General features: G+C 42.9%; 2 protein-coding genes across 3 annotated transcripts in view; both read right to left on the minus strand.

Moving 5' to 3' along the window:
- Nucleotides 1–29,067: 29,067 nt before the first annotated feature.
- On the minus strand, nt 29,068–37,752 carry gjc4b (gap junction protein gamma 4b). 2 transcript variants are annotated; one of them, XM_055870845.1, is made up of 3 exons: nt 37,663–37,752; nt 31,570–32,749; nt 29,068–31,380 (listed from the first exon to the last, which is right to left on the minus strand). In XM_055870845.1, exons 2-3 carry the CDS (start codon nt 32,711–32,713, stop codon nt 31,367–31,369), a joined length of 1,158 nt encoding a protein of 385 aa, XP_055726820.1. In that variant the 5' UTR covers nt 32,714–32,749; nt 37,663–37,752; the 3' UTR covers nt 29,068–31,366. The 2 variants fall into 2 exon arrangements, with proteins under 2 accessions (XP_055726820.1, XP_055726819.1); XM_055870844.1 differs by lacking the exon at nt 37,663–37,752 and adding an exon at nt 36,975–37,380.
- Nucleotides 37,753–71,650: 33,898 nt separating this feature from the next.
- LOC129816401 (ATP-dependent RNA helicase DDX18-like) overlaps nt 71,651–72,089 on the minus strand; it is an 11,552-nt gene continuing 11,113 nt past the window's right edge. The window contains exon 14 of the mRNA XM_055870846.1: nt 71,651–72,089. This exon is cut by the window's right edge and continues 104 nt beyond it. Within this exon, the coding sequence (XP_055726821.1) occupies nt 72,048–72,089 (42 nt within the window). The 3' untranslated portion in view covers nt 71,651–72,047.

Consider the following 72,089-nt stretch of genomic DNA (forward strand, 5'->3'; position numbering starts at 1 on the left):
TAGTGTGGAAACCTACCAAAAAACAATGAGGCAACAACAAATTCAATCCCTTTTAGACAACTTCCTGGACAAAACGTTTCACTGTAATAGTGAAGTTGTAAACTTGGTAGTAGAAAACCTAAACTTCTCAGCTTTCCTTTAAAAAAAAAAGTCAAGCAGAAAACATAAGAAAATTAACAACAATGACAAATGGTTTGATGAAGAATGCAAAAAACTTAACCTGTTTGGGGTGCAGCCCGACACCGGTACACTTATGACAACATCCAGCTCAAGTGCAGGGCGCGAAATTCAAAAGATATTTTTTTTAAATATTTAACTTTCACACATTAACAAGTCCAAGACACCAGATGAAAGGTGCACATCTTGTGAATCAAGCCAACATGTCCGATTTTTTAAAATGTTTTACAGGGAAGACACAATATGTAAATCTATTAGCTAACCACGTTAGCAAAAGACACCACTATTCTTACTCCATCAGTTTTTGACTCCATCAGTAGCTATCACAAATTCGGCCAAATAAAGATATAAATAGCCACTAACCAAGAAACAACCTCACCAGATGACAGTCTGATAACATATTTATTGTATAGCATATGTTTTTTTCGAAAAACTTGCATATTTCAGGTATAAATCATAGTTTACATTTCATCTACAATCAGAAATTGCACCGAAAGCAGCCATAATATTTACAGACACCAACGTCAAATACCTAATTACTCATCATAAAACATTTCTGAAAAATACATAGTGTACAGCAATTGAAAGACAGGCATCTTGTGATTCTAGACAATATTTCCGATTTATTAAATGTTTTACAGCGCAAACAAAATGTAGCGTGATATTAGCGTAGCCACAATAGCCAGAAACACTTGGGCGACCACGACCAGTTCACATGCACGACAGATATTAGAAATAGCATCATAAAATGTTTCTTACTTTTGGTGATCTTCCGTCAGAATGTTGGACAAGGTGTCCTTTGTCCAGAACAGTCGTTGTTTTGATCTGGAACGGCAAATATCCCTCTTCATTTAGCATGGGCACTTGCCAAGTGGCACGGATCACTCCAACGTCAACAAAGTTAGAGAACGGAACACGGCAAAACTCCCGAAGAAATGTCAATAATCTGATTCAACTATATTGAAAAAACATACGTTACGATGATATGGTCACATGTATCAAATAAAATCTAAGACGGAGATGTTTGTCGTTCATAACGACAGCTAAACAGAAGCCATATCCATGTCCTCTTTCGCGCGCTCCAGAAACAGGATATGGACGGTCACGTCAAACAAAGACCTTTTATTCCACCTCAGACAAAGATAGACACAAAATTTCTTCTCTCTTGACAACCAGGGGAAGGTGTATGAAGTGTATGTAGACTCTTATGTATCACGCCCATGTATAGGCATGCAGTTGAACAGAGCATCGATTTCTGACATTCCACTTCCTGGTCAGGAAAAGTGCTGCAGAAGGAGTTCTGTTTCACTCAGAGAAATAATTCAAACGGTTTTAGAAACTAGAGAGTGTTTTCTATCCAATAGTAATAATAATATGCATATTGTACGAGCAAGAATTGAGTACGAGGCCGTTTGAAATGGACACATTTTATCAGGCTACTCAATACTGCCCCTTGCAGCCATAATTAAGAAAGAAATGGAGAAACCTATCCAACCAAAAACATAGAGACCCAGAAAACCTGAGCCGACGCCTTCACTATGGTGAATCACTATAACAATACAGAAATACACTACGGAAAAAGAAGGAACAGCACATCAGAAATCAGCTCAATATAATTGAAGAATCCATAGACTCTAACCACTTCTGGGAAAATTGTAAAACACTAAACAAACAACAACACGAAGAGTTATCTATCCAAAACGGAGATGTATGGGTAAACCAGTTCTCCAAACTGTTTGGCCCTATTTATTTATTTATTTATTTTATTTCACCTTTATTTAACCAGGGAGGCCAGTTGAGAACAAGTTCTCATTTACAACTGCGACCTGGCCAAGATAAAGCAAAGCAGTGCAACAAAAAAAACAACACAGAGTTACACATTGGATAAACAAAAGTACAGTCAATAACACAATAGAAAAATATATGTACAGTGTGTGCAAATGTAGTAAGGTTAAGAAGGTAAGGCAATAAATAGGCCATAGAGGTGAAATAATTACAATTTAGCATTAACACTGGAGTGATATATGTGAAGATGATGATGTGCAAGTAGAGATACTGGGGTGCAAAAGAGCAAAAAATAAATAACAATATGGGGATGAGGTAGTTGGGTGTGCTATTTACAGATTGTCTTTGTACAGGTACAGTGATCTGTAAGCTGCTCTGACAGCTGATGCTTAAAGTTAGTGAGGGAGATATGTCTCCAGCTTCAGTGATTTTTGCAATTCGTTCCAGTCATTGGCAGCAGAGAACTGGAAGGAAAGGCAGCCAAAGGAGGTGTTGGCTTTGGGGATGACCCGTGAAATATACCTGCTGGAGCGCGTGCTACGGGTGGGTGTTGCTATTGTGACCAGTGAGCTGAGATAAGGCAGGGCTTTACCTAGCAAAGACTTATAGATGACCTGGAGCCAGTGGGTTTGGCGACGAATATGTAGCGAGGGCCAGCCAATGAGAGCATACAGGGTGCAGTGGTAGGTAGTATATGGGGCTTTGGTGACAAAATGGATGGCACTGTGATAGACTACATCCAATTTGCTGAGTAGAGTGTTGGAGGCTATTTTGTAGATGACATCGCCGAAGTCAAAGATCGGTAGGATAGTCAGTATTACAAGGGTATGTTTGGCAGCATGAGTGAAGGAGTCTTAGTTGCGAAATAGGAAGCCGATTCTAGATTTAATTTTGGATTGGAGATCCTTAATGTGAGTCTGGAAGGAGAGCTTACAGTCTAACCAGACACCTAGGTATTTGTAGTTGTCCACATATTCTAAGTCAGAACCGTCCAGAGTAGTGATGCTAGGCGGGCAGGCAGGTGCGGTTAGCAATCGGTTGAAGAGCATGCATTTAGTTTTACTAGCATTTAAGTGCAGTTGGAGGCCACGGAAGGAGTGTTGTATGGCATTGAAGCTCGTTTGGAGGTTTGTTAACACAGTGTTCAAGGAAGGGCCAGATGTATACAGAATGGTGTTGTCTTTGTTGAGGTGGATCAGAGAATCACCAGCATCAAGAGCGACATCATTGATATATACAGAGAAAAGAGCCTGTAACAAAGAACAAAGAACAAACAGCAAAAACATATACATGATCAAACACAAATCAAGAGAATCAACTATTGAAGACTGCCAGAACCCACTGGATTCTCCAATTACATTGAATGAACAACAGGACAAAATACCAACCCTACAACCCAAAAAGGCCTGTGGTGTTGATGGTGTCCTAAATTAATTGGCTAAACTTAAACACTTTAACATCATCCTTAGCTCTGGCATTTTCCCCAATATTTGGAACCAAGGACTGATCACCCCAATCCACAAAAGTGGAGGCAAATTTGACCCCGATAACTACCATGGGATATGCGTCAACAGCAACTTTGGGAAAAGACTCTGCATTATCATTAACAGCAGACTTGTACATTTCCTCAGTAAAAACAGTGTACTGAGCAAATGTCAATTTGACTTTTTTACCAAGTTACCATACGACAGACCATATAGTCACTATGCACACCTTAATCGACAAAGAAACAAACCAAAACAAAGGCAAAGTCTTGTCTTGATCTGTTGATTTCAAAAAATATTTTTACTCAATTTGGCATGAGAACCTGCTATACAAATGGATGGAAAGAGGTGTTGGGGGATGAACATACGACCTTATGAAATCCATGTATACAAACAACAAGTGAGCGTTTAAAATTGGAAATAAACACACACACTTCTTTCCACAGGGCTGTGGAGTGAGACAGGGATGCAGCATAAGACCCAACCTTTTCAACATATATATCAACGAATTGGTGAGGGCACTAGAACAGTCTGCAGCACCCAGGCTCACCCTACTAGAATCTGAAGTCCAATGCCTACTGTTTGCTGATGACCTGGTGCTTCTGTCCCCAACAAAGGAGGGCCTACAGCAGCACCTAGATCTTCTGCACATATTCTGTCAGACCTGGGCCCTGACAGTAAATCTCAGTAAGACAAAAATAATGGTGTTCCAAAAAAGGTCCAGTTGCCAAGGCCACAAATACAAATTCCATCTAGACACAGTTGCCCTAGAGCACACAAAAAACTATACATACCTCGACCTAAACATCAGCGCCACAGGTAACTTGCACAAAGCTGTGAACGATCTGCCATCAAAAGGAACATAAAATTCGACATACCATCTGGCTAAAAATACTTGAATCAGTTATAGAACCCATTGCCCTTTATGGTTATGAGGTCTGGGGTCTGCTCACCAACCAAGAATTTAAAAAAAGGGACAAACATCAAGTTGAGACTGCATGCAGAATTCAGCAAAAAATATCCTCTGTGCACAACGTAAAACACCAAATAATGCACGCAGAGCAGAATTAGGCCAATACCCGATAATTATCAAAATCCAGAAAAGAGCTGTTAAATTCCACAACCACCTAAAAGCAAGCTGGTCCTGGGGCTCTGTTCACAAACACAAACAGACCCCACAGAGCCCCAGGACAGCAACACAATTATTACATTTTTGAATTTAACTAGGAAAGTCAGTTAAGAACAAATTCTTATTTACAATGACGGCCTAGGTTAAGTAGGTTAACTGCCTTGATCAGAGGCAGAACGACAGATTTTTACCTTGTCAGCTCGGGGATTCTAGAAACCTTTTGGTTACTGGCCCAATGCTCTAACCACTGGGATACCGAATCATGCGAAAACAAAAAGATAATTCATTGACACAGTGTAAAGAATCAACAAAAAACAGCGCAAACTAGAATGCTATTTAGCCCTAAACAGAGAGTACTGTACACAGTGGCAGCATACCTAACCACTGTGACTGACCCAAACTTAAGGAAAGCTTTGACTATGTACAGACTCAGTGAGCTAGCCTTTGCTATTGAGAAAGGCCGCCGTAGGCAGACCTGGCTCTCAAGAGAAGACAGGCTACGTGCACACTGACCACAAAATGAGGTGGAAACTGAGCGGCACTTCCTAACCTCCTGCCAAATGTATGACCATTAGAGACAAGTATGTATATCCCTCAGATTGCACAGACTCACAAAGAATTTGAAAACAAACCCAATTTTGATAAACACCCGTATCTATTGGGTAAAATACCAGTGTGCCATCACAGCAGCAATATTTGGGACCTGTTGCCACAAGAAAAGTGCAACCAGTGAAGAACAAACACCATTGTTAAATATAACACATATTTATGTTTATTTATTTTCCCTTTTGTACTTTAACTATTTGCACATAATATGACATTTGAAATGTCTTTGTTCTCTTGGAACTTTTGTGAGTGTAATGTTAACTGTACATTTTTTTATTGTTTATTTTACTTTTGTTTATTATCTATTTCACTTGCTTTGCCAATGTAAACTTATGTTTCCCATGCCAATAAAGCCCTTAAATTGAAATTGAACTGAGAGATAGGAGGGGAAAGCGATAGGGGTAGAACGAGAGAGAGTGTGGAGGGGGTAAAAGAAAGGAGAGGGAGAGAAAAGAGGAGGGGGTATAAAAAGGAGAGAGAATAAGGGAGGGAGGGAGAAAGACAACATTTTCTTTTACCTTTGACTACCATGTATTGACATAAGCTTCAACCCTTTTGACACTCATCTTTTTCCATTGAACGCAATGTATTGACATAAGCATCAATTGGTTGACACTCATCTTTTCCCATTGAATGTAATGTATTAACTCATCTTTTTCCATTGACTGCAATGTATTGACATGAGCATCAACCCTGTGACACTAATCTGTTCCCATTGAGTGCAATATATTACCATAAGCGTCAATAGGTTGAAACTCATCTTTTCCCTTTGAATACAATGTATTGAAATAGGCGTCAACTGTGTGAGACTTATCTTTTCCCATTGAATGCAATGTATTGGCATAAGCGTCAACCCAGTAACACTCATATTTTCTATTGACTGCAACATATTGACATCAGCATCAATTGGTTGACGCTCATCTTTTTCCATTGGCACCACAAAGCTTGCTGGGAGCATGGCCAGTTGACATAAGCATCAATAGGTTGATGCCTAACTTTTAGCAAAAACATGACAGGGTGTTTTGCGGCTGATAACGGGCTGGAGAAACAGTGGCATGTCCAAGAGAAACAGTGTGCTTTGTGTGCTTGTGAAGCAGTTAGCTGTTAGGCAAAGAGGAGTGCCAACTAGGGAGCAATGCAGGCATGTGGCAGTTTGCAATCCCCATCACTCTCTCTGTGGCAGAGAGCGGGCACTTACACCCACTGAGCATTTTATTAAAACCACAAAACAAGAGCTTTCTTAACAAGAGCTATTCTCATCTTCCTAGTTGATGCAGGTGTTACACTTGAGGTAGAATGCTGGCAGGGTTTTTTGTGTACAGTTTCCCTGTGTGGCTGCCCTAGTGATTTAACATTGTGTCACTGACGAGCATTGAGGTATATTCCCCAAAATACTGACCAGTAGAAAAGCAAACAAAGATGGTCAGTGGCAGGAATCTATTATCTTAGCCAGGGGAGTTTGAAAAAAATCCCTAGAGTTATGGAAACAATTGGGTAAATCTTAAATGTCACAAAATATGACAGGAAGAATAGCACGCGAGATTCTTCCCTATACTAAACACTTCCTTACCGTGGACTTCCATGTCACATCAGGTAAGAGCACACCCTACGTTTTCCAAACCAACCTGATAAGAGGTGAACTGCATCTCCCTGGAGCTATGGCGTGTGTGCAGTATCTGAGCCTTTCCAATCCACAGCACAGAATAACTGATGTAACACTGCCACATACTGGACGATTGATGACAATGGATGAAAAATGCTACAAAGCTTAGCCTTTACATCAGAGGAGGCTGGTGGGAGGAGCTATAGGAGGACGGGCTCATTGTAATGGCTGGAATGGAATCAATGGAACGGAGTCAATCGCGTTGTTTCCATGTGTGTGGTACCATTCCGTTGATACCATTCTAGCCATTACAATGAGCCCATCCTCCTATAGCTCCTCCCACCAGCCTCCTCTGCTTTACATCCCATGAATGATACAAAGTGATGGTGCCGCACTACAAATAGGTGGAGTAGTTAGCCACCATGCCCAAAATAGGGGAGGGTTGCGTGGTTTTTTATTGGGCACGGGAGGTTGGTGCATTTTATCCCTGTTTCATTCGTTCTTTTGCAGGTTTTCCTGTATAATTTCTTCCATCCTAGCCACATTTCCTCATCTGCTTGCATGCACCATCCCTATATCAAGGTGTATCCTACCTCGACTACCCTACAACACCACAATGCAATGAATAATTGAATTCTTGTTTTCAAGTGAGTACAAAATTCTACTTTAGGCTGCAGTGAAAATGTCATTTGTATAACGGCGCAAAAGCCGTGTGATTTAAATGTCTCATTCCATTTGGATCAGCTGTGGGTCTCCTCTCCACAGTTCATAAGGTCTAGGAAGGCACCGTAGCAGGCCAGTCTGGCTGTATTTCTACTTCTGATACTGAGATACGCTGTCTGTTGCAGATCATAATTCTCCCAAGTCGTCCTATAATAATGTGGCAACATATGCTCCCAGCAGGCCCAGTTGTTCAGGAAAGCTTAAGGAGCGCTCTGCCTCCTCTCCAATCCGAGCAGCTATTCCTTGCTCACCTACAGTTGCAGTCGGAAGTTTACATACACTTAGGTTGGAGTCATTAAAACTAGTTTTTCAACCACTCTGCAAATTTCTTGTTAACAAACTATAGTTTTAGCAAGTCGGTTAGGACATCTACTTTGTGCATGACACAAGTCATTTTTCCAACAATTGTTTCCTACCTTCAAACTCAGTGCCTCTTTGCTTGACGTCATGGGAAAATCAAAAGAAATCAGCCAAGACCTCAGAAAAAAATTGTAGACCTCCACAAGTCTGGTTCCTCCTTGGGAGCAATTTCCAAATGCCTGAAAGTACCATGCTCATCTGTACAAACAATAGTACACAAGTATAAACACCATGGGACCACGCAGCCATCATACCGCTCAGGAAGGAGACGCGTTCTGTCTCCTAGAGATGAACGTACTTTGGTGCGAAAAGTGCAAATCAATCCCAGAACAACAGCAAAGGACCTTGTGAAGATGCTGCAGGAAACGGGTACAAAAGTATTTATATCCACAGTAAAACGAGTCCTATATCGACATAACCTGAAAGGCCGCTCAGCAAGGAAGAAGCCACTGCTCCAAAACCGCCATAAAAAAGCCAGACTACGGTTTGCAACTGCGCATGGAGAAATGTCCTCTGGTCTGATGAAACAAAAATAGAACTGTTTGGCCATAATGACCGTCGTTATGTTTGGAGGAAAAAGGGTGAGGCTTGCAAGCCGAAGAACACCATCCCAATGTGAAGCACAGGGGTGGCAGCATCATGTTGTGGGGATGCTTTGCTGCAGGAGGGACTGATGCACTTCACAAAATAGATGGCATCATGAGGATGGACAATTATGTGGATATATTGAAGCAACATCTCTAAACATCAGTCAGGAAGTTAAGCTTGGTTGCAAATGGGTCTTCCAAGTGGACAATGACCCCAAGCATACATCCAAAGTGGGAAGCTTGTGGAAGTCTACCCAAAACATTTGATGCAAGTTAAACAATTAAAGGCAATGCTACCAAATACTAATTGAGTGTATGTAAACTTCTGACCCACTGGGAATGTGATGAAAGAAATAAAAGCTGAAATAAATAATTCTCTCTACTATTATTCTGACATTTCACATTCTTAAAATAAAATGGTGATCCTAACTAACCTAAGACAGGAAATTTTTACTAGGATTAAATGTCAGGAATTGTGAAAAACTGAGTTTAAATGTATTTGGCGCAGGTGTATGTAAACTTCCAACTCAACTGTAAATATTTATAATTGAACTTTTAAAATGTATTACCTTTTATATGTGGCATAAACAGAACCAGTCACAATGTGCTGTTATCAAGGGAAAAAATGTCAAGACATCATGGGAAAGCATGCAGTTAATTAGGCTACAGATTCAATAAATAATCAACTTCACATGGTTCTGAAAGTGCACAGTGATGAGCTTGATGCTCCTTTCAATAATAATTGGAGGTCTTACACTGGTGACATGATGATCAATGATTGGCTACCTTTTGACAAATAAAAGTAATCTCTCACTTTTGTTTATAATAATCTCATTGTGTATAGGCTACACTGTATCCACACTGTATCTACAGGCTGTTGGCTAGAACACACCAGAGTGGGCACATTCACTACACCTACAGTATGCAGCATTTTTTTGTGACAAAACCATCACTAGGCCTAGAGTTGAAAATATGATGGAAACCCATTAAGCTTGTATTTTTTATTCAGTACAAGGGAATTTTACTGCAGAAGTAAATTGTATGTGCGCTACGTATTTACGCACAGATTTTTATCCTAACAAGTCAATTTGATGAAACACAAATCTGTTGTGTTTTTATGCCAATTTTTGAATAATTCGCATGGAAATCTGTTGCCAATTGGATGGGAACCTAACTATAGACACCTTAAAGACTGGCAAGTGCTCTCTAAACTTGCAACTGGTGAATCTTCTTCTGTGAATAAAAAATACATACAGTTACAACTTGTAACTTGTGCCAAAATGGTTGTAGTTGTAAATCTGGGGTTACCTGTGTTTGTGTCTATGCAAGAGAAGACATGAAGGCTCTGGTGCGGGCAGGGCTTTTTCTTCCGACTAATCACGTGAGCGCATTGCCTTTTCTTCTGACCAATCAGGTGAGGGGTTGTCATTCTGCACCCGCTTTTCAACCAATTATGTATATAAACTCTGGATTGCTGATGCTATGTATTGCCCATTGAGAGGCTTTGAAGCTACCGGTTGGCTATACTGGCACTCCCCAGGGGGAGCAGTCCTCCATAGGAATGAATGAAATTCTACAGTATTTAAATTAATGGACAAAATTACAAGTATTTTCTTTTCTGTTGTAGTGGGGACAGTAACATTAGTACTCTAAACGAATATATTTTCCTTAAAAGCATGTTTTTTTTCATGTTTAGCTTACATAATATAATGTAAAAGTATGCATTAAGGTGTCTGTAATAGAATAAACATGCCAAAAAGTAATGTAGACATTAGCTTCCAAAACCATTTTTACAATGGAGGAGTACCAAGATGGCTGCTTGGTGACTTCAATACAGCGCCCCCCTGTCAGTCAACTTGGAGACAGATGGGGAAAAAGCATAGATGATCGAGATCCATCTCTCCTGCCTATGCGGAGTTTCTGACATAATAACAAGCCATTGGAATCTGAATATGCATGTGTGAAGCAACACAAGCAGATTGTGATTGTGCTTCTACACCTGCATTGCTTGCTGTTTGGGGTTTTAGGCTGGGTTTCTGTACATCACTTTGAGATATCAGCTGATGTAAGAAGGGCTATATAAATACATTTGATTTGATTTGATTTGAATGTGGCTATACTCGGCCTTGTCTCAGGATGGTAAGTTTGTGGTTGAAGATATCGCTCTAGTGGTGTGGGGGCTGTGCTTTGGCAAAGTGGGTGGGGTTATATCCTGCCTGTTTGGCCCTGTATCGTCAAATCATGTCGTTACTACCATGCATGAATATTTGTATTTGTATTTATTGTGGATCCCCATTAGCTGCTGCTACTCTTCCTGGGGTCCAGCAAAATGAAAGCAGTTTATACAATTTTAAAAACATTACAATACATTCACAGATTTCACAACACCACTACCACATATCTACAGTACTAAATCCATGTGTATGTGTGTGTATAGTGCGTATGTTATCGTGTGTGTATGCATGTGTCTGTGCCTAAGTTTGTGTTGCTTCACTGTCCACTCTGTTCCATAAGGTTTTTTTAATCTGGGGTTTTTTCAAATCTAATTTTACTGCTTGCATCAGTTACTTGATGTGGAATAGAGTTCCTCCCATAGTCCTCCTATGTTCTGGACTTGGGGACTGTGACGAGACCTCTTGTGGCATGTGTTGTGGGCTATGCATGGGTGTCCGAGCTGTGTGCCAGTAGTTCAGACAGACAGCTCGGTGCATTCAACATGTCAATACCTTTCATAAATACAAGTAGTGATGAAGTCAATCTCTCCTCCACTTTGAGCCAGGAGAGATTGACATATTATTAATATTAGCTCTCTGTGTACATCCAAGGGCCAGCCGTGCTGACCTGTTCTGAGCCAATTGCAATTGTCCTAATTCCTTTTTTGTGGCACCTGACCACACGACCGCACGACTACAGAACAGTAGTCAAGGTGTGACAAAACTAGGGCCTGTAGGACCTGCCCTGTTGATAGTGTTGTTAAAAAGGCAGAGCAGCGCTTTATTATGGACATACTTCTCCCCGTCTTATCTACTGTTGTATCAATATGTTTGACCATGACAGTTTACTCTCTAGGGTTACTCCAATCAGTTTAGTCATCTTAACTTGCTCAATTTCCAAAGATTTATTACAAGATTTAGTTAGTGAATGATTTGTCCCAAATACAATGCTTTTAGTTATATAAATATTTAGGACTAACTTATTCCTTGCCACCCACTGAAACTAACTGCAACTCTTTGTTAAGTGTTGCAGTCATTTCAGTCTCTGTTGTAGCTGACGTGTATAGTGTTGAGTCATCCGCATACATAGACACTCTGGCTTTACTCAAAGTCAGTGGCATGTCAGTAGTAAAGATTGATAAAAGCAAGGGGCCTAAACAGGTACTGTACCTTGGGGAATTCCTGATTCTAATGGATTATATTTGAGAGGCTTCCATTAAAGAACACCCTCTGTGTTCTGTTAGACAAGTAACTCTTTATCCACATTATAGCAGGGGGTGGAAAGCCGTAACACGTGTGTTTTTCCAGCAGCAGACTATGATTGATAATTTCAAAAGCTGCAGTGAAGTATAACAAGACTGTCACGCCCTGGCCTTAGTATTCTTTGTTTTCTTTATGTTTTTTAGTTAGGTCAGGGTGTGACATGGGGAATGTATGTGTTTTGTAGTGTCTAGGGGTGTTGTATGTGTATGGGGCAGAGAAGAGTGTAGTTGTCTAGTTATGTCTATGGCTGCCTAGATTGGTTCTCAATCAGAGACAGCTGTCATTCATTGTCTCTGATTGGGAGCCATATTTAAGGCAGCCATAGGCAGTAGGCTTTTGTGGGTAGTTGTCTATCTGTAGTGTTTGTGTCAGCACTATTTGTCATTATAGCGTCACGGTCGTTAGTTTGTGTATAGTGTTCGTTTCGTGTTTTTCTCTCTTCTAAATAAAAGAAGATGTATTTTGCACACGCTGCGCCTTGGTCCTCTCTCTCACCCATAGACGATCGTGACAAAGACAGCCCCCACAATCATTTTATCATCAATTTCTCTCAGCCAGTCATCAGTAATTTGTGTAAGTGCTGTGCTTGTTGAGTGTCCTTCCCTAATAAGCGTGCTGAAAGTCTGTTGTCAATTTGTTTACTGTGAAATAGCATCACGCTTCAAACAAACAATTAGATAGGAGTAATTGCACAGGATCTTTGAGGTAAGCTGCCAGATAGGGCTTATCACAATTTATCACTCTTTAGCTAGTTACGCTTGAGAGCTTGCTAAGCTAGCTGCTTGGTAAATATCTTTAGAACAGAGGCCCAGTGCAGTCAAAATTATGTTTTGTTTCATATTGTACAACAGCTGGTGGAAAAAAGTAGCCAATTGTCAGACCTGGGGAAAAGTAAAGATACCTTGATAGAAAATGAAGTAAAAGTGAAAGTAACCTAGGAACATACTACTTGAGTAAAAATATAAAAGTATTTGGTTTTAAATATACTTACTGATAGTTTTTGGTTGAAAATACAATATACACAGGACCTTCTAATCAGCAGGTTTGCATGCTGGGAGTTTTGGCTTTGCATGGTGTCACCACCATGCTGCAAATTGGTCAAAGGTGCAGTATGCAGAAATCTCTCCGCCATTTCCTGGTTGCTAATTTCTAATAGTTAGCCAAATTCAGTTCATGTGACAAAACAAGCAATGTATAGCATCTTCCCCGGTTTCCCCAGTGTATTTATACCTGTGTTTTCTGTTTGTCTGTTGCTAGTTTGTCTTCTCTTGTCAAGCCTACTAGCGTTTTTCCCGTTTTCCTGCTTTTTCTCTAGTCCCTGTTTTCTAGTTTTCCTGGTTTTTGACCATTCTGTCCGCCCTGACCCTGAGCCTGTCTGCCATTCTGTACCTTTCGGACTCTGCTCTGGATTACTGACCTCTGCCTGCCCTTGACCTGTTGTTTGCTTACCCCTGTTTTTGTAATAAACTGTTACTACGTTGAACTGTCTGCATCTGGGTCTTCTCCTGAGCCGTGATAGTAACAGAGGCTAAATCAATTAGATTAACTTGCGGTTACGATTTTCCGGTGAATTTCAGCACATTATCTCACAGCCCTCTTTCAGAGACAAATTTTCAGACTCACATTAAGCATCTCCAATCAAAAAATAAATCTAGAATCGGCTTCCTATTTCGCAACAAAGCCTCCTCACTCATGCTGCCAAACATACCCTCGTAAAACTGACTATCCTACCAATCATTGTCTTCGGCGATATCATTTACAAAATAGCCTCCAACACTCTACTCAGCAAACTGGATGTAGTCTATCACAGTGCCATCCGTTTTGTCACCAAAGCCCCATATACTACCCACCACTGTGACCTGTATGCTCTCGTTGGCTGGCCCTCACTACATATTTGTCGTCAAACCCACTGGCTCCAGGTCATCTATAAGTCTTTGCTAGGTAAATCCCTCCCTTATCTCATCTCACTGGTCACCATAGCGACACCCACCCATAGCACGCGCTCCAGCAGGTATATTTCACTGGTCATCCCCAAAGCCAACACTTCCTTTGGCCGCCTTTCCTTCCAGTTCTCTGCTGCCAATGACTGGAAAAAATGCAAAAATAATCACTGAAGCTGGAGACTTATATCTCTCTCTAACTTTAAGCATCAGCTGTCAGAGCAGCTTACCTGATCACTGTACCTGTACACAGCCAATCTGTAAATAGCACACCCAACTACCTCATCCCCATATTGTTACTTATCCTCTTACTCTTTTGCACCCCAGTATCTCTACTTGCACATCATCATCTGCACATCTATCACTCCAGTGTTAATGCTAAATTGTCATTATTTCACCTCTATGGCCTATGTATTGCCTTACCTCCCTACTCTTCTACATTTGCTCACACTGTACATAGATTTTTCCATTGTGTTATTGATAAGGGAATTATATGCAAGATAATGATTAATTTTTTCCACCCTGAAACCATATAATTGTATGAAATTTATTAGAATCATAAATGTATAATCTGATGATGTGTGTAGTTTTAGTCAGAATTAGAACAAGGACCTTTTGCTTCTTTTTAGTATGTAAACAGGGTGCAAGTGGGAAACAAATGATAAGAGGAGCTATCGACAGACAAGCTGTACCACTGTGTTCCTTACAGGACATTCTGTCTCCACCCGTGGAGTGGAGAAACTGTTAGGCTTGCAGAAGATTATGAAACATGTTGTAGATTAAAGAAACAATGTATCTGTGTAGTGGAAAAACACCGACTGTCTGAGCAAGGCGTAGCTTAAGATTTGAACTTGTTTGTGTGTGTGTTATAAAGACTGTGTTTGTGTTATGGACTTCCGAGCGCTCTCGTGAATAAACTGTATGAGCCTTTTGCATAAGCTGTGTCACGAGAATTTTGTTCTCAGTGTTCATAATACCCAATTGAATTACTTACTCAGCCTGAAACCCATCATTTGTAAGAAACTGGTTGAAATGAATCAGATGGAGGCCCAGCCACAATAGTCAGAACATTTATTTACGAGAGCGCTCTGCCAATCATTACATGTACATTGGTTTATATACCTCACATTTCGTCATAAATGCTCCTCCTCCTCTAATACAATGACAATATAGTTCACAAGTCTTCTCCTTCTCATACATAGCCTGCCACCTGTTATACAATCTACTACAAGCCCAAGGTTTCTCCCCTCCCTGGGTGGGGAGACTTCCTTCCCTGTTATCAGTTCCACAGTGGTCACAAGTTGTCTGCCACAGTTCCTTGCCTGCTAACTGTCCCTCTTTCTTATGGACAAACATTCTTCATCAGACAGGATATAATTCTGTTAGTTATAGTTCCACGTTAAATGTATACATCATTTAGTCATTATTCATAAAAATCCCATAACAGCTGAGTCTTTGCCTAATTATTATTAAACCCATGGTCTTACAAACCTCGGGGATTGGTCAAAGCTATTGATTGTTAGATATTATCATTGGGATTGAAAATTCTCGTGACAGTTATTGACTGTATGTTTGTTAATGTGTAACTCTGTGTTGTTGTTTTTGTCGCACTGCTTTGCTTTATCTTGGTCAGGTTGCAGTTGTAAATGAGAACTTGTTCTCAACTGGTGTACCTGCTTAAATAAAGGTGAAAAAAATAAAAAATGAAATACTCAATAACTTTCTAACTACTGAAGTAGGCTCCCCTCCCCCACTGGAGCCAAGCAGGCCAGGAGGGTCGTAAACTTGCCTTTCACACCTAGGGCCCTGGCCACCGATTGGTTGTTACGGGCCTTATCACACTATGGTGTCAGCCAATCACAGGCGGGTAACTTGAGTCCCAGGTCCCCAACTCCTGCCTCCCCTCTCAGTCTCCCTCAAGCAGTGACAGAGAACAACATATCTGTATCTGCCCATCAAATCAAATGTTATTTGTCACACGAGCAGAATACAGCAGCAGGTATACCTTATCATGAACTTCTTACTTTCGAGCCCTTATCCAAACATGCAGGTCAAGAAATAGATTCAAGAAAATATTACTTCATAAACTAAAGTTTAAAAAAAGAACAATAACGAGGCTATATACAGGGGGTACCGGTACGGAGTCAATGTGCAGGGGTACAGGTCAGTCAAGGTAATTTGTACATGTAGGTAGGGGTAAAGTGACTATGCAAAACTGGACTCAATTATATCTCTGGGATGTTGTGTGTGTATAAAGTGTTTTATTTTACAGCTTATACAACATACAGTGGCCTTACAAGATCATTCTTTTGACTGCTTCACATGTGTACCCAGCAGGTCAGTGTCTTATGGCAGTAAACAGAGATAATAAACAGGCAGATAAGAATATAGCTTCTTTTTGGAACCCTGTTAAAATGACAACACACCTACTGTAATTCAAAGTACCACATGTTTATGCCTGATTGTGGACAGGGGTTACCTTTCAGGACACTGGCGAGTGGCTGGAATTAGTTGAAGATATATAAAATCATGGGAATATTCTTATCTGCCTGTTTTGTGTGTGTGAGCGTATGTAGTGTGTGTGTGTATGTGTGTGTTGGAATGTCAGTGTCACGTTCCTGACCTGTTTTCTGTTAGTTTTTGTATGTGTTATTTGGTCAGGACGTGAGTTTGGGTGGGCAGTCTATGTTTTCTGTTTCTATGTTGGTTTTGGGTGACCTGATATGGCTCTCAATTAGAGGCAGGTGTTTTTCATTTCCTCTGATTGAGAGTCATAATAAGGTAGGTGTGTTCACACTGTTTGTTTGTGGGTGATTGTCTTCCGTGTCTGTGTCTGAGCACCACACGGGACTGTTTTCGGTTTGTTTTGTACATCGTTCTTTTGTGTAGTCTATTTTCCCTGTTCGTGCGTTCTTCGTGTTATTTGTAAGTTCGTATTGTTCAGGTCTGTCTACACATTCGTTTTTGTTATTTTGTAGTTTATTCAAGTATAGTTCGTGTCATTGTTTCGTCGTGTCTAATAAATCATTATGTATTCAACACCCGCTGCATTTTGGTTCAATCCATGCTCCTCCTCATCCGAGGAGGAGGAATCTGACAACGATCGTTACAGTCAGATTAAGTATGTGTGTGTGTGGGTAGAGTCCAGTGAGTGTGCATAGAGTCAGTGCAAAAAGTCCAGGTAGCCGGACAAAATTAATGGATAAATATAATGTTCAATATAAAGACAAAACAGGAAAAAGCATTAGTTATAGGCTACTGATTAGGCTACTGTGCACCTCTGCTGGCAAAATTGATGCCATAACCAATTGCGTACCGCTAAGACCTACTTTTGGTGAGTCTTAACCATCACTAGTAGCACTGCTTGAAATTGGCACATTGGTGCATGTTTTTTAGGACACACCTCAAATATTTCTACCCCTCCCACGACACACTTAAAATAGCGAGCTGATATAAGACAGGTAAATTAGCAGCCCTGGCGCCAGTGTTGGAAAATAGCAGAGTGCTGGCTTTTACAAGTCAAAATTGCAAAAGAGTGTGCATTGAAAATAGGTGAAAATAACTGAAAATAGGGCCCTGTGTTTATAATTCATTAAATGTTATGAAATGTATGACCTATTTTTTTGTTCAAGAGAAATGCTCACAGGAATATCCATGTACTTAAGATTGCACCTTGCAAATAAACAGCATTGCACTATACATTTTCATATTATATCCTGTTAACATCCTAAGTATGAAACATGTATCAGTCATCTCTTTGAATTCTAAAATGTGATCAAAGAAAATATGTGATACATTTACTGCATTGATAAAAAATACCACTCTATATCTCTTTTATATTTTTTGGGGGCCATGTGTCCTTCATACTATTTCAATAATCAGCTCTTACTGTACCTTTGCCAGGAAACAAGCGATGGAAGAGATTTTACACATTGGCGTGGGCATGGAGGGCATGTTTTTGCTGGAGCTGCCCCGTATCCCTCAGCTCTTCAAGATGACTCAGCGTCACCCAAGTGTATGCCAGTTCTCCATATGCCAAAACAACTAATTCCGCATATTGCTCAAAGACCTCTGGCAGCTCTGGGCTTTTCTAGCCCCATATCTGGATCTAAGGACCTCTGTTAAAGAAACAGAGTGATGCAAGACCACAAGGGGTTTGAGGCCAATTCCATTCGCTGGTCCAGGAGGGTCTGATAGCAGGACAATGCAGGCTGACTGTACTGGCTGAGTTCACCTGTAGGCAAAAGGTGAGCCCAGGACAGGGGCACTTTAAAATGAGTTACTACTCGACTCTGAAGGTACTGGAAGTAGTCCCTGGAGCCCATGGGAAGGGATCGTATGCAGTCAAAGGCATCAATCCCTGATGGAATGGCTAAGAGCTTGCTGCTTAGGTCCCTTACTAAGTGATTGCATCAAGTCTTGTGGGTGCAAGAAGCATGAAGTCTTGTGGGTCATCCTCCTCTTGACATTAGCAGCCATAGAGACACAGCACAAACAGAGAGAGAATCCTCCCCATGGATCCCATCTTGGTTATAGTGGAAGTCCACACAGTATAAGCCTTTTATAATGGTGTTATTTACTAACTTGAACTCTCTCACACACACACAGACCCTGTGCGTTTCAAAATCATGACATTGATGCGATGGTTTATGATGCTTGTAATGATGGTCTCCACCTTGAGTGCCTCTGATAAAGTTAGAGGGTTCACACAGAAGACAGAAGGGCCCCACAAGGACATATCTGAGCAGAGGTAAAAATAATAGACTTTCAGCACTACTACATTGTAAACACACATTATTTAATTAATTAGAACTTCTAGAATTTATAAACGTGTCCGAAAGCATTAAAACATTTATAAGCATTTATACTGGCTTATTCGTTAAAGTTATTATTAAGTGTTACATATTAAATGCTTTTTTAAATGAGGACTAATTTCAAGACAATGCCCTCTGTTTTACAATCATCATTTTAAATTGATATCATGTATAACTTGTATACCATTGTCAAGTAACGAAATGTTTAATATCACTATGCAGGACTGTTTTGCAGACAGAAATGTCACCCGTTAAATATAACTTTGAATAATGGTCTAACTGATACGTTTCTCGCTCAGAGATTAATTGTCTGATAATAACAGCATTTCATAGAATTTTTTTATTTACCCTTTATTTAACTAGGCAAATCAGTTAAGAACAAATTCTTATTTACAATGATGGCCTACCCCGGCCAAACCCTAACCCGGATGACACTGGGCCAATTGTGCGCCGCCCTATGGGACTCCCAATGACGACCATTTGTGATACAGCCTGGAATTGAAGGGTCTGTAGTGTGATACAGACTACAGGGTCTGTAGTGACGCCTCTAGCACTGAGATCCAGTGCCTTAGACCGCTGCGCCACATCAAGGACTACAGTATTTTCATGATGCATATCTCACTTCACCTTTAAGAGGTGGTGGGAGGGGGGCCCTGGGACTGCATGATGTCACTAACTATAATGCATTCTGATTGCATTGAGGACAATTAGTATACACTGTGACCTAAACGGAGTAAACACTGCATTGTAAACCTTTGTTCTAACCCAAAGACCAGAGGATCTGATGCAACAGCTTCCTCTATTGGACAACTGATGACAATAATCACAGACTGGAAATGCTACAAAAGTTAGTGTTGCCTGTATTTCTCAAAATAACAAGTGATGGCACTGTTTGGGGAGGATGATTTATTTTCCAATTTAAAAACACAATTCAACCACACACGGATAATACATTTAAACATAAAAGAGGATAATCCAACAAAGTTAAAAAAAAAAAAAAATTCTATTATGTCCCTTTTTATGCAGATGGAGATTGAAAAGTCTCTCTGTGGTCTGTGAAGCAGACACCAGTGACAAGTCAGGTATATAATCAACAACGCATTGTCATATTCCACAAATAAACAGCCACTTTTCAAGTACAGTATTTGCAGATTGTTTAGAAACTATGGGGCCATACTTGCGAACATCAGAAAAAGTTGACGTTTTAGTTTAAGTTTAAGCACCAGACAATTAAAATGTACATTGACGTAGTTACACGTGATCTGTTCCCGTCACAAAACCTGGTACATTTAGCGCTATGCTAATCTCACCAGGTGGCCGTGATTATATAAGGTCAAATTTGAGCAAATGTGTGAAAAATGAAATGCAGAAATATCTCATTTACGTAAGTATTCACACCCCAGAGTCAATACGTTGTAGAAGCACCTTCTGTAACAATTACAGCTGTGAGTCATTCTGGTTAAGTCTCTAAGAGCTTTGCACACCTGGATTGTGAATCATATTTGAACATTTAAAAATTCTTCAAGTTCTGTCAAAGTGGTTGTTGATCATTGCTAGACATGCATTTCCAAGTCTTGCCATAGATTTTCAAGACAATTTAAGTATGAAAACTGTAACTAGGCCACTCAGAAACATTCAATGTCGTCTTGGTAAGCAACTCAAGTTTATTTTGGCCTATGCCCCCAACATAATGCTTTGGATTCAGGACATGAAGTTAGTTTCTTTGCAGTTTTACTTTAGTGCCTTATTGCAAATAGGATGTATGTTTTGGAATATTTTTATTCTGTACAGGCTTCCTTCTTTTCACTCTGTCAATTAGGTTAATATTGTGGAGTAAATACAATGTTGTTGATCCATCCTCAGTTTTCTCCTATGTTAAAGTCAACATTGGCCTCATGGTGAAATCCCTGAGCGGTTTCCTCTCCGGCAACTGAGTTAGGAAGGTCACCTGAACCTTTGTAGTGACTGGGTGTATTGATTACACCATCCAAAGTGTAATTAATAACTTCATCATGTTTAAAGGGATATTAAATGTCTGCTTTTAACATTCTTACCCATCACCAATAGGTGCCCTTCTTCCGAGGCATTGGAAAACCTCCCTGGTCTTTGTGGTTGAATCTCTGTTTGAAATTCACCGCTTGAATGAGGGATATTACAGATAATTGTATGTGTGGGGTACAGTTATGAGGTAGTCATTCAAAAATCATTTTATTGATGTTTAACACTATCATTGCACACAGAGTGAGTCCTTGCAACTTATGAGATTTGTTAGCAAATTTTTACTCCTGAACTTATTTAGGCTTGCCATAACAAAGGGGTTGAATACTTATTGACTCAAGACATTCCAGCTTTTCTGTCACGTCCCTGACGAGCGCACGGTGTCTCCTGTACGAAGAGCGCACGGTGTCTCCTGTACGTGTGCATAGCCCGGTGCGGTACATCCCAGCTCCACGTATCAGCCGGGATAGAGTGGGCATCGAGCCAGGTGCCATGAAGCCGGCTCAACGCATCTGGTCTCCAGTGCGTCTCCTCGGGCCGGTGTACATGGCACCAGCCTTACGCATGGTGTCCCCGGTTCGCCAGCACAGCCCAGTGCGGGTTATTCCACCTCCCCGCACTGGCCTGGCTACGGGGAGTATTCAACCAGGTAAGGTTGGGCAGGCTCGGTGCTCAAGAGCTCCAGTACGCCTTCACAGTCCGGTCTATCCCGTGCCACCTCCTCGCCCCAGCCCAGTACCACCAGTGTCAACACCACGCACCAGGCTTCCTGTGCGTCTCCAGAGGCCTGTTCCTCCTCCACGCACTCGCCCTGTGGTGCGGGTCTCCAGCCCGGTACCACCAGTTCCGGCACCACGCACCAGGCCTACTGTGCGCCTCAGCAGGCCAGAGTCTGCCGTCTGCCCAGCGACGCCTGCGCTGCCCAGCACCGCCTGCGCTGTCCGTCTGCCCAGCGCCGCCTGCGCTGCCCGTCTGCCCAGCGCCATCTGAGCTGTCCGTCTTCCCAGCGCCGCCTGCGCTGCCCGTCTGCCCAGCGCCGTCTGAGCCGCCCGTCAGTCAGGAGCCGCCAGAGCCGTCCGCCAGTCAGGAGCCGCCAGAGCCGTCCGCCAGTCAGGAGCCGCCAGAGCCGTTCGCCAGTCAGGAGCCGCCAGAGCCGTCCGCCAGTCAGGAGCCGCCCGCCAGTCAGGAGCCGCCAATCAGGAGCCGCCCGCCAGTCAGGAGCTGCCTGAGCCGTTCGCCAGTCAGGAGCCGCCAGAGCCGTCCGCCAGTCAGGAGCCGCCCGCCAGTCATGAGCTACCCCTCAGTTATGAGCTGCCCTTCAATCATGAGCTACCCCTCAGTCATGAGCTACCCCTCAGTCATGAGCTACCCCTCAGTTATGAGCTGCCCTTCAATCATGAGCTACCCCTCAGTAATGAGCTGCCCCTCAGTCCGGAGCTGCCCCTCAGTCCGGAGCTGCCCCTCAGTCCGGAGCTGCCCCTCAGTCCGGAGCTGCCCCTCAGTCCAGAGGCGCCAATCAGTACAGTGGGGTTATTTTGGAGGGTCGCCATTCCGAGGAAGCCACGGAAGCGGGGATTAACTATGGTGGGGTGGGGGCCACGTCCAGTGCCAGAGCCGCCACCGTGGACAGATACCCACCCAGACCTTCCCCTATAGGTTCAGGTTTTGAGGCCGGAGCCACACCTTGGGGGGAGGGGGGGTGGTACTGTCACGTTCCTGACCTTATAACCTTTGTTTAGTCTTTGTTTAGTTGGTCAAGACGTGAGCTGGGTGGGAATTCTATGTTTTGGGTTGCTATGTTGGGTTTGTTGTTTGGCCTAATATGGTTCTCAATCAGAGGCAGGTGTTTGTCATTGTCTCTGATTGGGAACCATTTTAAGGTAGCCTGTTTTCACTGTTTGTTTGTGGGTGATTGTTCCTGTTCGTGCGTTCATGTGGTTTATGTTCTCTAGTTCAGGACTGTAGCTTCGTTGGTTTTCGTCTGTTTATTGTTTTGTTCGGATTGAAAAGTATTCAAATAAATATGGATACATACCACGCTGCGCTTTGGTCCTCCGATCCTTCCACCGACGAAAGCCGTTACATTTTCATTTTAAATTTCTAAAAACATAGAAACATAATAACACTTTGACATTATGGGGTATTGTGTGTACAAATGGATATACAATACCGTAAAAAAAATTGGGGTCACGGCCTCCCGGGGGGCACAGTGGTCTAAGGCACTGCATCGCAGTGCTAGCTGTGCCACCAGAGATTCTGGGTTCGGGCCCAGGCTCTCTCGCAGCTGGCCGCGATCGGGAGGTCCATGGGGCGACGCACAATTGGCCCAGCGTCGTCCGGGTTAGGGAGGGTTTGGCCAGCAGGGATATCCTTGTCTCATCGTGCACTAGTGAGTCCTGTGGCGGGCCGGGCGCAGTGCACGCTGACCAGGTCGCCAGGTGTACGGTGTTTCCTCCGACACATTGGTGCGGCTGGCTTCCGGGTTGGATGTACGTTGTGTCAAGAAGCAGTGTGGCTAGGTTGGGTTGTGTTTCGGAGGACGCATGGTTCTCGACCTTCGCCTCTCCCGAGTCCGTACGGGAGTTGCAGCGATGAGACAAGACTGTAACTACCAATTGGATACCACGAAATTGGGGAGAGAAAAGGGGTAATAAAAAGAAGTTTGGGGTCACTTAGAAATGTCATTGTTTTTGAAAGAAAAGCACATTTTTTGTCCATTAAAATAACATCAAATTGATCAGACATTGTTAATTTTGTAAATGACTATTGTAGCTGGAAACGGCAGATTTTCTATGGAATATCTACATAGGCCTGTTATCAGCAACCATCACACGTGTGTTCCAATGGCACGTTGTGTTAGTTAATGCACGTTTATCATTTTAAAAGGGTAATTGATCGTTAGAAAATCCTTTTGCAATTATGTTAGCACAGCTGAAAACTATTGTGCTGATTAAAGAAGCAATAAAACTGGCCTTCTTTAGACTAGTTGAGTATCTGGAGCATCAGCATTTGTGGGTTCGATTACAGGCTCAAAATGCCAGAAACAGACTTAACCCATGGGGAGGGGGTCACACTCGGACATTCAGAGAGGGGGAATATTATAGTGGCCCTGGTGGCACACAATCAAAGGTCTGACTGCATGGAGATGCTTGGGAATATGGTCAATACGGGGGACCATGTTGTGGGTGTTTCAGGGGAAGGGGGTATATCTGACCTCCATCATCTAGGAAGTGACAATGGTTAATAAAATCTCCCCATTTCTGCCCATTTTTTGCACAGTTTCGCAGGCCTTCTCATACAGCTGCAACTGTATATGCATTCGTAAATCAAGACCTTTCTTGAGTTGGGCTCTGGGATGGTGCAGCTGTTGAGAATGTGAGTCATGGTTGTTGTGGGGGAATGGGGTTGAGTGTGTATGAGTGTGTGGGTGTGTGTGTCTATCCCACAACTGTTGCAAGGGAGTAAAAGATGTTAGGGACAATATAGGATGATTCACAATAATTGTTTGCTAATATAACAATTGCTTGCCATAATGTAATTTTGTAAATAGCGAGACTGCTGAGGTAAAAATCCTTTGCATAAATTGCCTACATTACTTCAGATAATAATAGCTAAATAAACAGGATAAAAAATTTAAAAATTAGATATATATTTTTTAATGGCTATATAGTTGAAGTCGGAATTTTACAAACACTTAGGTTGGAGTCATTAAAACTTGTTTTTAAACCACTCCACAAATTCTTAACAAACTATAGTTTTGGCAAGTCGGTTAAGACATCTACTTTGTGCATGACACAAGTCATTTTTCCAACAATTGTTTACAGATTATTTAACTTATAATTCAAAGTACCACAATTCCAGTGGGTCAGAGGTTTACATACACTAAGTTGACTGTGCCTTTAAAAAGCTTGGAAAATTCCAGAAAATTATGTCATGGCTTTAGAAGCTTCTGATAGGCTAATTGACATAATTTGAGTCAATTGGGGGTGTAACTGTGGATGTATTTCAAGACCTACCTTCAAACTCAGTGCATCTTTGCTTGACATCATGGGAAAATCAAAAGAAATCAACCAAGAACTCAGAAAAAAAAATGTAGACCTCCACAAGTCTGGTTCCTCCTTGGGAGCAATTTCCAAACACCTGAAGGTACCACGTTCATCTGTACAAACAATGGTACACACATTCTGTCTCCTAGAGATGAACGTAATTTGGTGCAAAAAGTGCAAATCAAGCCCAGAACAACAGCAAAGGAATCTTGTGAAGATGCTGGAGGAAGCAGGTACAAAAGTATCTATATCCACAGTAAAACAAGTACTATATCGACAAACTGAAAGGCCGCTCAGCAAGGAAGAAGCCACTGCTCCAAAGCCGCCATAAAAAAAAGGTTTGCAACTGCACATGGGGACAAATATTGTACTTTTTGGAGAAATGTCCTCTGGTCTGATGAAACAAAAATAGAAATTCTTGGCCATAATGACCATTGTTATGATTGGAGGAAAAAGGGGGAGGCTTGCAAGTTGAAGAACACCATCCCAAACGTGAAGCACGGGGGTGGCAGCATCATGTTGTGAGGGTGAGTTGCTGCAGGAGGGACTGGTGCACTTCACAAAATAGATAGCATCATGAGGACGGTCAATTATGCATATTGAAGCAACATCTCAAGACATCAGTCAGGAAGTTAAAGCTTGGTCGCAAATGGGTCTTCCAAATGGACAATGACCCCAAGCATACTTCCAAAGTTGTGGCAAAATGGCTTAAGGACAACAAAGTCAAGGTATTGGAGTGGCCATCACAAAGCCCTGACCTCAATCCCATAGAAAATTTGTGGGCAGAACTAAAAAAGCGTGCGCGAGCAAGTAGGCCTACAAACCTGACTCAGTTACACCAGCTCTGTCAGGAGGAATGGGCCAAAACTTATTGTGGGAAGCTTGTGGAAGGCTACCCGTAACGTTTAACCCAAGTTAAATAATTTAAAGGCAATGCTACCAAATACTAATTGAGTGTATGTAAACTTCTGACCCACTGGGAAAGTGATGAAAGACAAAAAAGCTGAAATAAATAATTCTCTCTTTTATTATTCTGACATTTCACATTCTTAAAATAAAGTGGTGATCCTAACTGACCTAAGACAGGGAATTTGTACTAGGATTAAATGTCAGGAATTGTGAAAAAATTTATTTGGCTAAGGTGTATGTAAACTTCTGACTTCAACAGTCCCTGCTGGAGCGTGTGCTACGGGTGGGTGTTGCTATTGTAACTAGTGAGCTGAGATAAGGCAGGGCTTTACCTAGCAAAGACTTATAGATGACCTGGCGCCAGTGGGTTTGGAGACGAATATGAAGCGAGGGCCAGCCAACGAGAGCATACAGGTCGCAGTGGTGGGTAGTCTATGGGGCTTTGGTAACAAAACGTATGGCACTCTGATAGACTACATCCAATTTGCTGAGTAGAGTGTTGGAGGCTATTTTTAAGTGACATCGCTGAAGTCAAGGATCGGTAGGATAGTCAGTTTTACGAGGGTATGTTTAGCAGCATGAGTGAAGGAGGCTCTATTGTGAAATAGGAATTATAGATTTAATTTTTGATTGGAGATGTTTAATGTGAGTCTGGAAAGAGAGTTTACAGTCTAACCAGACTATTTGTAGTTGTCCACATATTCCAAGTCAGAACTGGGTGCGGGCAGCGATCGGTTGAAAAGCATGCATTTCATTTTTACTAGCATTTAAGAGCATTGGAGGCCACGGAAGGAGTGTTGTATGGCATTGAAGCTCGTCTGGAGGTTTGTTAACACAGTGTCCAAAGAATGGCCAGATGTATACAGAATGGTGTCGTCTGCGTAGAGGTGTATCAGAGAATCACCAGCAGCAAGAGCGACATCATTGATATACACAGAGAAAAGATTTGGCCCGAGAATTGAACCCTGTGGCACCTCCATAGAGACTGCCAGAGGTCTGGACAACAGGCCCTCCGATTTGACACACTGAACTCTATCTGAGAAGTAGTTGGTGAACCAGGCGAGGCAGTCATTTGAGAAACCAAGGCTATTGAGTCTGCCAATAAGAATGCAGTGATTGACAGTGTCGAAAGCCTTGGCCAGGTCGATGAAGACGGCTGCACAGTACTGCCTTTTATTGATGGCGGTTGTGATATCATTTAGGACCTTGAGCGTGGCTGAGGTGCACCCATGACCAGCTCGGAAACCAGATTGCATTGCGAAGAAGGTACGGTGGGAATCAAAATGGTTGTGATCTATTTATAAACTTAGCTTTCGAAGACTTTAGAAAGGCAGGGATGGATGGATGGTCTATAACAGTTTGGATCTAGAGTGTCTCCCCCTTTGAAGATTGGTGTCACGTTCAGTGAGCCGGACACCAGTTCGAGTTCTGGAGGTAAAATGAAAGGGGTAGGTGTTGTGAGGAGACTGAGCCTTGCATTGATGGACATGGTTATGATAAAGATACATTTGGTCCAGTGGAAGTGAGATTTTTGAGGAGGGTGGAACCAGGCCTTTTAGCTGATCCATGGGTGGTTTCAGGTTGAGCGGACAAGATAGTGGGTTCTGTTGAGTCTGTGAAGGTAATCCGAAGTGAACTTGTGATGTTTGTGTTTCTTCAGATCAGAGGGAGCCGGCGCTCCGTGCGATGCAACTTGGGCCAAGATCTGTTTTTTGCTTTGCTCTTAGGGACAGGGCACCATTGAAAGGAGTGATTTCTGGGGTAGCATAAAGTGTGGAGGAGCAATTGAAGTTGAAGATTCCTGGAGTTTGTCACGCCTGCCGTTATCCTGTTAGCACAGTGAATTCCCCACAAACGCAACAATTATGGTCATGTCGCAGCAGTGTGTAGGAGGGAGATTCCAATATGTGGGAAGTGTGCAGGAGGGCATGGGATAGAGGATTGTGTAGTTTCAGTGGGTAAAGTTGAATGAGTCAACTGTAGAGGTGCACATGTTGCTGGGTATCGGAAGTATCTGGCGTAAGAGAAGCAGGTTGAGGTGACTAGAGTCAGAGTAGTGCAGAAGGTGTCATATGCTGAGGCAGAGAAGAATGTAGAGGAAGATGGGTGAGGGATTCTGACAGGATCCCTGTGTATAGTAGATATGTGCCAGCACAGAGGGACAGGCCAATAACTGATACGCTTCAGTAGGGTTGGCTTCTTAGCGTTCATAGCAATGGTTATCAACTGTACTGCAGAAATGGAACGTAAAATCACCGAAAATAGATGTTGTGGTGGCAGCTGCAGAGAAGTACTTGGGGGTAGGAGATTTGACTTCAGAAGAGTTACGGGGTGTGTTGAGCGGTAGTGTCCAGTCCTCTGGGTTGTCAGCCTGTGGTAGAATCAGATAGGGTTAAAGTAGTGGAATAAGGAGATGGGTTTTAATGAGTGTAGGGTAATTAAAAAATATATATGTTTCCCCCTTTCACTTTTGTATCACAAAGTGTAATGGATATATATTACAGTTCAGTTGGGGGACAGTAATGCAACATATAGGATGCCAACCACCGTTAAACCTCACCGAAGAACAATCCATGCCTTGGAAGAACATTTATTTCCTCTATGTGCGTGTGTCCAATTTCCAACTTGAGAAACCCACCATATATTTATTTTTTCCTTTCTGGTTTGTGTCAATCAATGTGCATCTGAAGATGCACTGTTTTCAATAGTGGTAGAATGTTTTGATGGTTACATTTAAGTCATGGTTATGTTGGATATGCCTGGAAATGAATTTATTTTGTCATTTCTTTAGAGGGAATTATTGTTTATGACATGTAAATAATCAGTTTGATATAACTATGGTTTGGCTACTGGCTATGAGATTGTTGTGTACGACAAGTAATATTTATGATATACAATATGATCATGTGAATTCTTTATATGAAATATGCTCATGGAAATGTTTTTCTTAGCACATACAAATCAATGCTGGAAATTATTTGAAAGAAGAAAATAAATGTGGGCTCATACTCGCTAAACCTGAACATCAGGTCTTACTGCCCTATCTTTGTCCTTTAACTGTTTGAGCTCCTACCTCACCCAGTGCATTCTTAAATAGGCAACCTGCCTTAACAGGTAGATATGTAGGGGTAAAGTGTCTAGGCAGATAGTCTGGGTAGGTATCTGGTTAACTATTTAGTCTCATGGCTTGGGGTTAGAAGCTGTTCAGGGTCCTGTTGGTTCCAGACTTGGTGCATCGGTACCGCTTGTCTTGTGGTAGCAGAGATCACTTGGTATAGAGGTCCTAAATGGCAGGGAGCTCGACCCCAGTGATGTACTGGGCCGTGCCAAGATATTTTGCTGGCACAATTCAGTGTTATATTGTAGACAGAAAATGTACACACCTAATATATACCAGCCTACACATTGCATTACATACAATTTGCAGATACTCAAGGTAGACATGAATTTATTTGAAAAAGTTTAAGAAATAAAAAAAGTACTAAAGCAAGTATCAAAAAATAGTTTGAGATGAGTTTACACTTAATGGCACTGCTGTTAGAGTGCACTGACAGCATCAGATCACATTCAAGGCATCGGGTCATTTTAACCTTCAAAAGATAACATGAACATTTGCATTATAGATCGTGTTCAAGGCATTGGGTTGTTTTAACTGTTAAAAGATAAAACAGACTGGAGCATGGGGGGGATTCTTAACAGTTTATGGCTTTTGAATTTGATTTGCATCAGAGTACGGTAACATGCACACAATACGGTTTGTGCATAGCCAGATTAATATATAATAGTTTGTTTAAAAGCCTTGCAAGAACAATTTCCCTAATAATCTTTTTCACGTATGTTATCAGGCTACCTAATGGGACTTAAATAAATGCAGAAAATCATAAAAATAAACATCGGACCATGTTATTTTTCTGACACCTATTTGATTGAGTTCGGACATATAAAGTTTGTATGTGAACCATTTCTAAGATGCATACTTTCAGTTTTTCCGAACTCACTTGCAAATAAGAGGGAGGCTTGCACTACTGGTGCTGGCACAAGGCAGATCAAATACACAGCTGGAACGCCGAATCAGCCATCGTAATAATTCTACAGATTTCAGAAAACCAGGTGTTTTAATCAGCGTATGCTTACTTCGATTTTAACATTACGCCGATTCAAGATGAGCCGAGTAGTGTTTACATGACTATTGCCATACTCGGCCTATTGCCATAAGTTTAACAGTTAATTATTAGTGTGCATGTAAACGTACTCACTGAACCGAGCATAGATTTTGAAATGTGTAGAGAAGTAACAAAGCCACAAATATACAGGTCAAAATTTCAGGGGAAACACACAACGTATAAAAAATAACCCAGAGTTGGGGGGCAATTGACTTGCTTTCTGAAAATGCTATTCGACAGATGAAATGCTTAGTAAACCGGACCTGGTCCGGTTAACCCCCCCCCACCACCAAGCAGGGAACTTCATACTTGTTACTAGTTGGTCACAGTGGCCTTAAAGCAGTGGTATTCAAAAATGTTTAGCGGGAGCCCATTTCCTCACCCTTGCAAAAATGTATTGCAACCCCACCCCAAATCTAATGACAACCTTAAATGATTTTGGGGGGTGAATTCCAATCTTTACATCAACAAATAAGAGATGAAAGTGTGATGAATTGAATTATCAAAATGAAGAAACCAATAGATACATTTACTGAACACTTTTTTGCCCCCTAATCATATTTCTCAAAATGTTTGTCCCATACAAAAATGTGTACAAAACTATTTGGGCATGACCACAACTTTGAATACCACTGCCTTAAAGGCTTCATTTTGCACTTCAAGTGTCAACATCATCCAAACATTTACCATATAAAACTAAATGAAAGAACAGTATCAAAAGCATGTGTTACATAAACATACAAGATAATGTACATGAATTCAAGCATTACCCAGGTTTTTGATCCTTTGGACAAAGGTGCCAAAAAAGGCTTCCAGTTCCCAGACTTGGCAGGGGGGGGGGTTTCATGATCAAAGTAAGTTATTTCTGCAAACTACGTATTGCTGTTGGTGTGCTACAACTCGAATATAACAGTTATGACTGGTGGTTGACACACAGTTTTAACCATTTACTAATTGTAAGTTGTTGCACATGGAAGACAGTTATTCACTTCATAATATCACCAACACCCCCTGAATTGGCCACTCAGTACCTTTTCTTATGCTCAACAGCAGAGAGCCCTGTCTATTACCATACCAGTTCAAACACTGACTCACTGTGGTTCCGTATTCCTCACAAAAAAAACTCATTTGACATGGTTTTGTGACACACTTTGCTTGACCTTACCCTCTTGGAATGGCTGAAATGTAAACTCCAGTTTAAGGTTCAAGGCCAACTTGAGATGGACCCCTCTAAACTCCAGCAAAGAGGAATAACTACAAACTACTAAAGGAAGTTCAACAAAACAGCACAGCTGCCCTGAGAGACTAATAGGCATGTTCTGAAAACAGTTGGGTCACTTTGGATCTTCAGACATGGTCAAGTGTAGCTGGGTAGGAAGAGCCTACTCGTTGAGTTTGGCATGTTTCAGTTGAGCGTTCACTGGCCTAAATACTGAAAGGCAGACCAATTAATCCTCCTCGAGTCACATATACATAACAACTGTTCCCACCCAATGCTCCCTCATACCCTCACTGTCCCAGATGCGAGAATATATCATAAGAGGGCCAGGTGGGCAAATGAAGAAGTTAGGCTCGCAAACCTGAAGGCAGAAGGAGAAAAATGTAATGTCAGTTTCAAGTAGACAATAATTGTACCTCATCCACAACATCCATTAATTGATTCGAACCACTGTAAAATGACAATTACATGCAAAATACTACAGAAGTATTATCTTAAAACCAACATGTTATACTTTTTGTGACGCATGCCAGAGCCCAGATAAACACACCTTTCTCACAGGTGCTGCTCTGCTTCTCCTGGGCAAAGTTGAGGCGGTTCTGCTCCACGGCCGTCCCGTTGGACTCGGGGCTGCTGCTCCGCGATGGACTGCTGGTGTCCTCGTTCAGGTGGGCCAGGTCCAGGTGCTGCTGGGCCAGCTTCAGGTGCCTCCTCAGCCTCTCCAGCTCCCGCTGTGAAGTCTCGTCCCCAAACGACTCACGGCCCGAGTCGCCCAGGTTGTAGTCCAACCGCATGCCCTTGGGGTCCTTCTTCAGAGCTGTGTTATAGCCTGGAGGAGCTGTGGGCACCCGGTGGCCACATAGTGTTGGACGCTGGCTAGCCAGTTGGTGGGGAATTGGGGGGCGAGGACGAGGGCGGCAGAGACAGTCCCGGATGCCGCTATAGCCCAGGTGGAGGATCTCCAGCAAGGTAAAGAGCAGACAGAGGGCACTCACCCCATACATGATGAGCAAGAAGATGGTCTTCTCTGTGGGGCGCGACACAAAGCAGTCCACCGTGTGCGGGCAGGGGGAGCGTGTGCACACGTACGAGGGAGACACCTTCAGGCCGTAGAGGATATACTGGCCGAACAGGAAGGAGACCTCGAAAGCAGCACGCGACAACAGCTGGAAGATGTACACCTTCATGAGACCATTGCGCTTGATGCGCCGGCGCCCGTCATGCTTCTTGTTGGGCTTCTCCTCTTTCTTCTTCTCCTTCTCCACCTCAATCTCCTCCGAAATCATGGGATCCTCCTCACCATTATCCTCCGCCTCCTCGTAGTTCCGGTTGGTCCCTAGGCTCACCATGGGCATTCTCCTACCACGGGGCCTGTATTCCTCGTCGTCCATGCGGGCAATCTTGTGCATGGCAAAGCCCAGGTACATGACGGTGGGGGTGGTGATCATGATCACCTGGAAGACCCAGAAACGGATGTGCGAGAGCGGCGCAAAAGCGTCGTAGCACACATTTTCACAACCGGGCTGGTGCGTATTGCACACAAACTTGCTCTGTTCATCATAGTAGATGGATTCGCCTCCTACAGCCGTCAACACAATGCGGAAGACGATGAGCAGCGTGAGCCAGATCTTGCCCACAAAGGTGGAATGGTTGGAGATCTCATCCAAGAGACGAGTCAGGAAACTCCAGCTCATAGTGACTCCGGAGTGGGGGGAGAGGGACACTCAACTCTATATGGGGGGGGAAGAGTGGAGAATAAGTGAGCAAAACAGACTATATAGGCCTACACTATTTTGTATAGCTCCTGAGAGTGAGGCAGTACCTAGAATAAACGATGCAATCGTAAACGATGCAATCGTAAACGATGCAATCGTAAACGATGCAATGTTCAATTTTTATCGAATCATATTTTACTATTTGGATTTCTCAAGAATGGTGTCTAACCCGACTCTATAACGACAACCTCTCAACTGCCAGAAGTGTGCAGCTCATTGCTGGAAAAAATTACGAGAAGGACTTCTCCTCAGTACGAGAGTTTGCAACACGTGTGAGCACCAGAGGCACACACCCCTAAACAATTCCAACTTCTTTGTCAATTATTCCTGGGAAATTCAGACCAGCTATTGGGTAAGAATAGTTATGTAGAACAAAGACCAGACTGTTTGACAAATTTCCCTCGTGGACTATTCTAGTGGATATAGGAGGCTTGCTTATCATCAAATATATCAACTCTTTAGGCAAATAATATAGCCTATAAGTTTGGCACAAATCAGTTTCAGTGCCCACAAATACTACAATATTGAAACTGCCCACATAATATGAAGAGAAGACCTCTATTGCCTGCAGAGGATCAGTACATTTACTACACCAACCAACTGAAGTGTGTAGATGTGATATACGCATAGGCTACTAATAAAAGGATAAAATGGGTCTGTGTGATGTATGCCTCTTTCTGTTTGTCAGTACAGGCCTCTACGAAACAGTGTCAATCAATTAATGGATACTCATATGGTCTATTTGATTGGTAATATTAGGAACGAAAAACCCTAGCAAAATCAGATGGCTCACGGAATTAAAAGGCACATAACACGATAGATGAGCAAACGCACCTATATCTTGCCTTAGCTGCAATGTACTACCATCAGGAGACAGATGTGATCCATCAGCAAGATATCACTAATAGCCACCAGATGGCATTAACATCAATGTAAGCATCTCACAAAGGCAGCCCTCATGAGTTTGGCTCAGTATGTATAATACCAGTTATGTCAGCTTTTCCTTCTTGTGATGTCACAAGCTTGGACAAGGATCTCATGAAATGGGCACCAAATATATATTTCCTCCAAACTACATCAATGAGCTATGCACAGTACATTTTAGAAATGGATGATTTGAGCATTATAAATTCTCGACCATAAACTGCCTTAAAATGGGCAATCTGATTGCTAAATCCATGTTTGTACTTTTAAATTAATGACAAATATGAAACTTAAATGCTTCAAGAGCTTAGTTCAACTGTCCTACCTCATCAGAAATCAAAATATAACCTTGTTTACACCACTTTTGGCCCGTTTTAATCAAGTTCTGGCCTGGATTAGATCTTATCTGTCAGAAAGATATCAGTTTGTCTCTGTGGATGGTTTGTCCTCTGACAAATCAACTGTAAATGTTGGTGTTCCTCAAGACTCCATTTTAGGACCACTATTGTTTTCACTATATATTTTACCTCTTGGTGATGTCATTCGGAAACATAATGTTAACTTTCACTGCTATGCGGAAGACACACAGCTGTACATTTCGATGAAACATGGTGAAGCCCCAAAATTGCCCTCCCTGGAAGCCTGTGTTTCAGACATAAGGAAGTGGATGGCTGAAAACGTTCTACTTTGAAACTCGGACAACACAGAGATGCTTGTTCTAGGTCCCAAGAAACAAAGAGATATTCTGTTGAATCTGACAATTAATCTTGATGGTTGTATAGTCGTCTCAAATAAAACTGAAGGACCTCGGCGTTACTCTGGAACCTGATCTCTCTTTTGACGAACATATCAAGACTGTTTCAAGGACAGCTATTTTCCATCTAAGCAAAAATCAGAAACTTTCTGTCCAAAAATTGAGAAAAATGTATCCATGCTTTTGTCACTTTTAGGTTAGCTTACTGCAATGCTCCACTTTCCAGATACCCGGATAAAGCACTAAATAAATTGTGCTGCTAGAATCTTGAGTAGAACCAAAAAATGTGATCATATAACTCAAGCGCTAGCCTCTCTACACTGGCTACCTGTTAAGGCAAGGGGTGATTTCAAGGTTTTACTGCTAACCTACAAAGCATTACATGGGCTTGCTCCTACCCATCTTTCCGATTTGGTCCTGCTGTACATACCTACACGTACGCTATGGTCACAAGAAGCAGGCCTCCTTACTGTCCCTAGAATTTCTAAGCAAACAGCTGGAGGTAGGGCTTTCTCCTACAGAGCTCCATTTTTATGGAATGGTCTGTCTATCCATTTGAGAGATGCAGACTCGGTCTCAACCTTTAAGTCTTTATTGAAGATCCATCTCTTCAGTAGGTCCTATGATTGAGTGTAGTCTGGCCCAGGAGTGTGAAGGTGAAAGGAAAGGTTCTGGAGCAACGAACCGTCCTTGCTGTCTCTGCCTGGCCGGTTCCCCTCTCTCCACTGGGATTCTCTGCCTATTACAGGGGCCGAGTCACTGGCTTACTGGTGCTCTTCCATGCTGTCCCTAGGAGGGGTGCATCACTGACGTGATCTTCATGTCTGGGTTGGCGCCCCCCCTTGGGTTGTGCCGTGGCGGAGATCTTCGTGGGCTATACTTGTCTCAGGATGGGAAGTTGGTGGTTGAAGATATCCCTCTAGTGGTGTGGGGGCTGTGCTTTGGCAAAGTGGGTGGGGTTATATCCTGCCTGTTTGGCCCTGTCCGGGGTATCGTCAGACGGGGCCACAGTGTCTCCTGACCCCTCCTGTATCAGCCTCCAGGATTTATGCTGCAGTAGTTTGTGTCGGGGGCTAGGGTCAGTCTTATATCTGGAGTATTTCTCCTGTCTTATCCGGTGTCCTGTGTGAATTTAAGTATGCTCTCTCTAATTCTCTCTTTCAGGACCTGAGCCCAAGGACCATGCCTCAGGACTACCTGGCCTGATGACTCCTTGCTGTCCCCAGTTTCAACTGTTCTGCCTGCGGCTATGGGACCCTGACCTGTTCACTGGACGTGCTACCTGTCCCAGACCTGCTGTTTTCAACAATCGAGACAGCAGGAGCGGTAGAGATACTCTGAATGATCGGCTATGAATTGCCAACTGACATTTACTCCTGGAGGTGCTGACCTGTTACACCCTCGACAACCACGGACTATTATTATTTGACCCTGCTGGTCATCTATGAACATTTGAACATCTTGGCCATGTTCTGTTATAATCTACACCCGGCACAGCTAGAAGAGGACTGGCCACCCCTCATAGCCTGGTTCCTCTCTAGGTTTCTTCCTAGATTCTGGCCTTTCTAGGGAGTTTTTCCTAGCCACCTTGCTTCTACACCTGCATTGCTTGCTGTTTGGGGTTTTAGGCTGGGTTTCTGTACAGCACTTTGTGACATCTGCTGATGTAAGAAGGGCTTTATAAATAAATTTGATTGATTGTTTACAGACAATGTAATTGAAAACAAACAGTATTTGCCTGAAAACCTAGTTCAAACTATAATTTTGATATCATGGGTGGCCCCGTCTATGAATTTGTGAGTGAGTCCATCTCTCCAGCCCCATCTAGAAGCTATTACATTAAAAAGGTGGCGAAGTAGGGGCTTTGTTGTTGTTTCAACTGCAGATTGCTTCTTTAATATCTCGTAGAAAACGTACACATTCCAGGCACGTTCCAACGTTAGAGCGGTCTAGCCTGAATGTACAGGGTGGTGGGGAGGGCAAGCAGTAGGCTGCTCGCGCCGAAGAACTGGCCTCCAGTGGCTTTAAAAGTACATTTCTGCTATTTTGCCTTTAATCAGCTAACTATACTACCCCATGTACACGTAAAGTTGCCAGCCAGAGAGAAACTATTACATACGGCCGTAGGAAATGGGTTAATTACAAATCTACGTTCCTACGGTGCCCTCGTGCTGCGTTCGATAGCTTCCATCACCTTCATCCCCTCGCACGAAGGAACAAGCTAGCACAAATCAAGATATCAATTAGCTAACTACATATTTAGCTACCTATTTCTCTCTAGTAACACTTACCAAACAATTGACTGATTGGCTATCTAAACTAGACAGAGAGGATAGCTACTTACATCAAATATTGAACGCAGTAGCTAAGTTAGCTAGGAGAAAAACAATTGCTTCAAGCAGCCAGCTAACGTTAGCCCACAACACTCAGAAACACAAAAAATATCCTAAACACAAACTAACGCTCAGTTTTGTTGGTTGACGTATTTGTTATTAATCTTACCTTAAATCCTACTTACTCCGTTTCTAAATTCCTTGAATTTTGCCTGTAGGCTATGCCTAAAAAAAATGTTCCTCAAATGTCTGGTCACTTTTCTCTCCACTATCGAAAAAAAGCTTCACTTTATTACCCGCATTCGAAAAATACTGGGGGGAGACAGACAAAGAACATCCCTAAATCCCAATTTTCTCCTCCCCTACGCGCGCATGCACCCCACCCCCCTCTCCAGGACCTTCTCATGAAATCTGAGACAAGGATCTACGTCGACACTCTTCATCCTCAGAACCTGAGTATTTTTTTTTTTTTAAATACAATGCGATACACACAGCTGTGTCAGCCACCAAAACAGATTTAGCCGTTTACATTGCAAATGAAGACGGCAGTACAATTCCTCAAAAAAGTATGTCCCTCTCTCTCTCTCCTGAGTTCATAGACAGACTATGGCTGGGCGTAATGCAATGTTCATTTGTTCTCACAATAAAATGTTTACGATATTAATAAGAACATCAATAACTATATCATCCACAATGTAGAATGTGTACGCACATCTGTCATAATGAAATGTCTGTATGCACCCCTATAATAGAGATTTAAGAAAATTGCTATATATTTATTACTGTAAGATTTCAGTTAGCACAACTAGGCAACTGTCGCAGTATGATTTACCTGCAAGTTAGTCGCAGTATTTTACCTGCATGTTGGTGTGGTGGGAATTTGAAAATGGTGCTACAATCCTCATTGTTGTGGTCTTCCCCAGCTGTTATGTGGCACATAGCCGCCGCCGCCCGCCGCCCGCCGCCGCCCGCCCCCCCCCCTCTTTTCCTGTCGGAGCGGGCGTTCGGAAGTAGTTATTATTTGAAACCTTTCCTCCTTCTCGACACTTTCTTTGGCAAGATGGGGGTGGGAATCCTCCCAGACTAGCCCCCCCCCCCCCTTTTCTTCTTCTTCAAACTGTACATCATATTTATTATTCAAAGAATCTGTGGCATGAGGAACCAAATACTGTATAAACTTTCACTATGGACCTGTACTGACAAACATGTGACCATTAAACATGAAAAACAGAAGGGGAAAAAAGTTTATATTAAAAAATGTAGTCAAATCAATTAGGGCCAGTTACCAATCATGATTACAAATAATTTTACCATAAACATTTATGAGTGGAGGGGGGAGGCACAAATTGCACAAAACGTCCAACCTGTGGTGTCACTATACAAAACATACTGCCGAGACCTAGTGCGGGGGTTGACAGACACACACGATGAATGGATGGATATATACACCGAACAAAAATATAAAACACGGCATGTAAAGTCTAGCTTCCATATACAGTACATTTTTATCCTCCATTGTCATCAGTTGGCACACGCAGGAAGTACATCAAAGGCACTCCAGTCTTCTGTGAGGTGGAGATGTGTGATCTTTTCATCCACACAACGATGTCATCAACTAGACATCATTCCACTAGATTGGGTACATTCTGTATGTTTCACTGTTAAAATAGTTCAGCAATCTCAGAGAGTAGCCCACCATTTGGTTGCCAGCCAGTCAGTCAATGATCGTGGTCATTGTTCTTCCTGTATTCACAGAAATTCAAGCAACATCGCTATGCAATTGGCAAGTAAGCAGATGTATTGTGTTCAACAAATTGCTTGCGAAAAGACTTCATGATTGTGGATGACCGAGTTTTATTGTCTGGCCAAGGCAGTTTACCACTCAAAGCACATCATACTTCTCTTCACTGCAAACAGGTCAGAGATGGAATGTGCTCCCCTTCCCTCTTCTTGGGGAGATTTCACAAGCGTGCTTTCATTCATGGATTTCAATGTGTGGTCCCCTCGTTAACTAGACTTACAAGCTTCCTTTTCACCACAGAGGTAGAAACTCTAAACAGCAGGAACCCAAAACTTGGTGGTTATTCAAGTTGCTTGACAATAGTGTGCTGTTACGATTTGCTTTGTGCCCTGCATTGCAGCTTGCTCTTTCCCATAGGGCGGCGCACAATTGGCTCAGCGTCGTTCGGGTTTGGCGGGGGTTGAATCATCCCCTCGTGATGTTTGTCTTCCTCAATGCCACGTACTCCCTGCTTTTGAGAAAGGTCATAACTGGCTTTTGCCTGAATATTTTCGTTCTGCCGTGAGTTTACCCATTAAGGAGTTATAGACAGCTCTTTTGTCAGTGTAATAGGCAGAGGAAGAAGGAATGGGGGAGTGAGTGGCACAGAACATTAGAAATGAGACCTAGGGTTCTACACCATACTTTGGAGCACAGTAAAAAAATAAAGGATATCACAACGAAGAAGAGGAAAATCACCCTGGGAACTCACCACTTTAAAATCATTGGATATTCAGCTACATTGCAAACTGATATTCCCCACCAATTCCACCCCTGGTTGTACTTAAACATTTTAAATACGAATTGTCACAGAATTGACTAGCTATACACTAAGTATTCTGGTCAACAGAGGAGAAACTCACACCTACATACAGTATGTGCCAACAGCATTAACTCAAAACCCATCCCCACCCTCTTCCCCAAGAAAAGGTGGCTGTGCCTGTTTTAGTCATTAGGCAACAAATCTGTGGATGTGGAATTGCACTTACACTTCCCTCAGCAACTCTATAGTCTTTCTCTGTCCAAGCCCTTAGTCATGCTGATGTGCTTTGAGGCAGTTGAATTATTAGAGCCTGGCTCACTCCCCCACTGGTTGTAATGTTCCCCTCACATTCTTTAGGGGATCTCCATACCATCACACTGGCTCACAATAGACCATGCCATTTGCAAGACGTTGGATCAATTGTTGTGCTATTGTTTGCAAGACTCTTTACACTTACAGATCCAGTGATAATGGACATACATACACGTGATGCTACTGTGTCCTGTTTGGGAGGTGGCATGCATGGTTCATGTTTGCGGTCCAAAACAAACATTTTGCGGTTGGGTTCAGTTTGAATAATAATAAGAATATCATCTTAACACTTTTTATTAACACTATTTTTGTGTTTAACTTGTATAACTTAATTCTGAAGGTATGGGTTACATGTCAGAGGCACAAGACAGACTGCTTGTTCACGTTGCAAGAGCAATCTATGATTCAAAGCTTTATGGTGCCTTTCGCCATTACTACACGGAATACACCCCTGATTGATGCTTGTAACTCTGCTATCCATGTGTTTTTGATCATGTCTGTTTGCCGTGTTGTTTTATATGGTCTTTGATGTTGTAATTTTTCGGTTGATGATGTTTATAACTGGATGGGCTATGAAACAATAAAATGTCTATCTGTGGTTCCGTCAGACGGGTTTGCTTTCAATAAACATATTCTTCATCCACATACATCATATTGTTTGTGTCGTGACATACATTCATACATTCACAGCCACCCCAATGCTTCAGCCAAATGCAAAACACTTGTAATCATAAACATGCTCAATCCCACTTGGAAATCCCATTCATGAAATTCTGCTGCATATCGAAGGCGGTGTGATTATTAGTTGCACCTGTTCGTTTTTGGCAATTCCATTACTGAGCATACAGTAATTAAGTTCAGCAGTAAATTTTCTCTGTATTTTTACTACTTCATTCACAGTTTGGGGAAGTGAAGCCAGGTGCCAGCAAGCCTAATGCTTCCCATCTGTGTTTGTGGGCAGTTGTAGCCTAATATAGTACCTTGGAGCTCAGTTTACAACTGATTTAAGGCTAAATTAATTCATAAAACAGTCACACTGCTGTGTAAAGCCTCAAGCCCTAAGGTCGCTTATAAGTGGAACATTTACATATGTAAAACAATAATTGCATTGACTGTTGGGAGGAACCGTGGCTAAAGGAAGTGCCGTAGGAATGCAAACGGCCATCTTGCACTGAAATTGTAATTTTGGAGAGAAATGTATTGAACTTTTTGCATGCTGTACAGTAATCTCCTTTTTGTTGACATCTGAGGCATTTTCTCTTTTTATGATTATAGAGTAAATAGTGTAGTTTGTTTGGTGGATAGTGTAGTTTGTTTGGTGGATAGTGTAGTTTGTTTGGTGGATAGTGTAGTTTGTTTGGTGGATAGTGTAATTTGTTTGGTGGATAGTGTAGTTTGTTTGGTGGATAGTGTAGTTTGTTTGGTGGATAGTGTAATTTGTTTGGTGGATAGTGTAGTTTGTTTGGTGGATAGTGTAGTTTGTTTGGTGTATAGTGTAATTTGTTTGGTGGATAGTGTAGTTTGTTTGGTGGATAGTGTAGTTTGTTTGGTGGATAGTCTAGTTTGTTTGGTGGATAGTGTAGTTTGTTTGGTGGATAGTCTAGTTTGTTTGGTGGATAGTGTAGTTTGTTTGGTGGATAGTGTAGTTTGTTTGGTGGGCTCTTTTTAAGGTGAAACAAACTTTAGAACGCAATAGGATGCAAATGGGGACACTGCCCTGCAGTCATGCACACCCCACTACTGGAGAGACAAGGCAATCGATTCCCACTACTAGTAGCACCTCAGCTCAGTGTAGTGGGTCAGGGGGGTGGGAACACACAGGTTGGCCTGGTGGGCTTTTGAAGGTTTAAGACATCAGCATGCTTCAGTTCGGCTTGCGCCTAGCCAAACATGGCTAGCCGAACCGAACAAGTGTGCTCCATATTCCTTTAAAAGACCTTCGCTTGAAAAACTAGAAAAAGCGGCAATAGTACTGTTTGTCCATTTTGAGACGCCGTAGCCTCAAAATAGTAATTTATTTTGACGTTTTTGCCAGAGATCTTAGTCACGCAATTTTACATTTAATTTTTAAATAAAAAATGTGCATGAAAACGTGTCGTCTCTCATTGAATGTCCCTACTGTTAACCAATCACCGACAACGGGGTGTAGACTTTGACTCCGAACTTCGGCTTGCCTTCAGACATTTTTTTGTGTGCCAGAACAGCCCCAAAAAAACCACACCGAAGTCCAAAACGAACAAAAACATCACAAAATGTCGTCATAATATATGCACAAACTGTTTCGGCTGGGAAGCATGCGGACACCTTTAGGGGGATGGGTGGGCGCCTAGGCGGGCTTTGCGAGGGGGGATGGGGGTGTTGGTGGTAGTCAGCGGGAGGTGGGGGGTGATGTTTCTCCTATTTCAGTCCAGGCTCCTTTGCATCGTCACCGTGTGCACACAGGCATGCAAGCACACACACACACACACACACCAACCATTGTATGGTTACACTCGGAATAGTGCATGGTGGGGCACACAAAAGAACCCACAATCCATATAGGAAAGAGGGGTACTGGGTTGCCATGGAAACAGACGGCTCTACCCCGGAACAGATGGTAGGAGGTGAGGGGGATCAGGTTGGTTAAAGTGGTGGCAGCTAAAGATGATTATTTTCCCCCTAAACTTGAGCTTCTAAGCTGTATTTCTTTAAAGTGTGCCTGCCAAAAACATACGGTAGTCATACAGTAGTTCACTGAAATTACAAGAGGATCCTAATTTGCTGTTGTTAATACATGATAATCCTAATTGGCAGTAATATTGTTGATTGACCCAGGCAGCTTTTCAGTGCATATGTCACTCTGACCCAAACTAGACTGAGAATGAATTAAGAACTGGAACAAGAGACTTGAGAATGATTTGCCCTGACCCCAATATGAAAGTATGGCAGGCGACATGGATACTTTGTAATTTGTATTTGTTATTTAACCTTTATTTAACCAGGCAAGTCAGTTAAGAACAAATTATTATTTACAATGACGGCCTACCTCGGCCAAACCTTAACCCGAACGACGCTGGGCCAATTGTACGCCGCCCTATGGGACTCCCAATCACGGCCGGTTGTGATACAGCCTGGAATCTAACCAGGTTCTGTAGTGACGCCTCTGACACTCATACCCTCTGCTCTGACATATAGGCCCCCCTAACGAACTGTATGTTATTTATAGATTTAGTAACGGTTACTTGTTTTTTCTTTAACTTATTGTGTCTTTACTTCAGATCACCCTCACACAACACAAACATGGTTGTGAAGAACAAGGACAGCTACGACTGGAATGGAGTAGCTTACACTTCAAGGATCAGAAAACTTGGGACACCCTCCCCCACTAGATCCCCCTCTAGATCCCATTTGGCCTCAGATGAGCTTTGTAGAATCACTGATTTGCTTTGCAAACAGCACTCCCCCAATAGCTACTCCTACAGAAGCTAGTTTGTGTACTTTCTAATGTTTGCTAACTCCCTCAACACAGTCATTCCTTCACAGGGTGGAAACATAACTTTAAACCTGTGTTTAACTTATATATACACTTTATATACAAAAGTATGTGGACACCCATTCAAATGACTGGATTTGGCTATATCAACCACACCCGTTGCTGACAGGTACATAAAATCGAGCACACAGCCATGCAATCGCCATAGACAAACATTGGCAGTATAATGGCCTTACTGAAGAGCTCAGTGACTTTCAACGTGGCACCGTTATAGTATGCCACCTTTCCAACAAGTCAGTTTGTCAAATTACTGCCATGATAGAGCTGCCCCGGTCAACTGTAAGTGCTGTTAATGTGAAGTGGAAACTTCTAGGAGCAACAATGGCTCAGCTGCTAAGTGGTAGGCCACACAAGCTCACAGAACGGGACCGCTGAGTGCTGAAGCGCGTGGTACGTAAAAATCGTCTGTCCTTGGTTGCAACACTCTCTACCGACTTCCAAACTGCCTCTGGAAGCAACGTCAGGACAAGAACTGTTAGTCGGGAGCTTCATGAAATGGGTGTCCATGGACAAGCAGCCGCACACAAGCCTATGGTCACCATGAGCAATGCCAAGCGTCGGCTGGAGTGCTGTAAAGCTCACCGCCATTGGTGAGTCTGGAGATGTGGAAACGCGTTCTCTGGAGTGAAGAATCACAGCTCACCATCTGGCAGTTCGACGGACCAATCTGGGTTTGGCGCATGCCAGGAGATGAATTGGAATGCCGACTGCGAGCCAGGCCTAATTGCCCAACATCAGTGCCCGACTTCACTAATGCTCTTGTCGCTGAATGGAAGTAAGTCCCCGCATCAATGTTTCAACATCTAATGGAAAGCCTTCACAGAAGAGTGAAGGCTGTTATAGCAGCTAAGGGGTGGACCAACTCCATATTAATGCCCATGATTTTGGAATGAGATGTTTGACGAGCATGTGGTGTATCTCCAATTTCAATTTGAGTAGAGGTTAATATCATAATGAGGTTGCTAATTCAACAATTTTTTTATAACCATGTACTCGGGCAGCTTATTAAATTCATGATTTAACATGTTCAGCAGATGACAAATATATACTTGTTTTTGTGACCTTGTATTCTACCTTTTCAGAGCCTTGGTGTATTTTTTGCTAAATAAATGTTTTGTTTTGCTGAACATGATTGAGGTTGGGTCAGTCTAAATAGTTTTGAAGAAGTGAGTAAAGTTTTGAGAAATGTGCTCGAGCGTTGGAGAAAAACGTCAGCATGACAGAGACATAAAAATAATGTGAGGCTTGGCCTGCCTTGGTGACTGGGACGGATAGTGGTGAATTGTGCCAAAGAGCTACATCAGCCCACGTATGTTGGGATTACATTTCACAATGAACAATGAGATAAAAAAACTAAACTAAAAAACACTATTCTGAGAATAAGTGAGAATGGGAGAACACATCACATCTGTTCTCAGAATAGTGAATACTGAGGAAACTCACAGATAGGCAATCACTCATTTTTTACATGCTGAGGAGAGGACAGGGGCCAGAAGTGAGAGTGTGAAATTAACTTTAAGCTTTGGTTATTTGGTTATTTATACACTACCGGTCAAAAGTTTTCGAACAACTACTCATTCAAGGGTTTTTCTTAATTTTTACTGTTCTCTACATTGTAGAATAATAGTGAAGACATCAAAACTATGAAAAAACACATGGAATCATGTAGTAACCAAAAAAGTGTTAAACAAATAAAAATATATTTTATATTTGAGATTCTTCAAAGTAGCCACCCTTTGCCTTGGTGACAGCTTTGCACACTCTTGGCATTCTCTCAACCAGCTTCATGAGGTAGTCACCTGGAAAGCATTTAAATGAACAGGTGTGCCTTCTTAAAAGTTAATTTGTGTACTTTCTTAATGCATTTGAGCCAATCAGTTGTGTTATGACAAGATAGAGGGGATATACAGAAGATAGCTCTATTTGGTAAAAGACCAAGTGCATATCATGGCAAGAACAGCTCAAATAAGCAAATAGAAATGACAGTCCATCATTACTTTAAGACATGAAAGTCAGTCAATATGGAACATTTCAAGAAAGTTTCTTCAAGTGCAGTTGCAAAAACTATCAAGCGTTATGATGAAACTGGCTCCCATGAGGACTGCCAGAGGAATGGAAGACCCAGAGTTACCTCTGCTGCAGAGGATAAATTAATTTGATTAACATGCACATCTCAAAATCAACTGTTCAGAGGAGACTGTATGAATCAGTCCTTCATGGTCGAATTGCTGCAAAGAAACCACTACCAAAGGACACCAATATTAAGAAGAGACTTGCTTGGGCCAAGATACACCAATGGAAATTTGTCCTTTGGTCTGGAGTCCAAATTGGAGATTTTTGGTTCCAACCCGCCGTGTCTTTGTGAGACACGGTGTGGGTGAACGGATGATCTCCGCACGTGCATTTCCCACCGTAAAGGTTGCTTCGACATGTTGTCTCATGGTTGTAATGAAGTAACTAGACGTGCTCAGAGAAAATATGTGGTTGTGATTAGATATAATAATAATATAGTCTGAATGTAATTTCTATTGCCACCTCAGGAATGCAGCGCAATATTCCTTTGTCAGAATGTTCCTGCTTCTGTCTGCTTCTCTGTCAATCATCATTTAGGAGCATGGCATCGCCTGGCTTGGCAGAGATGTTTTCTCCAGACTCCTGGAGAGAAAACAACCACCGCACGTTCTAGGTCCTTCAGTAGTCCTTCCTTATGAATGTGACACACTTAGTCTGAGTCCAAAATGGCATCCTATTCCCCATATAGTGCAATACCTTTGGGAATAAGATGTAATTTGGGATGCATACTTATTATTATTATTAGTGCCCTTTGCCTTGATGACAGCTTTGCATACGCTTGGCATTCTGTCAACCAGCTTCACCTGGAATGCTTTTCCAACAGTCTTGAAGGAGTTCACTTGTTGGCTACTTTTCCTTCACTCTGCGATTCAACTCATCCCAAATCATCTCAATTGGGTTGTGGTCGGGTGATTGTGGAGGCCAGGTATTCTGATGCAGCACTCCATCACTTTCCTTCTTGTTCAAATAGCCTGGAGGTTTGTTGGGTCACTGTCCATTTGGCCACTTTGAATAATCTAAAACATAAATCTATTTTGATTTGTTAACACTTTTTTGGTTACTACATGATTCCATACAGTTGAATTCAGAAGCTTACATACACTTAGGTTGGAGTCATTAAAACTCGTTTTTCAACCACTCCACAAATTTCTTGTTAACAAACTATAGTTTTGGCAAGTCGGTTAGGACATCTACTTTGTGCATGGCACAAGTAATTTTTCCAACAATTGTTTACAGATAGATTATTTCGCTCATAATTCACTGTATCACAATTCCAGTGGGTCAGAAGTTTACATACACTAAGTTGACGTGCCTTTAAACAGCTTGGAAAATTCCATAAAATGATGTCATGGCTTTAGAAGCTTCTGATAGGCTAATTGATATAATTTGAGTCAATTGGAAGTGTACCTGTGGATGTATTTCAAGGCCTACCTTCAAACTCAGTGCCTCTTTGCTTGACGTCATGGGAAAATCAAAAGAAATCAGCCAAGACCTCAGAAAGAAAATTGTAGACCTCCACAAGTCTGGTTCATCCTTGGGAGCAATTTCCAAACGCCTGAAGGTACCACGTTCATCTGTACAAAGAATAGTACGAAAGTATAAACACCAACACCACGCAGCCGTCATACCGCTCAGGAAGGAGACGTGTTCTGTTTCCTAGAGATTAACGTACTTTGGTTACGAAAAGTGCAAATCAATCCCAGAACAACTGCAAAGGACCTTGTGAAGATGCTCTAGGAATCAGGTACAAAAGTATCTATATCCACAGTAAAACGAGTTCTATATCGACATAACCTGAAAGGCCGCTCAGCAAGGAAGAAGCCACTGCTCAAAAACCGCCATAAAAAAGCCAGACACCCGTTTGCAACTGCACATGGGGACAAAGATTGTAATTTTTGGAGAAATGTAATTCTAGGTCCATCAGTAGTCCTTCTTTATGAATGTGGGTTGTGGTCTGATGAAACAAAAATGAACTGTTTGGTCATAATGGCATAATTATGTTTGGAGGAAAAAGAGTTAGGCTTGCAAGCCGAAGAACAGCATCCCAACCGTGAAGCACGGGGGTGGCAGCATCATGTTGTGGGGGTGCTTTGCTGCAGGAGGGTCTGGTGCACTTCACAAAATAGATGGCTTCATGAGGCAGGACAATTATGTGGATATATTGAAGCAACATCTCAAGACATCAGTCAGGAAGTTAAAGCTTGGTCGCAAATGGGTCTTCCAAATGGACAATGACCCCAAGCATACTTCCAAAGTTGTGGCAAAATGGCTTAAGGACAATACAGTCAAGGTATTGGAGTGGCAATCACAAAGCCCTGACCTCACTCCTAGAGAGAATTTGTGGGCAGAAGTGAAAAAGCGTGTGTGAGCAAGGAGGCCTACAAACCTGACTCAGTTACACCAGCTCTGTCAGGAGGAATGGGCCAAAATTCACCCAATTTATTGTGGAAAGCTTGTGGAAGGCTACCTGAAACGTTTGACACAAGTTAAACAATTTAACGGCAATGCTACCAAATACTCATTGAGTGTATGTAAACTTCTGACCCACTGGGAATGTGATGAAAGACAAAAAAGCTGAAATCATTCTCCCTACTATTATTCAGACATTTCACTTTCTTAAAATAAAGTGGTGATCCTAACTGACCTATAACAGGGAATTTTTACTTGTATTATATGTCAGGAATTGTGAAAATCTGAGTTTAAATGTATTTGGCTAAGGTGTATGTAAACTTCCGACTTCAACTGTATGTGTTATTTCACAGTTTTGATTTCTTCACTATTATTCTACAATGTAGAAAATAGTAAAAATAAAGGAAACCCCCTTGAATGAGTAGGTGTTCTAAAATGTTTGACTTGTAGTTTGTCTCTCTGTGTGTCTAAGTAATTTAGGGAATCATATCTCAACACCCCCCGATACACCCTCGGAGAGGGATCAGCCATTTCTGACTGTGACCCTGGAGCAATAAAGGCTAAGTGCCTTGCTCAAGGTCAGATCAGCATATTTTTTACCTTGTTGGCACAGGGATTTGAACTAGAAACCTTTCGGTTACTGGCCCAAAGCTCCATCCGCTAGGCTACCTGCCGCCCCGGTGTGTGTGTTTAGAGGGGATGTTCTCTCCTGCATCTGGCGTGTGTCTATTCCATCCGGCTCTCCCCTCTTGCCTAGGCAGTGGTATCAACAATTTAACGGAGGGGCTCAGAGAAGCTTATAGTTACACCACAGTGCATACAGTAGGTCAGGTAAACCTTTTCCCCAGAAGCTCCAAAGCACAATACTCATCAAATTAGTTTACAACCGTTTTGTTTGGTGTGAGTCAACTTACAGGGGTAGCAATGTCTTCCCAAACAAATGAGACAGCAGTCTTAGTCATGCGTTGTTGGTATGTAGCTCGGAGTAGCAACTGTCTCAGAATGCTAAAATGCCTTGGAGAGAGAGAGCATGACTAGCTGTGTTTGTGTGGAAACATTGCTGGTTTCTATCTGGCCCATGACAGGGGTGTGTGGGAGGGGGCGTTTGGGCTGGGGTCGAACAATACTAGTGCCATTTTAGAAGAGCAGTTTAGCAGCGTAAATACAAATGACGACGTAGACAGCAATCAGCAAGTGTATCAACTTCTGTTTTATATTTTATAACAAATAAAAACGGTTATATTTGACTTAAAATTATAAGTAAGTAAGAACTTTGACAATTAATCAAAATATACTGTCTATTGCGCATTCTTACAAGTTGCTTGATTTCTCACCTCATCAGCTAACATACCATTGTGATGCATCAACTATATTTCCTGCGTATTGTTTTGCAATAAAATACGTTGGCCCCAAGTCAATCAATTGTTGATGAAGGTAACCCACACTGGTGTTAAAACCAGCCCTATCTAAACCCACATGCTGTTTCTTTCACAAATATTGTAATTGGATATTGATGCGAAACCACACCTGTACTTCAAATACAGTGTTCATTAATATTATATGGGAACCTGTAGTGTGGTATACTTTCATCTGCTTGTTGTCACTCATATCATGAAAGATTGAACAAACAGATCTCACGATAGCTGCAAATCATCAACTGGTTTGAAAGTGAAAAGCACTCGTACATTCAGAGGTTGCTTGTACACTGCCCTTGCAGAGTATCTCTTGTTTATTGTGCTAAAGTTTCTGCCTTTTTCTGCCTTTGGTCACATTGTGCAAGACTCCCTTTTCGCAGTGCTTATCTGACAGAAGGCAGCCATTCTGTCCATTCTTAGACCCCAAAGGTGCTCACTGACATTGGTCATGAGAAATCCATAAATAATGTCAGTGCAGTGCCTTTGTGTTCAAGGGTTTCCACTCAGGACCGCTACCCCCTATTCCATGCAGTGATGGAAAAAGTACTGAATTGCCATACTTGAGTAAAAGTAATGACACCGTAATAGAAAATCAAATGTACAGTATTTATAAAGCACTTTTTACATAAGCAGATGTCACAAAGTGCTTATACAGCAATCCAAAACCCCAAAGCAAGCCTAAAACCCAAACAGCAAGCATTGCCGATGTAGAAGCACAGTAGCTAGGAAAAACTCCCGAGAAAGGCAGGAACCTAGGAAGAAACATGGAGAAGAACCAGGCTCTGAGGCATGGCCATTCCTCTTCTGGGTGTGCCGGGTGGCGATTATAAGAGTACATGGCCATTAAGGCCAGATTCTTCTTCAATATTTATTTAACATTTACATTTAAGTCATTTAGCAGACGCTCTTATCCAGAGCGACTTACAAATTGGTGCATTCACCTTATGATATCCAGTGGAACAACCACTTTACAATAGTGCATCTAACTCTTTTAAGGGGGGGGGGGTTAGAAGGATTACTTTATCTTATCCTAGGTATTCCTTAAAGAGGTGGGGTTTCAGGTGTCTCCGGAAGGTGGTGATTGACTCCGCTGACCTGGCGTCGTGAGGGAGTTTGTTCCACCATTGGGGTGCCAGAGCAGCGAACAGTTTTGACTGGGCTGAGCGGGAACTGTACTTCCTCAGAGGTAGGGAGGCGAGCAGGCCAGAGGTGGATGAACGCAGTGCCCTTGTTTGGGTGTAGGGCCTGATCAGAGCCTGAAGGTACGGAGGTGCCGTTCCCCTCACAGAACTTGGGAAAGTTGAAAACCAGACGGGCTGCGGCGTTCTGGATGAGTTGTAGGGGTTTAATGGCACAGGCAGGGAGCCCAGCCAACAGCGAGTTGCAGTAATCCAGACGGGAGATGACAAGTGCCTGGATTAGGACCTGCGCCGCTTCCTGCGTGAGGCAGGGTCGTACTCTGCGAATGTTGTAGAGCATGAACCTACAGGAACGGGTCACCGCCTTGATGTTAGTTGAGAACGACAGGGTGTTGTCCAGGATCACGCCAAGGTTCTTAGCACTCTGGGAGGAGGACACAATGGAGTTGTCAACCGTGATGGCGAGATCATGGAACGGGCAGTCCTTCCCCGGGAGGAAGAGCAGCTCCGTCTTGCCGAGGTTCAGCTTGAGGTGGTGATCCGTCATCCACACTGATATATCTGCCAGACATGCAGAGATGCGATTCACCACCTGGTTATCAGAGGGGGGAAAGGAGAAGATTAATTGTGTGTCGTCTGCATTGCAATGATAGGAGAGACCATGTGAGGATATGACAGAGCCAAGTGACTTGGTGTATAGCGAGAATAGGAGAGGGCCTAGAACAGAGCCCTGGGGGACACCAGTGGTGAGAGCACGTGGTGCGGAAACAGATTCTCGCCACGCCACCTGGTAGGAGCGACCTGTCAGGTAGGACGCAATCCAAGCGTGGGCCGCGCCGGAGATGCCCAGCTCGGAGAGGGTGGAGAGGAGGATCTGATGGTTCACAGTATCAAAGGCAGCCAATATGTTCAAAAGTTCATAGATGACCAGCAGGGTCAAATAATAATCACAGTGGTTGTAGAAGGTTCAACAGGTCAGTACCGAAGGTGTAAATGTCAGTTGGCTTTTCATAGCCAAGCATTCAGAGGTTGAAAAAGTAGTTGCGGTAGAGACAGGGAGAGAGAAACAATCAAAACATTCCACTGAAATAGTGAAGGTGTAAACTTGACAGTAGAAAACCGAAAAAGTATATTTGACCTCTCAACTTCCCTATCATACAATAAAATTTGATTTGATTTGATCAAATCTAAAAATCGAACCACTTCTGGGAAAATTGGAAAACACGAAACAAACCACAACACGAAGAGTTATCTATACAAAACAGATATGTATGGGTAAACCACTTCTCCAATATTTTTGGCCCTATAACATAGAACAAAAAGCAAAAACATATATATGATCAATTACAAATCTTAGAATCAACTATTAAAGACTACCAGAACCCACTGGATTCTCCAATTACATTGAATGAACTACAGGACAAAATAAAAACCCTTCAACTCAAAAAAAGCCTGTGGTGTTGTGTGAAATTATAAAATATACAGACAACAAATTCCAATTGGCTTAAACTCTTTAACATCATCCTTAGCTCTGGCATCTTCCCCAATATTTGGAACCAAGGACTTGTAAGGGGTGCGTAACTGGTGGCAGGGAAGTCAGACTCAGGAGAGCAGAACTAGGTAATAGCCGGACCAGTTTAATTCCAAAACCAACGGCATCAAGAAAATAACAACTTGGGTACAAAACCCGACGCGCACAAGCACTTACAAACAAACAATACCACACAAAGACATGGGGGGAACAGAGGGTTAAATACACAACACGTAATGAGGGAAATGAAAACCAGGTGTGTGGGAAAACAAGACAAAACAAATGGAAAATGAAAAATGGATCGGCGATGGCTAGAAGACCGGTGACGTCGACCGCCAAACACCGCTCGAACAAGGAGAGGAACCGACTTCGGGAGAAGTCGTGACAGGACTGATCAACCTAATCCACAAAAGTGAAGACACATTTGACCACAATAACTACCGTTGGATAGGGCGCCAAAAGCAACCTTGGGAAAATACTCTGCATTATCATTAACAGCAGACTCATACATTTCCTCAGTGAAAACAATGTGCAAATGTCAAATTGGCTTTTTACCAAATTACCGTAAGACAGACCACGTATTCAACCTTGCACACCCGAATTGACAAACAAACAAACCAAAACAAAGGCAAAGTCTTCTCATGCTTTGTTGATTTCAAAAAAGCCTTTGACTCAATTTGGCATGAGAGTCAGCTATACAAATTGATGGAAAGTGGTGTTGGGAGAAAAACATACAACATTATATAAATTCGACATACCAAATAAGATCTGGCTAAAAGTTATAGAACCCATTGCCCTTTATGGTTGTGAGGTCTGGGTTCCGCTCAAGAATTCACAAAATGGGACAAACTGTTACGTTCGTCTTGTGGTGATTGAACGGACCAAGGCGCAGCGGGTGATGAATACATACTGAATTTAAAACACTAGAACAAACTACAAAACAATAAACGAAGGCAACAGACATGAAACAAACAAACTTACATATAGACGAAGAACGCACGAACAGGAACAGACTACCTAAAACGAACGAACAAACGAAACAGTCCCATGTGGTATACACAGACACAGGAACAATCACCCACAAACAAACAGTGAGAACAACCTACCTTATTATGGCTCTCAATCAGAGGAAACATCACACACCTGCCTCTAATTGAGAACCATACCAGGCAAACCATTAACCCAACATAGAAAACACATAACATAGACTACCCACCCCAACTCACGCCCTGACCAATTAAACACATACCAAACAACAGAAAACAGGTCAGGAACGTGACAGAACCCCCCCCCCCTTAAGGTGCGAACTCCGGGCGCACCCCTAAAACTCAAGGGGAGGGTCTGGGTGGGCATCTGTCTGCGGTGGCGGCTCCAGCGGTGGACGAGGACACCACTCCACCACTGTCACTGTCTTTGTCCCCCTCCTTAGCGTCCCTTGAGTGGCGACCCTCGTCCCCGACCATGGTCCAGGAACCTTCACCAACGCCCCTCCTAAATCGAGGAGACAACTCAGGACAGAGAGGTAGCTCAGGACAAAGAGGTAGCTCAGGACAAAGAGGTAGCTCAGGACAAAGAGGTAGCTCAGGACAAAGAGGTAGCTCAGGACAAAGAGGTAGCTCAGGACAAAAAGGCAGCTCCGGACTGTAGGGCAGCTCCGGACTGTAGGGCAGCTCCGGACTGTAGGGCAGCTCCGGACTGGAGGGCAGCTCCGGACTGGAGGGCAGCTCCGGACTGGAGGGCAGCTCATGACTGGAGGGCAGCTCCGGACTGGAGGGCAGCGCATGACTGTAGGGCAGCTCATGACTGTAGGGCAGCTCCGGACTGGAGGGGAGCTCATGACTGGAGGGAAGCTCATGACTGGAGGGCAGCTCATGACTGGAGGGCAGCTCATGACTGGAGGGCGGCTCATGACTGGAGGGCGGCTCATGACTGGAGGGCGGCTCATGACTGTAGGGCGGCTCATGACTGTAGGGCGGCTCATGACTGTAGGGCGGCTCATGACTGTAGGGCGGCTCCTGACTGTAGGGCGGCTCCTGACTGGCTGGCGGCTCCTGACTGGCTGGCGGCTCCTGACTGGCTGGCGGCTCTGGCAGCTCCTGACTGGCTGACGGCTCTGGTAGCTCCTGACTGACGGACGGCTCTAGCGGCTCCTGACTGACGAACGGCTCTAATGGCTCATGGCAGACGGGCGGCTCTAATGGCTCGTGGCAGACGGATGGCTCAGACGGCGCTGGACAGACAGATGGTTCAGACGGCGCTGGACAGACGGATGGCTCAGACGGCGCTGGGCAGACAGATGGCTCAGACGGTGCTGGGCAGACAGATGGCTCAGATGGTGCTGGGCAGACGAGCAGTGCAGGCGGCGTTGGGCAGACAGATGGCTCAGACGGCGCTGGGCAGACAGATGGCTCAGACGGTGCTGGGCAGACGAGCAGTGCAGGTGGCGTTGGGCAGACGGCCGACTCTGACCTGCTGAGGCGCACAGTAGGCCTGGTGCGGGTGCCGGAACTGGTGGTACCGGACTGGAGACACGCACCTCAAGGCTAGTGCGTGGAGCAGGAACAGGGCACACTGGACTCTCAATGCGCACTATAGGCCTGGTGCATGGTACCGGCACTGGTGGTACCGGGCTGAGGGCACGCACCTCAGGGCGAGTGCGGGAAGAAGGAACAGTGCGTACAGGGCTCTGGAGACGCACAGGAGGCTTGGTGCGTGGTGCCGGAACTGGTGGTACTGGGCTGGAGACACGCACCACAGGGAGAGTGCGTGGAGGAGGAACAGGGCTCTGGAGACGCACTGGAAGCCTGGTGCGTGGTGTAGGCACTGGTGGTACTGGGCTGGGGCAGGAAGGTGGCGCCGGATATACCGGACCGTGCAGGCGTACTGGCTCCCTTGAGCACTGAGCCTGCCCAACCTTACCTGGTTGAATGCTCCCCGTAGCCGTCCAGTGCGGGGAGGTGGAATAACCCGCACTGGGCTGTGTTGGCGAACCGGGGACACCATACGTAAGGCTGGTGCCATGTACACCGGCCCGAGGAGACGTACTGGAGGCCAGATATGTAGAGCCGGCTTCATGGCACTTGGCTCAATGCTCACTCTAGCCCGCCCAGTGCGGGGAGGTGGAATAACCCGCACCGGGCTATGCACCCGTACAGGAGACACTGTGCGCTCTTCCGCATAACACGGTGTCTGCCCGTACTCCCGCTCTCCACGGTAAGCATGGGAAGTGGGCGCAGGTCTCCTACCTGCCCTCGCCACACTACCCTTTACCCCCCCCCCCCCAAGAAATTTTTGGGGTTTCTTCACGGGCTTCCAATCACGCTTCCGTGCTGCCTCCTCATACCACCGTTCCTGGGCTGTAGCTGCCTCCAACTCCTCCCGAGAGTGGCGATATTCTCCAACCTTAGCCCAGGGTCCTTTGCCGTTAAATATTTGCTCCCATGACCATTCCTCCTGGTACCGCTGCTGCTGTCGCTGCTTCCCGTTAACCCGCTGCTTGATCCGGGTTTGGTGGGTGATTCTGTTATGTTCGTCTTGTGGTGATTGAACGGACCAAGGCGCAGCGGGTGATGAATACATACTGAATTTATTGAACAGACGAAACACTGACAAAACACTAGAACAAACTACAAAACAATAAACGAAGGCAACAGACATGAAACAAACGAACTTACATATAGACGAAGAACGCACGAACAGGAACAGACTACCTAAAACGAACGAACAAACGAATCAGTCCCATGTGGTATACACAGACACAGGAACAATCACCCACAAACAAACAGTGAGAACAACCTACCTTAATATGGCTGTCAATCAGAGGAAACGTCACACACCTGCCTCTAATTGAGAACCATACCAGGCAAACCATTAACCCAACATAGAAAACACATAAAATAGACTACCCACCCCAACTCACGCCCTGACCAATTAAACACATACCAAACAACAGAAAACAGGTCAGGAACGTGACACAAACACCAAATTGAGACTCTACATGCAGAATTCTGCAAACATATCCTCAGTGTACAACGTAAAACCCCAAATAATGCATGCAGAGCAGAATTATGCCGATACCCTCTAATTATCAAAATCCTGAAAAGAGACGTTAAATTCTACAACCACCTAAAAGGAAGCGATTCCCAAACCTTCCATAACAAAGCCATCAACCTGGAGAAGAGTTCCCTAAGCAAGCTCGTCCTGGGGCTCTGTTCACAAACAGACCCCACAGAGTCCCAGGACAGCAACACAATTAGACCCAACCAAATCACGAGAAAGCAAAAAGATCATTTCTTGACACATTGGAAAGAATCAACAAAATAACTCTGCAAACAAGAATGCTATTTGGCCCTAAACAGAGAGTACACAGTGACAGAATACCTGACCACTGTGACTGACCCAAAATTATGGAACGCTTTGACTATGTACAGACTCAGTGAGCAAGGCCGCCGTCGGCAGACCTGGCTCTCAAGAGAAGACAGGCTATGTGCACACTGCCCACAAAATGAGGTGGAAACTGAGCTTCACTTCATAACCTCCTGCCAAATGTATAACCACATTAGAGACACATATTTCCCTCAGATTACACAGATCCACAAAGAATTCAAAAACAAACCCAATTTTGATAAACTCCCATATCTACTGTGTGAAATATCACATTGTGCCATGACAGCAGCAATATTTGTGACCTGTTGTTACAAGAAAAGGGCAACCAGTGAAGAACAAACACCATTGTAAATACAACCCATATTTATGTATATTTATTTTCCCTTTTGTACTTTAACTATTTGCGCATTGTTACAACACTGTATATAGAAATAATAGGACATTTGAAATGTCTTTATCCTTTTGGAACTTCTGTGAGTGTAATGTTTACTGTTCAATTTGATTGTTTATTTCACATTTGTTTATTATCTACTTCACTCGCTTTGGCAGTGTTAACATATGTTTCCCATGTCAATAAAGCCCTTAAATTGAATTGAAATTGAGTAGAAAACAACAGGTCTGGGACAAGGTAACATGTCTGGTGAACAGGTCAGGGTTCCATAGCTGCAGGCAGAACAGTTGAAACTGTAGCAACAGCACAACCAGCTGGACTAGGGACAGCCAGGAGTCATCGGGCCAGGTAGTCCTGAGGCATGGTCCTAGGATCCTCCGGGAGGGGAGGGAGGGAGAGAAGGAGAGAGAGAGAATTAGAGGTAGCATACTTAAATTCACACAGGACACCAGATATGGTTAGAGCCTGTAAGTAAGCATTTCACTGTATCTGTTGTATTCGGCGTACGTGACAAAGAAACTTTGATTTGATGACAGGATAATTACACCAGATATAACAGACTGACCCTAGTCCCCCAGCACAGGCTATTGCAGAAACAGGGGGGGGGGGGGGGACACTGTGACCCCATTCAACGATACCCCCGGACAGGGCCAACCGGGCAGGGTATAACCCCACCCACTTTTCCAAAGCACAGCCCCCACCACAAGAGGGATATCAACAGACCACCAACTTACTACCCTGAGACAAGGCTGAGTATAACCCACGAAGATCTCCTCCGCCGCAGGAGCCTGAGGGGCGTAAAATCAGTAAGATCCCGTCAGTGACTCAACCCACTCAAGTGACGCACCCCTCCTAGGGAATGCATGGAAGAGCACTAGTAAGCCAGTGACTCAGCCCCCGTAATACGGTCAGAGGCAGAGAATCCCAGTGGAGAGAGGGGAGCTGGCCAGACAGAGACGGCAAGGGCGGTTCATCGCTCCAGTGCCTTGCCATTCATCGTCACACCCCTACACTTAAAATGACTCAAGTAAAAGGGAAAGTCACCCAGTAAAATACTACTTGCGTAAAAGTCTAAACGTATTTGGTTTTAAATATACTTAAGTTTCAAAGTAAATGGAATTGCTAAATATACTTAAGTACTTAAGTAAAAGTATAAATAATTTCCTTTTCCTTATATTATGCAAACCAGACGTCACAATTTTCAAGTTTTTATTTATTTACGCATAGCCAGGGGCACACTCCAACACTCAGACATCATTTACAAACAAAGCATTTATGTTTAGTGAGTCTGTCAGATCAGAGGTAGTATGGATGACCAGGGATGTTCTCTTGATAAGTGCGCAAATTGGACCATTTTCCTGTCAAAATGTAACGAGTACTTATGGGTTTCTGGGAAAATGTATGGAGTAAGAAGTACATTATTTTCTTTAGGAATGTAGTGAAGTAAAATGAAAAGTGGTCAAAAATATATATAGTAAAGTACAGATACCTCCCAAAACATACTTATGTACTTTACACAACTGATTCCATGTCAACCTATCCTATTAGAGAGGAGCGGGCTTTAACATAACAAGAAAGAGTGTGTTGCGTTGTGATAAAGAACAGCCCTTAGACGTGGTATATTGGTCATATACCACACCTCCCCGGGCCTTATTGTTTAATTATATGATTTTACAGTAAGAAGAATATAATTGAACTTAGCTGAAAAAAATAGAAAGGATATTTTTCCCATTCCTAAGCAAGTGCGCATATGAGCTAAGTTGAGCGACCTATCCACTAGATTTAGAGTTATTTGGCAAGTTTAGTTGTGAATCATACAAACCTTAGAATGTCTTAGAAATAAAAACATATATGGGCTGCATGACTTTGCTATATGGATCATTTGGAAAAAGTCACAATAAAAGCTATCACTCGGTTCCTTGCCTCAGGCTTCACATGCTGTGCTGTTCTCTCAAGTGATAATATTATCGCCCATCAGACTATTCTCAACTGAATCTCGTCTTTACAAATCAGTGAAATTAGTTTAAATTTAGAATGGGCCATTATCAAATGGGCAGGAACAGGGGCAGGGGAAAAAGGACATGTCATCCGGATGCACTTGAATAACAAATGGAGGCTGCGCTTTCCTGCAGTTCCTTTTTCTATCATGCTGGTAATCTACTCCGGTTTTACAGCAGAGCAATGTGCTGAATATTAGCAGCTGAGAAATAAATATAGTAGCAGTAGAAAGCTGGGATCATCCTCTTTTTAGTGGAAACCAGGTAATTGCCTATTAATTATGAAAATATTTAAAAAGCTATTCAAAATCAAATCAAAATACACCATAATTGTAGGCTAACTATACTCTGTAAGCCGCCCTGCACAATCAATGAACCAACAGCATCGCCTAGGCCTATACCAGGGTTCCCCAACTGCCGGCCTGCATGCCGAATTTTGCCCACGGGAGTTTTTATTTGGCCCCCCAAATTTTCTGAGAACAAAACCGAAACATTTTGTTGGAAATAAAAAAGTGATCTTAATTTTGGAAATCTGTTCCTAAGTGTTCCCATGCATAATAGATAGACGTGATCATATACAAATGTAAGCCAGGTTTGAAATGATTCTGTTTAAGTCAAATATTATATCTGTTTGGCCTTTCTGTGGTCAATATGCAGTTTACAAATTATTTGTAATTTTGATCTACGGCTGAATCTAGTTGATGATCCCTGGCCTATACGTTCTCTCCCAGACTCATATATATAAAGTTTGGAGCACAAGGTAACCAGTCCATCCAGCATGCATAATAATACAGTCCACCCTCAAAGGTGATTACTATAGTTTGTTTAATTTTGGAGTAGCCCATAGGCTAGACCAATTAAATGTTTTTTTTTAATATATATTTTACCGTGCGGTAGGCTATTAGGCTACAGTATGTATTGTATAACAGCACAATAGTTATTTTAATTCAGGATTTTTTTCGGGCTTGAGATCATATATAGGCCTATGCATAAGCTCTAATATGCGTATGAGTCTTCCACTGTACATGCAACATCCTAAAGGCTTTGAATTAATCAACACCTTAATCTATTTCGTTGTGTTTGCCTTTGAAACAAGATCCACATCAACCATGTTTTCCACTCAGTTTCAACCTGTTGTTGAACTTCTTTCCTCAAATTGATCGACCGCAGTGAGGTCAAACATTGTAGCCCGGTGGTGAGTTTTAAAAGCACAATACTGTTTTGATGATAAGTGTTTGATGTGATTTTCAATTGCATTGATGTCAGAGTGATTAGAGGGACAATGGAGCGAGTTGGGTAGGCCTACTATCAACGCATCAGCACCATTCATGTACAGAGCGAATATAGGAGAAGATTACGGTGACTCAACTGTCACATGACTGTGGTCATGACTGCCGGAGTGGCGGTAATATGGTCACTGCAACAGCCCTAACTTTACACCCAATAAAGCCTTCCATGGAGGTCAACCTCTCCAAACAGCCCCAAACCCCTATCATAGCGGCCGACTTCACAGCACCATCTACAACAGCACAATGAGATCAGTGGTGGAATGCATGCCAGCAAAGCCACTACACAACACTAAACAATACATTAATTGCACTATAACAGTGACAAACTGCGATTTCCAGTTGTTTTTAGCGCGGCAGAAGTCATGCTGGATTGACAGCATGGCCAATGTTGAATGTTTATCCTTTTAAGCTTGGAAAAGAAACCCTTAAACCCAGACTTGGACCACACACCCACTCCATTGAATAGCAGGCTTGTGATTGCTTTGCAGTTGCTTGCAGTTAGCCACTAATTCCTTCCAAACCACTCAATGTTGAATTTGTGATTTCCTTCTTGTTGTGTAATGTTTATAAGTTTTATCTAAAATTTCTCTTATTTATTTCTCTTCATATTACAAGGATTGAAAAGGATTTCCCAGTAGATTGTTGACTTGATTCATGATGATGACTGCTAGCTTGCTAGCTTAGATTGTGAAAGTATGATGTCCAATCAATGCTACTGTAGATATAACGTGATTTGACGTAATTTCATCTATGGAAAATTACCTTTTTAATTTTTTTATTTAACAAGGCAAGTCAGTTAAGAACAAATTCTTATTTCACAATGACGGCCTACCCGACCTTTAGCCTTCTTGGATAGACACTTCTAATGTAATTGTATGGCAGCACACAAGGGGCTTGAATTTTTTAGCTCTACCCGTAGATTTTGTAGCGACGTAGTGTCCCCATGAGTGACAAAACACTGAGCCAATCACAGCACAACTAGAGAACATTACCAACCCCTACGCTCCGAATTTTGCGCTGGCTGCTCCACCACCACAGAATTGTTTAAAAAACTAGGCAAGTAAGTTAAGAACAAATTCTTATTTACAATGATGGCCTACCCTGGACAATGCTGGGCCAATTGTGTGCCGCCCTATGGGACTCCCAATCACGGCCGGATGTGACGCAGCCTGGATCACTGAGCTAGGCTGAAACACTTGCATTTAGGAGCTGCCTTACTCTAGAAAGCAAAAAAAGTTAATATGCAGCTTCATTAACTCAATGATTTATTTATTTGTTTTACCGCCCCAATAGATCCACAGGCGATGCCATTGCTCTGCACACTGGCCTATCCCATCTGGACAAGAGAAATACCTATGTAAAAATGCTGTTCATTGACTATAGCGCAGGCTTCAACAACATAGTAATCTCCAAGCTCATCATTAAGCTTGAGGCCCTGGGTCTGAACCCCGCCCTGTGCAACTGGGTCCTGGACTTCCTGACGGGCTGCCCCCAGGTCCACTTCACTGATCCTCAACACAGGGGCCCCACAAGGGTGTCTGCTCAGCCCCTTCCTGTGCTCCCTGTTCACCCATGACTGCGCGGCCACGCATGCCTCCAACTCGATCAACAAGTTTGCAGACGACACAACAGTGGTAGGCCTGATTATCAACAATGACGAGCCAGCCACTAGTGAGGAGGGGAGGGCCCTGGCAGTGTGGTGCCAAGAAAATAACCTCTCCCTCAACGTCAAACAAAACGAAGGAGCTGATCGTGGACTTCAGGAAACAGCAGAGGGATCACAGCCCCATCTACATCGACGGGACCGCAGTGGAGAAGGTGTGGAGAAGGTGGAAATCTTCATCAGGGACATCAACCACCAGAGCCACAGCCTGTTCCAACCTCTATCATCCAGAAGGCGAGGTCAGTACAGGTGCATCAAAGCTGGGACTGAGAGACTGAAAAACAGCTTTTATCTAAGGCCATCAGACTGTTAAAAAGCCCTCACTAGCTGGCTGCCACCCAGTACTCAACCTTGCACCTTAGAGGCTGCTGCCCTATACACATAGACATGGAATATATCAATCAAAACAGGTGGAGCTTTGGCCCACCTTCCCTCAATGAGGGGTTGCTACTTAAAGAGATACACCATTAGGTTGTCATGCAACCGGTCAAAGATTTGAAATGGTTAACTTTACAGTAGTTTTAACCTTCATTTAACAAGTCAGTTAAGAACAAATTCTTATTTACAATGACGGCCTACACTGGCCAAACCCGAACGATGCTGGGCCAATTGTGCGCTGCCCTATGGAACTCCCAATCACGGCCGGTTGTGATACAGCCTGGATCTGCCTGGATCTACAGTATCTTATCTATTCCACTACGAGTCTGCCCCACTCACCTACCTGATAGGGTTCTTAACACTGTCTTAAATCACGTTAAGGACGAGTTGTCCCAAGCTATAAACCTAATGTCTGGTCACGTCAGGAGTGTGACACACAATGTAAGCAGATGTGTAAAGTGTCTACTGCCTTGTTTAGATGGCGGTTGCCATGGGTTTCAACTCATTGTCCCATATTGACATGGGAACCCCTCTAAAAACTACAGAGTGAATACATTCCTTCAGACCTACCTCATTATAAAGTTGTATTACTCAATCTGGGGACAACTGACTGGAACAGAGGGATTGTGCTGATGGAGCTGAATGTCTGTGCCCTTATGGTTGTTCTCTATTGGCTGCCTCTGCAGAACCGGTGCAGCAACTGCAGAATTGTCTATGAATTGTCTGTTATAAAAACTGTCACAAAAGGAAGAGGAACTTTACTCTTCAGCTCTTTGTGGAACAGCTGATTACTTGAATTAGCCATGAACATGATTTCACTTGGTGTTTGCACTTTCAGGACAAATGTACGGGTTGCAATGTGTCATCCCATATAAAAGTATTGTGGGGCGGCAGGTAGCCTAGTGGTTAGAGCGTTGGACTAGTAACTGAAAGGTTGCAAGATCAAATCCCCGAGCTGACAAGGTAAAAATCTGTCGTTCTGTCCCTGAACAAGGCAGTTAACCCACTGTTCGTAGGCCGTCGTTGAAAATAGGAATTTGTTCTTTACTAACTTGCCTAGTTAAATAAATGTAAAAGAAATACAGGTATAGTGTTGTACAATGACACCTGGTAAAAGGTTTTACTTGTAATACCACATCCCAACGCTTCCTTATATAAATTTCTCAGTGTTCAAATTACACAATGTTCTTCAATCTTTTGGGTTGGCATGAACTGAACTTAAGTGGTGTCGCGATGGCTTAAGATAGGTCCATACATGTATGAAAGAATTACGTCATGAAACAAAATCTGTGATTGTGACAGACTGGGCCTGAAGTATGTTCTTTTGAGATACAGTATCCACTTTAGCATGCATTTTGGGAAAGCCTTGTAAGGCAGATACTGACAGGCTGAGCTTACATCTCATGATTGGGCTGGCAGCTGCATGGTGGAGAGTGAGTACTATCAGAAATATTATAAATGTTATGTTTCCTGCCCAACGGCATCCCTCGTGGTACTGTAATCTGAACTAACCAGACCGGTGGCAACCAACAGTAGTAGGTCTATTATGATGTCACCCTTATCGGTCCCACTTTAAACAAACTCATTTATAAAAGCTTTACATCGCATAGTCTTCAAAAGCACTCCCCAATAAACATGTTATTTAAGCTTTTCCACTCACAGCTTTTCCACTCACAGCAACATAGTGTTATTTAAAAAATGTTCTCTTCCAGCAACTACTCAGTCAATAGAAACTCATTCTGACTTGCAAGTAATTATGTTGTAGGTATAATGTTAAACATGTATGCCACAGGACGGGGCCGTGCACAGACCTTTCAGAGGGCAGGTGCTCCAACTGAAAAAAGGGCACCCAAGCCCACTTGAAAAAAATGGTTACAATGGTGATGGTTTTAAAATAAAGTCTTCAAGAAGTGTTAAATCAAATGTTATGTTGCTGTGACAGTACTGTTGATATTAAAACTAGGTAGCTAGCCACACACACACACTTGACCAGTGACTGCATCTCAAGCCATGCATGTTTGGATAAAGGGCAGTACAGGGCATGCTGGGAAACAGTGGCAACCGGCGCGCACAACCTCCGTACAGGGCAGACCAACATATGCAACCAACGAATGGGGTGGGGGGTAGCAAACTTAACTTCCAGATGACTTGCGGGCAATGGGTTCAGCAGACCAAAAAATGATATACACTGAACAAAAATATAAACGCAACATGTAAAGTGTTTCATGAGCTGAAATAAAATATCCCAAAGTTTAATACGCACAAAAAAGTTATTTCTCAAACATTTTTGAGGGAGCACACAATTGGCATGCTGCCTGTAGGAATGCCCACCAGAGCTGTTGCCAGATAGTTTCATGTTTATTTATCGACCATAAGCCGACTCCAATGTAATTTTAGACAATTTGGCAGTATGTCCAACCGGCCTCACAGCCGCAGACCACGTGTATGGCGTCCTGCGGTGAGGGGTTTGCTGTCAACGTTTTGAACGGATTGCCCATGGTGGCGGTGGGGTTATGGTATGGGCAGGCATAAGCTAAGAACAACGAACACACTTGCATTTTATCGATGGCAATTTGAATGCACAGAGATTCCGTGACGAGATCCTGAGGCCCATTGTCGTGCCGTTCATCCGCCACCATCACCTCATGTTTCAGTATGATAATGCAAGGCCCCATGTTGCAAGGATCTGTACACAATTCCTGGAAGCTGAAAATGTTCCAGTTCTGCCATGGTCTGCATACTCACCAGACATGTCACCCATTGAGCATGCTTCGGATGCTCTGAATCGACATGTACGACAACGTGTTTCAGTTCCCACCAATATCCAGCAACTTCATACAGCCATTGAAGAGGAGTGGGACAACATTCCACAGGCCACAATCAACAGCCTGATCAACTCTATGCGAAGGAGATGTGTCGCACAGCATGAGGCAAATGGTGGTCACACCAGATACTGACTGTATGTTTATTTTTTTACATTTGAGACCAACAGATGCATATCTGTATTCCCAGTAATACAAAATCCATAGAAACATGGGACCAACACTTCACATGTTGTGTTTATATTTTTCTCAACCAAAATATAAACTGAACATGCAAGAATTTCGAAGATTTTACTGAGTTACAGTTCATATAAGGATATCAGTCAATTTAAATAAATAAATACACTACATGACCAAAATGATGTGGACACCTGCTCGTCGAACATCTCATTCCAAAATCATGGGCATTAATATGGAGTTGATGCCCCCTTAGGTGCAATAATATTCTCCACTCTTCTGGGAAGGCTTTCCACTAGATGTTGGAACATTGCTGCGGGGACTTGCTTCCATTCAGCCACAAGAGCATTAGTGAGGTCGGGCACTGATGTTGGGCGATTAGGCCTGGCTCACAGTCGGCATTCCAATTCATCCCAAAGGTGTTCGATGGGGTTGAGGTTAGGGCTCTGCGCAGGCCAGTCAAGTTCTAAGACACCGATCTTGACAAACAATTTCTGTATGGACCTGGATTTGTGCACAGGGGCATTGTCATACTTTAACAGGAAAGGGTCTTACCCCAACTTGTGCCACAAAGTTGGAAGCACAGAATCGTCTAGAATGTCATTGTATGTTGTGGCATTAAGATTCCCTTCACTGGAACTAAAGGGCCTAGCCCGAACCACGAAAAACAGCCCCAGACCATTATTCCTCCTCCACCAAACTTTACAGTTGGCACTATGCATTCGGGCAGGTAGCATTTTCCTGGCATCCGCCAAACCCATATTCTTCCATCTGACTGCTAGATAGTGAAGTGCGATTAATCACTCCAGAGAATGTATTTCTACTGCTCCAGATTCCAGCTTTACACCACACCACTCCAACCAATGCTTGGCATTGTGCATGGTGCTCAGACACGGAATCCCATTTCATGAAGCTCCCAACGAACAGTTCTTGTGCTGATGTTGCTTCCTCAGAACTCGGTAGTAACATTGGAACTCGGTAGTGAGTGTTGCAACCAAGGACTAACGATTTTTACACGCTACGTGCTTTAGCGGTCCCGTTCTGTGAGCTTGTGTGGCCTACCACTTCACGGCTGACCCGTTGTTCCTCCTAGAAGTATCCATTTCACAATAACAGCACGTACAGTTGATCGGGGCAGCTCTAGCAGGGCAGAAATTTGACTGACTTGTTGGAAAGGTGGCATACTATGACAGTGCCACGTTGAAAGTCACTGAGCTCTTCAGTAAGGCCATTATACTGCCAATGTTTGTCTCTGGAGATTGTATGGCTTGATTTTATACACCTGTCAGCAACGGGTGTGGCTGAAATAGCCGAATCAACTAATTCGAAGGGGTGTCCACATACGTTTGCGTGTATACAGAGTGTATGTGTGTGTGTATGTATGTACAGTTGAAGTCGGAAGTTTACATACACCTAAGCCAAATACATTTAAACTCAGTTTTTCACAATTCCTGACAAGATCCCCTGTCTTAAGTCAGTTAGGATCACCACTTTATTTTAAGAATGTGAAATAATAAAAGAGATAATTATTTATTTCAGCTTTTTTGTCTTTCATCACATTCCCAGTGGGTCAGAAGTTTACATACACTCAATCAGTATTTGGTAAAATTGCCTTTAAATTGTTTAACTTGGGTCAAACGTTTCGGGTAGCCTTCCACAAGCTTCCCACAATAAGTTGGGTAAATTTTGCCCCCATTCCTTCTGACAGAGCTGGTGTAACTGAGTCAGGTTTGTATGCCTCCTTGCTCGCACACGCTTTTTCAGTTCTGCCCACAAATGTTCTATAGGATTGAGGTCAGGGTTTGTGATGGCCACTCCAATACCTTGACTTTGTTGTCCTTAAGCCATTTTGCCACAACTTTGGAAGTATGCTTGGGGTCAATGTCCATTTGGAAGACCCATTTGGGACCAAGCTTAAAATTCCTGACTGAAGTCTTGAGATGTTGCTTCAATATATCCACATAATTGTCCATCCTCATTATGCCATCTATTTTGTGAACTGCACCAGTCCCTCCTGCAGCAAAGCACCCCCGTGCTCCCCCGTGCTTCATGGTTGGGATGGTGTTCTTCGGCTTGCAAGCCTCTGTAAAGTCAGGTCAATGATGGGTGCAGAGTCAGGCGCAGAGAGAGCAAAAATATTCCAGGGAAAAACGCTTTAATTCCACAGCATGAAAACAGGAACAGGTACAAACGGGTGGTGCCAAAACACAGGCGAAAAACAACCCACAGTCCACTGTTTAAAATAAAGCTGAATAGCGAAAATCCCACAATAAAGAATCACTCACGACGTACAACATGAATACACAAAATAAGCCCGCACAAACACTAGCGGGCGAAACTAACCTAAATAGAACCTCTCCCAAAACCCTAACAAGAAACAGGTGAAAACAATTAGACATAAACGAAAAGGAAAAAAGGATCGGTGGCAGCTAGTAGACCGGCGACGACGACCGCCGAGTGCCACCCGAACGGGAAGGGGAGTCACCTTCGGTAATATTCGTGACAGTCTCCCCCTTTTTCCTCCAAACATAACGATTGTCATTATGGCCAAACAGTTCTATTTTGTTTCATCAGACCAGAGGACATTTCTCCAAAAAGTACAATCTTTGTCCCCATGTGCAGTTGCAAACGGTAGTCTGGCTTATTTATGGCGGTTTTGGAGCAGTGGCTTCTTCCTTGCTGAGTGACCTTTCAGGTTATGTCGATATAGTACTTGTTTTACTGTGGATATAGATACTTCTGTACCTGTTTCCTCCAGCATCTTCAGAAGGTCCTTTGCTGTTGTTCTGGCATTCATTTACACTTTTCGCACAAAAGTACGTTCATCTCTAGGAGACAGAACGCGTCTCCTTCCTGAGCGGCATGATGGCTGCGTTGTCCCATGGTGTTTATACTTGCGTACTATTGTTTGTACAGATGAACGTGGTACCTTCAGGCGTTTGGAAATTGCTCCCAAGGATGATCCAGACTTGTGGAGGTCTACAATTTTTTTCTGAGGCCTTCGCTGATTTCTTTTGATTTTCCCATGATGTCAAGCAAAGAGGCACTGAGTTTAAAGGTAGGCCTTGAAATACATCAACAGGTACACCTCCAATTGACTCAAATGATATCAATTAGCCTATCAGAAGCTTCTAAAGCCATGACATAGTTTTCTGGAATTTTCCAAGATGTTTAAAGGCACAGTCAACTGAGTTTATATAAACTTCTGATCAACTGGAATTGTGATACAGTGAATTATAAGTGAAATAATCTGTCTATAAACAATTGTTGGAAAAATGACTTGTGTCATGCACAAAGTAGATGTCCTAACCGACTTGCCAAACCTATAGTTTGTTAACAAGACATTTGTGGAGTGGTTGAAAAACGAGTTTCAATGACTCCAACCTAAGTGTATTTAAACTTCCGACTTCAACTGTACATATATACACACATACACACACATATATATATGTACATATACACACCACCCAAAACGGGGACTTGGCAAGTGAGAGGGCAAAGGGACATGTGCTGGCCACAGGTTTACTCCTATCTGTGCACGTGCATGCCGCAGGCCTACTGTAACAAAGATGTGACAGTTACTGATATTCCATCAAACACTAATGATTTGACGGGTTATGACAAGTTCATGGCATTGATGAAGACTGAGCTGCCCCGTGACAAGAGTATACTGTAGAGGGGGATGGGAGTGTAACCACCAGGGGAAAAGTCAGACCTAATGAAATGAAACTTCTGCCAAGAAACAGGAACAACCAGTTAGAGGCGAGGGCATAAGTCATCATAACATCTTCTATTACTCAGACACAGACTAAGCTTTGTCCTGGACTAGCAGGCTCGCACATTGGAAAATCTTCTTTGAATGTTTTTCAGACATTACCATGAATAGTGTAATATAACTTGTTGGTGGATATGACGTGTGGCACTGGCACCCCCATAAAAACTTGTTAGAGATCACGGCTCTGCTTGCTATTATGCTAGCATATACTATAATTATTTACCTATATCATGACCATGTAATATTGTTTTAACACTTCGACACCCTGTGTCATAACCTGTCATAATATGGTCATAACAGGGTCACAACCCATACATTTACACATGTGTACATTTTATGGCTGGTTTTGACACGTACGGACGTGTCAAAACCCACATTTTGTCAAATTATTTTTTTCCCTGCCAAGAAGTTCCCTTTTGTTTGAAAGTTTGTTTCTCTAATCCTTTGTTGTAAATAATTATTTATTCATGTTTCTTTCCCCATCACATTTTAAATAACTTGTAGAAAAAAACACTCCATGACACTGCCATGAAGCATTATTACCATCCTGTATCACTTTACTTGGGTTAAGATAATACACTATGAAATGGTCAAACTTTATGACCATCACAATCATGTAATTCAGATAGGTCTAAACAAGTACATGCCATTATATCAGTAAAAAAAGGGTGTCTTGTCCCGCACCTGAAGTCTGCTCCCGTGCTCATCCCAGTATCAGCAACAGCATTTAGGTAGGTGCATGTCTGACATCAATGTGTGCACAATTACAATGATCATTTACAGTTGAAGTCGGAAGTTTACATACACCTGAGCCAAATACATTTAAACTCAGTTTTTCACACTTCCGGACATTTAATCCTAGTACAAATTGCCTGTCTTAGGTCAGTTAGGATCACCACTTTATTTTAAGAATGTGAAATGTCAGAATAATAAAAGAGAGAATTATTTATTTCAGCTTTTGTTCCTTTCATCACATTCCCAGTGGGTCAGAAGTTTACATACACTCAATTAGTATTTGGTAGCATTGCCTTTAAATTATTTAACTTGGGTTAAACGTTACGGGTAGCCTTCCACAAGCTTCCCACAATAAGTTAGGTGAATTTTGGCCCATTCCTCCTGACAAATCTGGTGTAACTGAGTCAGGTTTGTAGGCCCACTTGCTCACACACGCTTTTTCACTTCTGCCCACAAATTCTCTCTAGGATTGAGGTCAGGGCTTTGTGATGGCCACTCCAATACCTTGACTTTGTTGTCCTTAAGCCATTTTGCCACAACTTTGGAAGTATGCTTGGGGTCATTGTCCATTTGGAAGACTCATTTGCGACCAAGCTTTAACTTCCTGACTGATGTCTTGAGATGTTGCTTCAATATATCCACATCATCTATTTTGTGAAATGCAATAGTCCCTCCTGTAGCAAAGCACACTCACATGATGCTGCCACCCCCGTGCTTCACAGTTGGGATGGTGTTCTTCGGCTTGCTAGCATCCCCTTTTTACCTCCAAACATAATGATGGTCATTATGGCCAAACAGTTATATTTTGGTTTTATCAGACCAGAGGACATTTCTCCAAAAATTACAACCTTTGTCCCTATGTGCAGTTGCAAACGGTAGTCTGGCTTTTTTATGGCGGTTTTGGAGCAGTGGCTTCTTCCTTGCTGAGCTACCTTTCAGGTTATGTCGATATAGGACTAGTTTTACTGTGGATATAGATACTTTTGTACCTGTTTCCTCCAGCATCTTCACAGGGTCCTTTGCTGTTGTTCTGGGACTGATTTGCACTTTTCGCATCAGAGTACGTTCATCTCTAGTAGGAGACAGAACGCGTCTCCTTCCTGAGCGATATGATGGCTGCGTGGTCCCATGGTGTTTATAATTGCGTACTATTGTTTGTACAGATGAACGTGGTACCTTCAGGCGTTTGGAAATTGCACCCAAGGATGAACCAAACTCGTGGAGGTCGACAATTGTTTTCAGAGGTCTTGGCTGATTTCTTTTGATTTTCCCATGATGTCAAGCAGAGGCACTGAGTTTGAAGGTAGGCCTTGAAATACATCAACAGGAACACCTCCAATTAACTCAAATTATGGAATTTAGCCTATCAGAAGCTTCTAACGCCATGACATAATTTTCTGGAATTTTCCAAGATGTTTAAAGGCACAGTCAATTTAGTGTATGTTATCTTTGACCCACTGGAATTGTGACATTAAATTATGAGTGAAATAATCTGTCTGTAAAAAATTATTGGAAAATGTATGTGTCATGCTCTAAGTAGATGTCCTAACAGACTTGCCAAAACTATAGTTTGTTATTAATACATTTGTGGAGTGGTTGAAAAACAAGTTTTAATGACTCCAACCTAAGTGTATGTAAACTTCCGACATCAACTGTTACATGGACAACTAAAAAACATTGTTGAATTTTAGGCTATGGTGTAATGCAATGTTTTGCCTTGTGTGGTAGGTTTTGTGGATTGACACTTACGTAGGTGTCATAACCAGCCATAAAATGTAATACGTGTCGTAACGTCTAAATACATGCTACATGACAGTATTACGACTATATAACAGGTTGACAAGTTACTGTATGTCAGCTGTTATGAAATGTTATAACCATGTCATAACGTGTTGAGACACTGGGTGTCAAGTGTTCACAATATTATTTCGCACAACTGGACTACTGTCTTCAGACTGGTTCAGACCCATATTTCAACTCACCACCTATATTAAACCTGTGCTTGAATACACCGCCCCCATGTGGAACTTATGTCACTACATCCACTTGCTCAGGATCTCTTCAATGGTGATCAGTTACTCAAATTACACAAATGTTTTTTTGTTCTGGAAATTGGTTGCAATACCCTACCTATAATTATGAAGGACGCAAGTGCATTAACTCTTAGGCACAAAATGTATCAACAACTGAAAAGGCTTGTTTAAATAAATATAAAGTAATGTATACTATAAAATACGAGGGTTGCAACGCTCTAAAATGCTGTGTGCCAACAACAGTGTGGGTGTATATAAACGTTTTAATTAGCCAGTAAAGTAGAAGGATGAAAATAATGGAAATACATTTAGCAATGTACAGTTCTGCATAAGTAAATCAAAGACAGTCCATGGTAAAATCCACATCTGCTGTGAGTAAAGGATTGCAGGGGCTGTCTCGACAGTTATTAGCCCACAGAGAGTCCTGTCACTACAGATACAAAGTACCTGTCCAGAAAGACAGGTGGAGGCATTGAAGCAGAAATTGGGCCTCCTACAGGTAGCAAGAGACTGTTCTAACACATACAAAATAGGGAGCGAGACACGATGCCCATTACAGGGTCTCTAGATAAGATAGAGAGCGAGGGGGGAGTGCGTCCATGTCAGGAAGCCATTTTGTAGTGGCCCCCCAAGGACCGCAGGTCAGCGTGAGAATTGCCTCTTGTCCCCATTGCCTCTGTTGAC

The sequence above is a fragment of the Salvelinus fontinalis genome, chromosome 19, assembly GCF_029448725.1.
Source record: "Salvelinus fontinalis isolate EN_2023a chromosome 19, ASM2944872v1, whole genome shotgun sequence".
NCBI lineage: Eukaryota > Metazoa > Chordata > Actinopteri > Salmoniformes > Salmonidae > Salvelinus > Salvelinus fontinalis.

Excerpts from the sequence above, each read along its gene's own strand:
- gjc4b (XM_055870845.1), bottom strand. The coding sequence starts at position 32,713 with ATGAGCTGGAGTTTCCTGACTCGTCTCTTGGATGAGATCTCCAACCAT.